This window comes from Camellia sinensis, chromosome 1 (assembly GCF_055761805.1).
Source record: "Camellia sinensis isolate YWXY chromosome 1, ASM5576180v1, whole genome shotgun sequence".
Classification (NCBI taxonomy): Eukaryota; Viridiplantae; Streptophyta; class Magnoliopsida; order Ericales; family Theaceae; genus Camellia; species Camellia sinensis.
Window position 1 is genome coordinate 38,836,557 of NC_138961.1, and position 72,089 is coordinate 38,908,645.

The 72,089-nt window shown below is 42.9% G+C and overlaps 1 protein-coding gene across 4 annotated transcripts; it reads right to left on the reverse strand.

Moving 5' to 3' along the window:
* Positions 1-24,031: 24,031 nt before the first annotated feature.
* On the reverse strand, positions 24,032-31,615 carry LOC114297090 (uncharacterized). Of its 4 annotated transcripts, none has more exons than XR_014365901.1 (9): positions 31,167-31,615; positions 30,972-31,050; positions 30,807-30,868; positions 30,554-30,696; positions 29,325-29,441; positions 27,038-27,411; positions 26,781-26,917; positions 26,645-26,684; positions 24,032-24,300 (listed from the first exon to the last, which is right to left on the reverse strand). XR_014365901.1 is itself a non-coding variant. In XM_082923333.1 (9 exons), the coding sequence occupies exons 5-9, from the start codon at positions 29,415-29,417 to the stop codon at positions 24,133-24,135; spliced, it is 549 nt and encodes a 182-aa protein (XP_082779459.1). In that variant the 5' UTR covers positions 29,418-29,441; positions 30,554-30,696; positions 30,807-30,868; positions 30,972-31,050; positions 31,167-31,615; the 3' UTR covers positions 24,032-24,132. The 4 variants fall into 4 exon arrangements, 3 of the variants coding, with proteins under 3 accessions (XP_082779459.1, XP_082779462.1, XP_082779466.1); XM_082923333.1 differs by having other exon boundaries at positions 27,038-27,148; XM_082923336.1 differs by having other exon boundaries at positions 27,038-27,148; positions 31,130-31,615.
* Between the last annotated feature and the right edge of the window lie 40,474 nt (positions 31,616-72,089).

The following is a 72,089-nucleotide window of genomic DNA, read 5'->3' on the forward strand; positions in this document are numbered from 1 at the left end:
ATATCCACAGTACAAATCTTGCTCACTAGCTTTGAGTTTCAAAGACTCTAGCATGCTTTACATGAGTGCTTGCATTCATTAGCCTCTATTCTCACATGATTTCAGTATGTATAGTGTGGTCATACTCTCCCATGCTTCACTATTTCAATACTTTTGGAGGGTTATGCTTTATGCCTCAATCATGAGTCAATTGGCATGCATGCTTGCCTAAGCTTTTGGGCTACCATTTCAGCATATTTTTGGTTTCATTTTGCCATATTACAACTCTGTTTTTGGTTGGTTAGAGCATTCCTCATTTGCTTCTTACACTTGTAGTGTAATCATGCTTATTGGCCTAGCTTACTTAGTGTTTTGGCCCATTATTCTAGCTCTTTTTGGCTATACTCCAGCATGCTTGTATTCATATTTTGGCATGTTTTAGCTCTATTTTGAGCCTTCTTGGTTGTATGATGCTTGTTGTGCATGCTTGTAATGTAATAGCCTTGACTAGCCTTGAGTTTTGAGGTATCTTGCATGCTTGGCTTGAGGTATTTGGATGATTTGGCATCATTTAACATTTGATTTCAGAGCATATAGCATTGCCATATTTGAATGCATATCACTCCTTGATTGTGTTTAAGAGTTGTGTTTAATGCCTTATTCATGGGCCAATGCATGAGCATGCATTTTCTTGCTTTTTAATACTAGCATTTTAGAGTATCTCAGCCATTGTTTTGGCATGCATGAACTCTATTTGGGGCTGGTTTAATCCATTGAGAACTACATTGCATGATTCTAGTGTTGTCTCTTTCACTTGTTTCAATGCTTAGGTCTCTAGATGCCTCTTGCATGCATTGTTTACATGTTGGACCCTTGCATTTCATGCCAAGATTAGGATGTTGTTTGTATGTCATGTTGCTTTCTTTGTGTTGTGTTCAATCGGTTGTCGTATTGAACACGAGGAAGATTGGTTCATTTCATACTTGAAGTGATGAAATGAGCTGATCTCCCTTGGTCTCCATTCCCTTTGATCTCTCATGACAAGAAAATGGTCTAAGTGTCTTGTTTGTCATGCATTTATTGAGTTTGTACAAATTGGATTTTCGGCCATCACGCATTGCGATGTTTGATTGACGGTCTTGGATCCAATTATGCCTCTCCCTTGATGTTTTGAGATGATTTGGAGGGGCATAGTGCATACATGTTCTAGGGAGACCCTCCATTTTCTTTATTTTGTGCTCTGTTGCAGCTCGGTGTCATAGCACACCAGTGGCCGGCACCCTCTCATCTGTGGCCGGCAGTGTGCCTCTTTGGCCGACAGGGGGGTCAACAGCAGCTCCTCTTTGCTGGCAGGCCACTGGTGCACTCCTCAGCACAATTTTGGTGAGATCCAGCAGCTAGTTCTCAAGGGCACCCTGTAGACAGAGCCTCTAAAGAGCATTTGGAGAGCTTTTCGAGACGGGAACCGAGCATGCATCTTCAATTTCTTCAAGGCAGAGCTGCAGCAGCCTAGTTCACATGCTTTAATGCTTAGCATGAAGTTGTAATTTAATTAATTCATTTGTTGATTACTTAAAGTATTGTAATAATTAGTAATTGGTTTACTAAGTTATTCGATTTGGTTGTGTAATAATTAGTCTTATTAGATTAGTTTGTTTAGCTTAGCGTAGCTAACTTGTATTATTCATTCGGACCCCCCGTCGAGAGGGCAAATGTTGTAATAAGTGTGCGTGTGTGTTTGTATGTCTTCCAACCCCACGTCTTTCTCCCTTTTACTTAACTACTTTCGATGGTTAGTTTTAGGGCATATTTAAATTAGCATCCTTATGTTTTGCATGCATGCATCATTCATTTGTCTTGCATGCATCGGGCTCAGCGCATCATTCAAACTGCATTGTATTTCAATACACTTCTTTGAATACATGTATCAAATGTCGCATTCGTATGCCATCTTAGATGGGCGAGCCTATTTAGTTGCATTTTGCATGTGTTGCATTAGGCATTGTTAACATAGCTTGGATCATGCATTGATTACTAACTGGCTTCTTTTTTGGCTCGGAGTACACTGTAAATGTTTATGCTTTAGCATCCTTGCATGTGTGTAAGTGACTACTACGATAACATGCTTGCCATGAGGCTATTTGCTTGACTGCTATAACAGTCTGAATGCCTGTGGATGAAGGCTTCATTGCTTGAATTGGAACAATTCATCGAAATGTACGTTTTAAGCCCACTTGAGAGTGACAAATCATGTTTTCTAAGCCCACTTGAGGGTGGCAAATCCATGTCTTAGCCTACTTGCGAGTAGCACTTTCAAACCATTTTCGAAAAATAAACATGAGATGTTTTGTTCCAAATTGATTGATTTAGTCTGTACTTGTGTGCTGTGCGCATAACATAGTAAGGTTAGCTAATAAACCGGAATAAGAATGCATGTGTTTTCAAAAACAACATATCATGTTAGTAGAGGCCGATCTTTGATCGGGCAAGCGGGGGTGCTCATTTCAGGACCTTCCCCTCTCGTACCCAAGTTCCCGAGCCGAGGCAACTTTGGTGATGACGGACATGTGGCCTTAGGCACGAGTCAGTGTTTCCTAAATTTTCTAAAATAAAATATTTAGGTGGCGACTTTGGAATCTGGCAAAGCAATCCATGTTTGGCGCTTTTTGATTAAAATTGATTTTCCAAAACGATTTGTCGGATTTAGACTCTTTGGTGATTTATTAGTCTTATATTGCACTTTGTGAGATTAGATTCAAAACCGTGACAGGAGTCCAAACTGTAGCAGCTAGCACTACAATCCACGCCCTCGCGCGCGGAGCGAGTTCGGGTGGTCTACAGTTTCTGGCGACTCTGCTGGGGACTTAGAGAACTTGACTCGAAACTCATGATACATTGTTTTGCTTACACTTATGTGTTTCTTTGCATTGCATTTGCATTGGTGCGCTTAAGTCACAGTGTTTGCCATCTGCTATTCCTGAACGATTTGCCGAAGGCTTGCTTGGAAAAGCGTGCCATAAGGCTGACCGGTTACAGGCTCTGCCACGATAGGAACACAAACCTCAGTGTTTACCAAGGCACCCTTTTTGACCATTCAACCTAGTTGCATGTCGGAAACTATAGTGACCATTCCAAGCTAGGACAGGTTGCTTACCGGATAGTAGGTTGTTTGAAACTACTGTGTGCGTAGTGAAACCTTAGCTCCTGACAAAATAGGATAGGGAAACCCTACCCCTCCATAGGGGTGTTTTGGTTCTTACTTGCTTGATATGTGATGTTAGAGTGTGTCTCTATAGGTTGTATGTATCAGTTAGCAAGTCTGGGTATCAAGTCTGCGAACATCAGTATTTGGGGAGATCAGTTTACCTGAGGGTATCAGATTTGAGGCAGTGATTTGGGAACAGTGATCAGTATTGAGAACAGTGTGTTCAGTTTACAACGTCAACTGTGTGTTGTCTTAATTTAAGCCGAAGTGCTGTCCATTTTTCTGGTTGTTTGTTTCCTTATTATGCTTTATTTATCTTTTTGCAAGGTAGTATAGCATCATTGCTTTCAAGTAGGCAGATATTCCCCAAGCACTCTCGATTAGAGGTCAAAGGCTTCATCGATTCGAGGATCTAGTTGATGAACAAGAAGTGTTCCTTTCATTACCCCTGGTTACTAGACCGAGGTCAGTTAGGCGCTGTTCATCAGTACATCGATTACTTGATCAATGGTCCTTATCCCCCTCTACCAGTGAGTAGTCAGGCTGAGGTTTCCGTTTCTACTGCAGAGAGAGATACATCTGTTCTGCAGTTAGGTCAACACCTTATGGCAAGTATGGAGGACATGATGTGTCAGCTCCAAGAAACCATGTGAGCCATGCAACGGGATGCTGCCCTCCAGGCATAGTTTGCCGCACGTCAGGCAGAGGTTGTGGCTCAACAGACAGAGCTGATTGCCAGGCTTCAGCAACAGCAACAACCGCAATAATAGCAACAACCACAACAGGCAGGAGCATCTGCTTCGCATCCACCCCTGCCCCCACTTAGAGTTCCAATACTCGGGGAAACTGCAAACGTCCAGGAGAATACGGACGTCCCAACGGGGCCAGTCCACCCCATATCCTACCTCAGCTGTCCAAAGCACCGGCTAATCTAATGGACACACCATTTGAGTTTGAAGTGGATCCAACAGCACCGAAAGTGAGCAAGTTAGAAAAGTTGTTGAAAAAGGCTCAAGGCATTAATTCCATTCCAGACATAGAGGATGGATATACCGATTCGGCGGTGACTTTGCCGGACCGGTTCAAGATGCCGCATATAGACCGTTTTGACAGTTCTAGGGATCCCATGGTACACCTGTGGTTGTTCTTAGATATCCTAAGGCCAATGGGCCTCTCCAGATTGCAAAAGCTTTCCCTCTTCGGCCGAACCCTGTCGGGTGTTGCGGCTATTTGGTACGCAAAGCTGGAGGACTCTGTCAAGAGAAGCTGGGAGGAGATGGCTGAGGCCTTTATAGCTCAATACTCCTACAACACACTGGTCGAGATCACAACTCATGATCTGGAGACAACCAGACATGATCCGAAAGAGGGCTTCTCCGACTTTGTAACCCATTGGAGGGCCAAAGCTTCTATGATTACAATCAAACCGGTCGACAAGGATCAGATACGGAAGGTTGTGCGCAACCTCCAACCCAAGCTGATGCAAAAAATGATTGTCTTACCCTTCCCACCTTTGCAGATTTACACGAAATTGGGGTATAGATTGAGGATGCTATGAAGCAGGGTTTGATTGACCACGAGAGAGAGTAGCCCAAGAGGGCATTTACCCACAGTTCGAATGCAGGCACGAGTAGTGCTGCAGCTGCTAGAACTTCCGATGTAGGCATGGTCACTACCACCACTCCAAAAATAGCCAATCTCTTTGCTAGTGCTTCCACTTCAAACCCCCAAACTCCGAATTATCCACCCCGAGGAAAGAGGGTTTTTACCCCGTTGTATATGCCTTTGTCCAAAGCTCTGGGAGTCCTACTCAAGAAAGGACATCTAAAATCGTTAGAACAACGACCTCTACTCGATCCTCTCCCTCCAAAGTATGACTCGATTAAATACTGTGCCTTCCATCAACAGCACGGTCACGACACCGACCAGTGCTTCAGGCTACGTCATGAGATCCAGGATCTCATTGACAATAAGGTAATTGCACCACCACAAAAGCCAAATGTCACCACCAACCCACTTCCACCACATAACTAAGCTACACCTCCCAAACACATCAACCTGATCTAAATCGCGGCCATTCCATTTGACCCAGGCATATATATCACACCCTCCCACCTACCCAAGCCTGAGGTGTTCATTCCAGATAGCACGGACTTGTGCATGTTGAGCATCTCCCAAACCCAACCTGAACCGGTGGTGGTGACTGTCGAAGACAGAACCAGGATGACTTTGGGGGCCGATGAGAATGTTGATTCAGAGCCTGAGTGCTCTGGGAGCATTGCGTACAACCCGAGTGGTTATATCACATCAACAGATCAGGTTAAGCTGAGGACAGAGTTGCCAGTTGGGGCAGAGATCAATGTGGTTCGAGAGGATGGACCTAGTCAGGGGCTAGATGACCTAGTAGAGTTGGAAGAGGATATTACCAATCTGCAGTTCTTCAACGAGCAGGGCTCAGGGGATATGAACATCAACTGGTTCGACTTGGATGGGTCAGCAGAAAATACTAGATGGCTCAACGACGAGCCAGATGTTGTTGAGCAGTCGCAACCAGAACAGGGGCAATCAGGAGCTGGGATATCAGTAGTTGCCGGAATGGCTGAGATCAGGGAGCATCGCCGGAGAGCACCGGGGCTAAGAATTTTGCTCGGGATCTGGGCAGTCTGAGTACAGTAAACACGAAACAGTAGGCTGCACTGAAGTGGTTTGAGTAGGAAAAGATCGAGGATCTTGAGAGGGCTAGGAAGGCCAAAGCCCCTGCAGGGACGGAATGTGCTGTGAGCACAAAAACAATTGCAATGGAACCAGACAGTTATCTGTCGGTTGCCGACGGGATGTGGTGGGAAGACGACGACATACGTCTTGCCCACACTGACGAAGATTGGGGGGAAAACCAACCGGATAACACCTGGTACGTTGAGGAGGTTGACCATATGACCTGGACTGGGCGGTATTTCAAGCCTCCACACTTGGACCAATCGGAGGCGTTTGGGAATGACAAAGAAGCGGAAAGGGAGAAAGAAAAACTGCTTGAGCAGGAGGCTGTACTGAAATAGCTTAAGAAAATCCAAGCAGACATCTCCATCTAGGGACTGCTTATGGCCTCAAGAGTTCACAGACAAGCTGTCCTTTCTGTAATGGACAGGGCTAAACTTTCAATCGTTACAACTCCTGAGCAATTGGTAGAGCTGATTTCCTGGGAGAAGCTTTCCCGACCTTGACCTTGACCGACAAGGAACTGCAGCCTGAGAGCTCAGATCATAATAAACCGCTCTATATCCCTGTCGAGTTTAGAGAGAAATGGATACCGGTGGTCCTTGTTGACACAGGAGCTGATATCAATGTCTCTCTCTTGAGAACGACATATGCTATCGGGTTGAAGCTCGCAGATTTTGTGCCTACTACCTATGTGATACGAGCTTATGATAATACCAGCCGAGAGGTGATGGAGACTGTACAGATTTGGACTCAGGTTGGTCCAGGGCAACAGGATATTGATTTTCATGTCTTGGATGTTCCCACAGCCTTCAATCTACTCCTGGGGCGGCTGTGGCTACACTAGTTGAAGGCTGTCTCTTCCACCCTACACCAAATGTTGAAGTACCCTCATGGGAAGGGGGTGGCGATCGTTTTTGGGAATGCTTCGATACATCCGCCGCCAGAGGTTTCTACACCAGTTCTTGAGATTGGGCATGGCGCGGAAGATATGTTTTTGTCAGGATTTACCCTAGCTGAGGCCCGGGTTATACAGAACATGCTAGCTGTTGATGAGGGGCTATACATGAGTGCACAGTCTGTCTACCTTATGAACAAGCTTCAGCACATGACCGGGATGGGATTGGGGCGAAGTCGTCGGAAAGATATTGCAGCATCGGCTGAAGTGCCACACAACCCATATACCTTTGACTTAGCTTATCTGCCTACCAAAGAGGATTGTGCGAGGAAGGAAACAGAGATGGCCCGAAGAGCCAAGGCAAAGCAAGCTGGGAAGCATTATGAGTTGGTACACTGGCCTATCCAGGGGACCCTGAACGGACGCTTTGTCCGGGAGGGGGAAGACTTCCCATTCTGCGGCTTTCCGGAGCCATGGATAAATGCAGAGAGGCGACACTTGCCGGGATTTGAGATTTTCTTTGACTTGCAATTGTCTGGGGATGAAGTTGCCGAAGAGCAGACAGACCCACCAACTGAGGCTAAGCAGTGCAAGGAGGAGGATTCTGAGAACACATAAATTGAGATAGGGGTAGCACTGGCTTGTCTCCTGTCAGATCCTCAGATCGTATTGGAGTGCTTGGTAGATAACTTCTTAGTTTCGATGATCGGGAATGAAACGGTTGTGGGCCCATCTTCAAGCATTCTCAATGCATCCATCTCACCCTCCCTCATCTGGCAATACGAGGAGGGCTTTTTATCGTGCAGTTCCGGGTCAGGTAGTGAGCCGAAATCTGATTCCACTGAGTTTGTGGAGTCAGAATCAGGTTCCAACTCGTCTAAGTCTGAGTCCGGTATTCTTGGGGGTGATAACCCGGATGCCCCTATCCTGTCTAGGTCGTCTTTTTCTTTTTCCTTTGAGTCTGTTGTAACAGAGGAATCAAGCAGACTAGATGTTATTAATGAGAATTATACGGCTGTGGCTTCCGAGTACTTTTCTGTGCCTTTAATTTATTACGTTAATCAAGACTTTCAAAATTTTGATGAAAACGACGAGGAAGAAATTCCTCCGGTTTTACAATGTTTGATTGATCAAGAGCAGGAGAGGTTTGTAAAACCGTTGGTTGATGAAATCACCACAATTAATGTTGGTACTGAGAAGGACCCGCAGCTAGTCCAGATCGAGTCCACGTAGTCTTCGGAGGAGCACGAGCACTTAGTCGCTTTATTAAAAGATTTCAAAGATGTTTTCGCATGGTCCTACGAAGGCATGCCTGGAATCGATCCTGAGATTGTACAGCACCAAATCCCTCTTGAGCCAGGGGCCCGACCTGTTAAGAAGAAACTCCGAAGAATTCACCTCGACTAGGCTCTGAAGATCAAAGAAGAGGTCAGGAAGCAGATTGACGCACGGTTCCTATTGGTATCTGAATACCCTACTTGGTTGGCCAATATAGTTCCGGTGCCGAAGAAGGATGGCAAAATTCGGGTATGTGTGGACTTTAGGGATTTGAACAAAGCCAGTCTAAAGGACGACTTTCCTCTGCCGCATATCGATGAATTAGTGGAATTCACTGCTGGGCACGCACTGCTCTTATTTATGGATGGGTTTTCAGGCTACAATCAGATTTTGATGGTACTCGAAGACAGGGAGAAGATTGCTTTCACCACCCCGTGGGGAACCTATTGTTATAGGGTGATGCCATTTGGGGCTGAAGAATTCTGGGGCTACGTATCAATGGGCTGGGACCACGAGCTTGCACGACATGATCCATAAAGAGGTTGAGGTGTACATGGATGACATGATTGTCAAGTCCAAGGAAAGAGAGGGCTATTACACCGCCTTTCAGAAATTCTTCTAATGAATCAGAGAGTATCGGTTGTGGCTGAATCCTCAGAAATATACATTTGGTGTTACAGCAGGGAAAATGCTAGGGTTCTTGATCACACAAAGGGGTATCGAGGTCGATCCTTCCAAAATCAAGGCCATCTTAGAAATGCCACCACCAAGGACTGAAAAGGAGGTGCGAGGCTTTCTGGGTAAAGTGCAATTCATAAGACGGTTTATTGTAAAATTAACCTTAACTTGTGAACCACTGTTTGGTCTCCTAAAGAAAGGAAAGAAGTTCCAATGGGATGATCGATGCCAAGTCGCTTTCGATCAGATCAAGCAACATTTACAGAACCCACCAGTGTTGTCACCGCCTGTGCCGGGGAAAACGTTGATTCTGTACCTATCAATGACTGAAACGACAATGGGCTGCATGCTTGCACAGGAGTCTGAAAACAAAGTAGAGAAGGCTATCTACTACCTGAGCAAGAAAATGCTGGAATACGAGACCCGCTGTAGACACCACATTTTTGAACGACCTTAAGACTCAGACGTCATCGATTGAACGCTCGGTGATGGTGCATGTTGTGCTCGTTTCGAGTCTCCGGAGTTTTGGCTGAGAGCCTTGCCTCTGGGCCTTTGAACTCTTCTGTGCTTCGGCTCGGTTTGTGGACCGAATCCTGTTTTCTCTTCCCGGAGGGAGGGAGAGGTCTTGTAGACCATCTCATTGTGGTTGTAGACCACTTTTCGTGGTCGTAGACTACTTTTTCCGTTTGGAGACTAGTTTTCGATTTTTGGAGCCTTTGGCCGCGTGCTTTGTCTCGGGACTGCTTAACGTTCTCTGTTTGGCGTGGTTTTTGAACCACACCTTGTTGCCTCTACCTAGAGGAACAATGTGGTCCGGGAGACAACTTTTGTGGTTGCATACCACTTTTGGTGCTCGTTATCTAGTTTTCGGGGCTTTCGGGCGCATGCTTTGCCTCTCGATCTCTCGTCTTGCATCCATTTTGGTTTGTTTTTGGTACAAACTTTGTTTTCCTTGTTTGGAAGGTGGTACAAGAATGGGAAACCAGTATTTCTCTTGGCCGACCACTCTTCCTCTGCCAGCCAGTTTTCTGGTCAGACAACTTGGTCTTTGGGGCATTTTTTCGGGTCGGCCACCACACCACTGCATTGTTTTCATGCCCTGGACTCTCTCCCACCATGACTGACCAATTTTTGCTCTCAGAGACCACTTGAAGTGGTCGACCGACCACTTTAAGTAGCAGGCCGACCACTTCAAGTGGTCGGCTGCTTTTTGACACCTCTTTGGAGATATTTTCCTCCAGCTGGAGGACATTAGGGCCATCCTCCATACACGTGTATGGAGGTATTGCCTTGGTGCTTAGCTTCTCCTAGAAGCTTTGCCTTTCCTCTTCTATAAGAGGGAGGCTCCTCCCTCCTCTAGGTTCAGAAAAAACTCCCTTGAGTTATACATATAGCCTATATCGATACTTCTTCATTTTGCTCTTGTTTTGTGTTCAAAAGTGTAGTTTTGTCTTGCTTTTTCACACAAATACACACTCAAACACCATCCTTTTGCTACTGAGGCGCTTAGGAGCTGGTTTTGGAATTCTTGGGTTGCTTTGAGCATAAAAAAGTTGCTAGAGTTGAAGCTTTAAAGAAGGTTGTAAAGATGTGGTTTGGAAATACTCTTCTGATCATGGGGGGAGCTTGTGATCCGCTGATAGCTACCTGAAAAGGAATAAACACTCCGGTCGGGGGTGTCGAAATTAGCACTCCAACGGATAAGTCAGCCTACACACTCAAGAATGCTTGTATTCTATGTTTAGCACAACAATTCTCACACATCTTTCTTATTCTATTGCTTCTTTATTTATACTTGTTCCTTGGGCCTCGGGGCCACACCCACTTTTCACTCATCATCCTCTTATTTAGTCGGCTCCATAGTTCAATATTTATTCGGCCTATCTGTATTATTCGACATTCTGATCGTGTAGGATAGAGTCGAGTAGTGTCTATTTTCCAGAGTACGCTTCCGACTCTTCCAATTATCTGGCTCCCACAATTGCCCCCCAAACACCCCACTAGCATCAGCTAGTCGGCGTGTTTGGCTTCTAGTCTGGGCAGTCAAAAATTCAGTGGTTAACCCTCTTCCCGATGCGCGTTAGAACGCGTACATGCTTTTTGGTCACTGCAACGCTTTCCCGCCTCATTCATGCTTCTCTCGCATTTATTACGATTTGAAACTTCAGTCCCTTCGAATGCATGCTTTTTCGAATATTTGAACCTCCTGGATTGCCAGTCGGTGTCTCTTCCCCAACGTGTTTTCTGCGACTCTTCTCCGTCTTCTCCTTTTCCTTTCGTAAGTTTTCTTCTCTTCTCTTTGCAACCCTACTTTTCGTATTTATCTTTGATTTTAGAATATCCTTGGGTCCTTACCAGGATGGCTAAGCATTTGAAAGACCTCCTTTCTGAGGGTCGAATTTCTGGGTTCCGAAGACATTTCCCTATCCCTGATGATGTCCATCTATCTCTAGTAACGGACAATACCCTTGATATGGAGAGAGACGACCAAAATACAATCGTCTTTCCTCTCCTATCCATTGCGGAGGGCGGAGTTCACTTTCCCCTACACCCATTTCTTAGGGCCGTCCTCCACTATTGGGGTTTGATTCCTTCACAACCCAATGTGAATTTTTTTCGAATTATAATGGGAATCGTAGAGTTGAAACGGCGTCTCAGGATCAATCTTGACATTCCGGCGATTCGGCATTGCTACGCTTTAGCCAAATCCTCCGATCGGCTCGCCGCTATTTTCTCAGGGCGAAAGACACCGACCATCACTTGGTAACGATGATTGCCAGCTCTGGCAAACGAGTTGATGATGTAATGATCAATGTCCGAGGCAATTGGGAATTCGGTGAAGGTGAAGATTGCCTAGACCCTATTCCCAAACGGTGGGGTGAACCAGGTTACCGTATGACTCCCTGTTTGTTGATCTTTCTTTTATTCAGCTTCTTCTCGAAGTCTAACCCTTTGTTTTTATAGGTAATAAGTTGAAGAGGATTCTGACCTCGGCTGACGACGAAGTCCTTGCGGAAATTAAAACTGCACTAAAGTACTTTGGCCGTCCAAATGTACATAAGCAAAGGAGAGCAGCTCATATTCTCCTACGATACGAGCCTACCTATACTACATTCTCGGCCACGGACGACATTCCGATCCCAACCGGCGAACAACACCTTACGACTCATGTCATCCCCAGCTTCAAGGCCCTCAAGCAAATTGGTCTCGAAGCTTCTGATTCGGAGCAAGACTTAGAGCTGGTGGTCGAAGCAGTTGCCGAATCAACAAAGGTGTTCGCTGCGGAGGTCGAAGAGGACGACGAAGCTCTAAAATCAGCATTTACGGCAGCCGATCTTAACCAGCCAAACTCTCCGTCCACTTCGGGTCGGGCGAAGTTTTCCTTCGGAGATATTTTTACAAACTTGGGAGATCTACCCGGCGCTTTTTCTGAAGGCATGGCTGGGGAAAATCTCACGCAGATGGCGAGAAAGAGAAATGTCGAGCGAATGGCTGCCCGAAAGAAAGCCGAGGCCGCCCATTCTGAGCCTGGCCCGGTTGAATCTTTACAACCGGTTACTGGAGAAGAAACAGATCAAGTTGTTGTGGCCGAGATGGAGGGGGCTGAACAGAAGGTTACGGAAGAACAGCTGGTTTCAAAAGAACGGGGTGAAAAACGTTCCGCCGACGGAGGGGCCGGCTCAGAGGATAGCCCCGCTGACAAACGACCTCGCTTAGAGGAGTCCGACATGGTTATCCCTTTCATTGTTCAACCCAAGATCAAAGAGACGCCAATCTCCTCTGACACATCTACCATGAAGGATCCAGCCGTGGCGTTGAGCTTGGCCGCCTCAGTTTCGTTACCGGCTGACAAGGCCACCTTTTGAGAAGAGCCAAATTTGGTAGCTATAACGTTCGCTACCCAGTCGGCCCTTCTAGTATGTATACGATACTTTCTTTTTTGCTCGTTTGGTTCGGTTTGCATACGATATTGCTTGGTGTGGTGATCCAAACTTGTTTTGCAAACGGTTAGAAGGATAGTCGAACTAGGCCGCCGGCAGCGTGATGCCGTTGAAAGAATTGGCTGCTTAAAGTTTGAAGCTGAAGGTGAAAGAAGCAGGACCGAGTTCAAGGCAATAAGAGCCGCAATGGAAAGTGCTCGAGCCGAAGCTGAAAAGGAGAGGGATCGGACTGCTGACCGGCTCAGATCTGAAGCTGAGGATAGGGCGAACGCGAGCGAGGAGTCGCTCAAGTTAGCCCAGGAGGTGCTTTCCAAGGCAGAGGCCAAGTTAGAAGAATTGAAGGTGGCCAAGGAAAAAGCCGAATCTGAAGCTTCTATGGCGCTAGAGGCTGGGAAGAGTGCCGCCTTGAAGGAATATGTAGATGAGGTCCCCAAATTTGAGAATCGGGGATTCAAACATGGGTGGCTCAAAGCCCTTGCTGCCGCTGGAGTTACATTGGCCATGCTAATTCCATACGAGCAAGTGGACGTTGAGCCACTTGAGTCTGATCCCGAGGATTGATCTGGGAGACATTCTAGTTTTATTAGGTATCTTCAATTTTAATGTACGTTTTTGTTTAGTGGATTCTTGTTAGTTCAAGGTAATTTTCATGTATAAATTAGTCACTATCTGCGCTTAATTTATTAATGAAAATTTCCTTCCCGTTTCACTATTACTTATACGCAGTTTTATATTAATGAATAGTTTTGCCTTCCACTGCTTTGGATAAAATGATTATTGTCCGTTGTACCTTCTAACTATCGATTGGATAGCAATGTAATCTTGGCAATTATATTAGTTTAAACTTTAATTTATCCGAACAAGTAAATCGACTCTTGGTGCCGAATAGGACTAGTAAATCGATTTGTGAAGTGGCTGCGGCACTCAAGCCGAATAGATTGATGAATCTGCCCTTGCCCCAGCTGGTTCCTAAACGTTAAACGCCGAATCAGACAATATTAAGGAGTCGATTCATGAAGCGGCTGTGGCACTTAAGCTGAAAAGATTGATGAATCTGCCGCTGCCCCAGTTGGTTCATGAACGATAAAGCCGAATTAGACAATATTGTCGAGTCGATTCGTGAAGCGGCTGCAGCACTTAAGCCGAATAGATTGATGAATCTGTCTTTGCCCTAGCTGGTTCATGAACGTTAACGGCAAATCAGACAATATTGTCGAGTCGATTCGTGAAGCAGCTGTGGCACTGAAGCTGAATAGATTGATGAATCTGCCCCTGTCCCAGCTGGTTCATGAACGTTAAACGCCGAATCAGACAATATCGACGAGTCAATTCGTGAAGCGGCTGCGGCAATTAAGCTGAATAGATTGATGAATCTTCCCCTGCCCCAGCTGGTTCATGAACTTTAACGTTGAATCAGACAATATTGTCGAGTCCATTTGTGAAGCGACTGCGGCACTAAAGCCGAATAGATTGATGAATCTGCCCCTGTCGAGTCGATTCGTGAAGCGGTTGTGGCACTTAAGCCGAATAGATTGATGAATCTGCCCTTGCGGAAATTAAGACTGCCGAATAACAATGTTTGATAGGGGCACGACTCGGTCGGCGCTGGACTGTTGAGGTTTCGATATTAATGAGATTGCCTCAGTGGCGCTGCCCTCGTAGGGAATAAATGAATGAAGGTTCTATCTATGTGCTTAGTGAGCAACTCAGTCCAAGTCTTTGATGAAGAATAAACAAGCGCGAATGTCGAATAGACTCTTCTTTAACAGCAAAGGGGAGGCGAGGACGCTAGCTGAGCTGGGAGGAGACATGAATCGAAGTAGCGAACCTTGGCGTGCGGGAGGAAGGATTTCGAGGGATCGGGAGAGATGTGAATCTCCTTGTCGTCGAAGTAGGTTGCCTAGGAGGGACAAGGAGCCACAAGGCAAATCCCCGCAACCGTGCTCTGGAAGGGAGCCCGGTGTGAACCCACGCTCACTGAGTTTTGCAGTCTTCGTGGGGAATAGACCCATGACAGATGCGGACTCGATCGTTCGAGATTCAAGTGTGGTAGTCGAATTTGGTCGATAGATTTTTCCTCCCGAGGTCCAGCAGTCGATGGTAGGCCGGCAAGACTTCGAAGTGTTTCGTGAAGGCATTCACGGTGCAGTGAAGGGGCTCTACATAGCCTACGAAATCGGCATGCGTCTCCGTGCTGCCTGCCGAGAAATAGAGAAGAGGGATGAACGCATCCAAAGCTTGGAGGCTCGCGCGGAGGCGGCTAAGCGTGAGCTAAGGAAGGTCAAGGTCGTTCAGGCACAACCCGTCGGATAGGGTAACCCAATTGTGGAAGAAAGGGTCACCCAGCGGCTTCAGTACCGCGCTCGCCGATCGCGATACGGCGAGCATGTTCGCGATGGAATCCGCGAAGGGAAGGGCTTATGAACAAGGATTCCACGAAGGCCGAAAAGTAGGGATACAGAAGACCAAGGAAAAGCTCACCGAGGAAGTTTGTCGATGCGAAAATCGTCGATTTAGGCATGGTTGGATCAAGGCGCTTTAGGCCGAAGAAGCTCTCCGAGCAGCGAGCGTCGACTCAGCATTGCCACTGTACCCGCGTAACCATTTTTCGTTTTTCGCCTTTGAAGTCGAGCAGAGTGAGGATGAGGGCGATGTCGTGTAAAAACACTCAATGTAATGTTCGAACGCAGATCGCGTTCATAACTATGTAATTTTTGTCTGATTGAATAAAATGTTTCATTGTAATTTACACTCGGCACACACGTGTTTGCATGTGTTTGTATAAACATTGACCGGCCTGACTCAACTAGGCATTTTAATTCCGAACGGTTACATGCCGGCTTGTCATGAGCATTCTTCATTAAATATATATTTGGCATGTCACGCACGGTCCATTGCGCCGATGAGGCTCCGAATTCAGAGGCGTAACCGGCCCAAAGGTGTCATGCACTTGGAGCTCCGAATCTAGAGACAATCAGCCCATCTATAATTGTCGTTTATATAATTAGGCCATTTTAACTCCAAAAAAGCCAAAACTTAGTACGTGGAGTGGCTGTGGCCAATATCACTTGGCGTCCGTCTTTTGGGGTTACGTTAATGAAATCGCCTAGGGGTCGCTGCAAGGATTTAGAAACAAAGTGCCTCGGACTTTTCACTCTAGTAACTTCACTTACTGTGTTCAGACTCAATTTAAAACGATTTTGTTGTGTGGGGTTAGATAAGTGTGAATGTCAAATGGAGTTTTCTTCAACAGTAGAGGAGAAACTTCGACTTTGGCTGAGCTTGACATTGCAATGAATCGCAGCAAAGAACTGACTCGTGCAGGAGGTAGGGCGTTCAAAAAAGGGGAAAAACGTCAGCCTCTAAGTCGTCGAAGCAGAGCAGCCCAAATGGAGAAACAGCAGCGGGGGAGTTCTCCGCAACCGCCAACGAGAAATGAGGCTGACGTAGCACCGCGACCGTTAAGTATTACTGTTTTCATGAGGAATTCCTTTCTTGTCCTGGATCTTGGCCTTGACGTTGTCTATGGTGTCGAAGCTCTCCACCTCGAGAGTGTTGTCTCGCCGGTGTAAACATCGCGGATTCAAGCATGGTCTGATCAAGGCATTTCAAGTTACGGATGCTCTCTGATCAGCGGGCATTGATTCGGCGTTGCTGCTGTACCAACGTGACACCGTATGAGAACAGATATTGTAATGCTTCGAACGCGGATTGCGTTTTTGTAATTATTGTTTAATCGAATAAAATATTTTATTTTGAAAGTTTATCTCATTCTAAATTTTTATATGCTTAATTAAGTATCTTATTTTGAATGCTGGCACGTTTTGTCTTCTTCATGTGGTTGTACTGGCTCAACCTACATATCCCTGCCTTGATGTGAAAATGTTTTCATTCTGGAGGGCGCTTCGAATTCAGAATACTACTTGGCCCTTGAGCTTGGGAGCTTTATCGGCCAAAGACGTCTTATGCCGATGGGGCTCCAAATCCGGATATTTTTTTAGCCCAAAGGCGTCATGCGCCGGTAGGGCTCCGAATCCGGACATTTAGTTCAGCTAATAGTGATATCCACGAAGGGCGCTCTGAATACGGAGGCTTAATCGGCCCAAAGACGTCATGCGCCGATGGGCTCCGAATCCGAAGACTTAGTTTGGCCAATCGTGATATCCACGAAAGGCGCTCCGAATACGGAGGCTTAATCAGCCCAAGGACGTCATGCGCCGATGGGGCTCTGAATCTGGAGACTTAGTTTGGCCAATCGTGATATCCACGAAGGGCGCTCCGAATCCAGAGGCTTAGTCGGCCCGAAGGCGTCAAGCGCCGATGGGGCTCTGAATCCGGAGACTTAGTTTGGCCAATCGTGATATCCACGAAGGGTGCTCCGAATCCGTAGGCTTAATCGGCCCAAAGACGTCATGCACCGATGGGGCTCCGAATATGGAGACTTAGTTTGGCCAATCGTGATATCCATGAAGGGCGCTCCGAATCCGGAGGCTTAATCGACCTAAAGACATCATGCGCCGATGGGGCTCCGAATCCGGAGACTTAGTTTGGCTGATCGTGATATCCACGAAGGGTGCTTCGAATTCAGAGACTTTTTCATCCCAAAGACGTCATGCGCCAACAGGGCTCCAAATCCGGAAACTTAGTTTGGCCAATCATGATATCCACGAAGGGTGCTCTGAATCCGGAGGCTTAATCGGCCCAAAGACATCATCCGTCGATGGGGCTCCGAATTAGGAAACTTAGTTTGCTCAATCGTGATATCCACGAAGGGCGCTCCGAATCCGGAGGCTCAATTGGCCCAAAGACGTCATACGCCGATAGGGCTCCGAATCTCGAGACTTAGATTGGCCAATTGTGATATCCATGAAGGGCGCTCCGAATCCGAAGGTTTTTTCGTCCCAAAACGTCATGCACCGATGGGGCTCCAAATCTAGAGACTTATTTTGGCCAATCGTGATATCCACGAAGGGCGCTCCGAATCCGGGGGCTTTTTCGTCGGAGCGCTATTTTAAATAAGAATCTAGCTTCTGAACAAGAATGCTTCCATTACAAAGGTGGAATGTGTACGTGGCGAATCTTTTAGAACTAGGATCATTCTCACAAGTCGGGTTTGATGACAGAATTTTCGTGAGTGCTTCAGGAGCAATGTCACGTACCTAATTTTCCATTAACCGGTCTCCTATCATCCGGAAATACCTTCAGGAGCAACTTTTCGGGCGTATAGCGGCGTGGCTATAGACACCCCATTTTTGACCGTCCTTAAGACTTGGACGTCGTCATTTGAACACTTGATGATCATCCATGCTCGTGTTTGTTTTGAGTTCCCGAAGGTCTCGGCTGCACGCCTTGCCTTAGGATCTCTCAACTTGACTATTTTGTGCTTGGTTATGGACCAAGGACTTGTGATTTTTGCACCTAAGGGTAGGAAGTGGCTTATTGGCCATCCCTTTAACCCACCGACCATGGCCTGAGGCCACCGGCCTTATTTTCTTTCTATCGGCTAAAAGTGTTGGCCGATCGGCACTATATTTGGTCGATTGGCCACATTTTCTGGCTGAGGCGTTTCCTTTGCCTTTTTCAGGCATTGTGCATGCCAGCTGTGCCAGCTGATGAGCACAGACCCTGCCCTCCATACACGTTTATGGAGGGATTTGAACCAACACTTAGCTTCTCTTGGAAGCTTTGAATTGGACTTTCTATAAAAGAAGAGCTTCTCCTCCCTTTCCAGAGGTTCATCCAATTGATATAGAAGATATACATCACTCTCTCTCTATATCTCCTCTCTCTCTATAGTTGTGTGTGTAATAGTGTTCTAAAGGGTGTTTTTGTTCGTATTTTTGCACTCAAGCACCTAGTGGTACACTATCCCTTAGTTATTGAGGTGCTAAAGAGTTGATTTCAGAGTTTTTGAGTTGGTTTTGATCAAAAGGAGGTGCTGGAGTTGGTGTTCTTGAAGTGTTCTTCAAGGGTGAGAAACTACTCTTTTATTTCCCATTTTTGTTGAAGCTTTTAGCAATACTTGCATACTGTTTTAAGCTTAGTGTCCAACTGAAAAAAGTTCATTTTTTATATGCTAAATATGTTTGTTTAAGGTCATTTTTGGGTTGGGGGTTGTCTACCCTCTCTTAGGTCTTGTTTGGCCTTATTTTGTGACCTTCTTTTTGAGCTTTGAAACCATTTTGTTTTGACCTTCTCACCATTGAAATCTAGAGGATTTTCAGTGGTGGAGAAGTGGTTTTGAAGTCTTGAATAGGGGAGGGACACCCCCCTCCCTTTGTGTCTCATTTGCTTGCATTGTTGGCTCACCATAGTAGCATGTTCGCTTAGCATGTTTTGGCCCCATTTTAGCAAGTATTTGGTGTTATCATGGCATGATATACCTCTTTTTTAAGTTGGTTTGTTGATCTCTTGCTTGCATCATGTACTTACCTTATAATCTCTTCTATTGCCTTAACATGTATCTTGCATTTGGACCATCATGCTTGCATATTTCGGTTAACTCCAAGGAACTTTTAGTCATACTTCACCATGTTTAAGCTCTGTTTGGTGTTGATTTGATCATATATGCATTGCTTTGTATAGCCTTAGTTCATCCTAGCTTATTAAGCTTTGTGCACCAAGTTGCTAGCATGCATTGTTTTGACTATTCTCATGATTTGGCATCATTTGAAATCACATTTCAGTCCATGTAGTGTAGCCACACACTTATGTTTGCCATCTTTTCAATGCTTTGAAGAGTTATTGTTTTGTGCCTTAAGATTGGGTCATTGTGTATGTCTCCATGATTAGGTCTTTGGGATGCCATCTCATTGGGTTTTGGGGCTTATTTTGACATATTATAACTCTATTTTTCATTGCATAATTCATGCCATGTTTGGTTGTGGTAGGCGTAGCATAATGCTCCCTTTGTAGCCTTGCATGCCCCTTGTTTGTGCCCATCTTTTTAGCATATTTTGGCCTCATTCCGTGCATGTTCTAGCCTTGTTTTGGCCTACCCTAGGACTGTCTTAGGTCACTTTGGCCCTTTGGGGCTTGGTTGATATGGCCATGGTGAGAGCCCCTTGACTAGCTTTGGGCATTGAGCCCATTAGCATGCTATGCTTCACTTGTATATATGATTTGGCATCATTCTTCACATGATTTCAGAGCCCATTGCATTGTCATGTTCTAATGTTTATCCCATTTTGCTCATGGTTGAGGATTATGCATCATTGCCTAGCTTAAGGATCCATGTATGTGCTTGCATGTCTCCCTTTTTTTGGTACCTTAATTTGGGTGTTTTGGCTATTGTTTTTGGTACGGCTGAGGTCTATCCATCTTTAGTGTAAGTCCATGGATCATGCATTTGTGTATTGTTGTATGCCTATCGCATTACATGTTGTTGCATCCTTATGGTTGGTGTCATTGTTGCATGCCTATCACTTTGTGTATTTCCATATCTAGGTCGCATTGTAGTATTGCATACTTGTTGCATTGCCATGCTATTTGCACGTTAGGTTGCATCACATTGCACTTGCTATGCTCATATTACATTGCCTTACATTCCCATGTTGCATTGTACTTGGTTGTGTGCATTGCATTCTGTTTGGTTTGGGGTGTCAAACCAAACACGAGGATCAAGGGACATTTCGTACTCGAAGTGACAAAACGTGCCTCAATTCTTGGCCGCCGACACTCTTGATCCAACATGATAGAGTTCTAGGCATTCATGCATCTTGTTGCATTCATTCCACATTAATTTGCACACTTGGCTCATTTGGCCATCATGCATTGAAATACGTGATTGATGGTCCAAGGGTTGAAAGCCATACTCCCTTGCATTTATAGCATGATAGGGAGGGTGGTTATGCACACATTATCTTGTAAATGCCTTGCCATGCACTGTCTATCCTCTGCTGCAGGAAAAATAGAATTCTGCAAGAAGATATGGCCGATCGGCCATCTTCAGTGCCGGTCGACTACCAAAATCTGGCTGAGAGCATTACAAATGGTCGATAACCATTTTCCAATGGCTGGTGGTCCTATCTCTTGGCCGGTGACATCACACAGTGCTTGGGGAGTGGTTCAAAAACATCATTGGGACTTGTGCAGTTTTCAGAGGAGCAAAATAGTGCAAACAGAGGCAACATGTGGCATGGCAACGGGTTTCCGAGCGAGGCGATCGAGCATGCATCATTCAATCATTCCGAGGCGGAGCTGCGGCAGCCTCCTTTTGTTAATTAATTAAGGGTTTGTAATAATTAATTAGCTAGGATAGATGATTAATCATTTGGTTTGTATTATTTATTCGGACCCTCCGTCAAGAGGGCGAATTTGTAATAAGTGTGCGTGCGTGTGTGAATGCCTTCCAACCCCACGTCTTTCTCCCTTTTACTTACCTGCTTTTGATGGATAGTTTTAGGTCATGTTTCAATTAGCATACTTATGTTAGCATGTTTGCATACATTCATTCGTATTGCACGCACTGGGCTTGGCGCATCATACTAATTTTATAGTATTTCAATTCCAACTTGAATACGTGTATCGAGTTGTTGCATTTAACATGCCATGCTTAGATTAGCCGAGCCTATTCTAGTTGCATTTTGCATGTGTTGCATTAGCCATCTTAACATGAACTAGGATCATGCATGATTTCTAACTAGTTTCTTGTTTTGGCTCGGAGTACTAGGTAAGTGCTTATTCTTTAGCATCATGCATGAGTGTGAGTGTTACCATAATAGCATGCTTGCCATGAGGATAACTGCTTATGTGATATAACTACTTGAATGCCTGTGGGTGAAGGTTAGATTACTTGAATTGGAACAATTCATCAAAACGTGTGTTTTAAGCCCACTTGAGAGTAGCAAAATAATTTTTTTTTTCTAAGCCCACTTGAGGGTGGCAAATCCATGTCTTAGCCTACTTACCAGTAGCACCATCAAACCATTTTCAAATAAACAAACATAAAATGCCTTGTTCCGACTTAGGTGATCTAGTCTATACTTGTGTGTTGTGCGCATCACATAGTAATTCTAGGCTAATAACCGGAATAAAAACGCATGTGTTTTCAAAAACAAGATATTATGTTTAGTAGTGGCCGATCTTTGATCGGGCGAGCGGGGGTGCTCATTGAGGGCCTTCCCCAATCGTACCCAAGTTCCCAAGCCGAGACAACTTTGGTGATGACGGATACGTGGCCTTAGACAACGAGTCAGGGTTTCCTAAATTTACCAAAATAAAATATTTATGTGGTAACTCTGTATCTGGCAAAGCAGTCCATGTTTGGCACTTCTTTCTTAAAAATCAGTTTTCCAAAACGATTTGCCGGATTTGGACTCTTTGGTGATTTATCGGTCTCGCATTGCACTTTGCAGGATTAGATTCAGAACCGTGACATTTGATTCCGAACTGTAGTAGCATGAAGCCCCCAAGGCGCGTCTACAGTGGCTGAACGTGTTGATCATACGTCCTGGCAAGCTGCCGTTGGTATCGCCTAGAGCTTCCGTGGCTTTTCGCTAGGGAGCTGTCTGACGTCGTTGAGGCTGTTTCGATTCGGCACTTCAGTGGAGTTGACCTGCGACTCCGTTGGTGTCTTTCCGGAAAGGAGATAACATGCTTTGTGTGGATTATCGGGAAACATGGATCTGCTCAATGCCGTGTTTGGTCAGGAAGCGTAGCAGCTAATGATAGGTGCTTGGCACGGCCTGAATATGATGCAACCAAGTTCACCCCATGATGAGATTATACGGCGAAGGGAGATTGACGACCAAGAATTCCACATCCACTGTTTGGGAGCCCTCTCGAACGGGAAGTGTGATTTTTCCTAACGGGTACTCTGGATTTGCGTTGAAGCTGAATAATAGGTGAGGAGTCGGAGACAGGTCTGATTTGTTGAAGCCGAGTTTGATGAAGGTCTCGTAATACATAACCTCCGAAGTGCTCCCCTGGTCTATGAGGACGCATTCAACGGTAATTCGGTTTACGTGTAGTTCAATGACCAATGGATCAATATGGGGGAGTGTTATGCTGATAAGATCAGAATCGTTGAAGACAATACTCAGAGCTTTGTGGGGTTGTTTCATTGCTGTGCGTTGCCTCTGGGGGGCTGACTGAATTGCGTGTATAGTACGTGGAGTTGGAAGGCTGTATGTCATATGAATAACGCCGAGCAGAGGTGAGTCCTGCCGAAGGGCAGCTGTTTTGATTGCGCTCTTTCAGACATGTTACTAGAGGCGACCATCCTAGACCAATTCCTCAATGTGGTTTTTCAAAGCATAGCAACTATCCAGATTATGACCATGATCTTTGTGATATTCACACCGCCTGTCCCGTCTTCTCGTGTCAGGGGGTCTAACCATTTTGGACGGCCATTTGAAGAACGGAAGATGTTGGATTTTGAACATAACCGAGCTGATTGGCTCTGACAGCTCCGTATATTTCTTGTCGGCGCACTTTGTGCGCCTGCTATCAACCTGCAGTTGCTCATTTGCGCGATGTGAGCATTGATCGCTTGATCGACGAGAATCCCGTTTCTTGTCTCGTTCAGCTCGTTGTCGTGGTTCAGGCCTCTGAGGTGGTACCACTACAACAAAAAAAGCCTTTGGTGACAGACTGATTTTGTCTCCAAACATCAAAATTTCGTCACTAAAGTGATCTGTGACGAAAAAAATTTGTCACCACTTTTGTAGCCTATACGTCGTCACAAAAAGTACCTGGTGACGAAAAACAATTTCGTCACCTATTTTTCATTTTTGGCGACGAAATGTTTCGTCTCCAAATGTTGAATTTTCCGTCCTCTAAAACACCAATTTCGTCACCAAAACTAAATAATATTTTATTTTAATTATTTTTTACGACGAAATATTTCGTCACCAAATATATTTTAGTGACGAAAGTTTTCCTCACCAATGATATGTATTAAGGTGACAAAAAAATTCGTCACTAAAATGAACAAAAAAAAAATTATTCAATGACAAAAAATATTTTGTCACCAAATATTTCAATTTAGCGACGAAATATTCAACAAATGTGACGAAATTATTTGTTTCGTACTATATCATTAGTGACAAAATTATTCGTCATGTTTTTTGAAGACTAATAGCGACATTTTTTATTTCGTCACTAATAAAAATTAAAAATTTTGAAAATGAGAGTACTATTTTCTTCCGAAATTTTTTCTTTTCAGTAACAATTCCCTGCGCATTTCAATAACCTTCAATAACCTGTTCAATAAAATATCTATTACAAATCAAAACAAAAATCTATTCATTTTCATAAACATCACAATTGAATTTTAGCACTATCCACAAAAATACAATATGAACTGCATGCGGATTATAAACATGTCACCTAATATCCACAAAAAACGTCTACTGATATCCACAAAAATATAATATCAACCGTATGCAGATTACCAAACACATCTCCTAATATCCAACAAAAAACGTCTACTAATATCAACAAAAATAAAATATCAAGGGCGGATTACCAAACATGCCCCGTAATACTAACAAAAATATAAAATTTACAACATAATCAAAATACAAGGTAATATGAACAAAAACACAAAATGAGCTACCATCGGCCCTCCAAATTACCAAACAAGTCCATATCAAATCTCGAATCTGCAAAAAAATGAAACACAAAAAAAAAAAAAAAAAAAAAGTTAGCTAGACAGTTATTATCTCATCCATAACATATACAATTTAACATGCATTTTTGGACTTAGTTTTCAAATCGGAAGTCCCGTGCTAGTTCCGTAAGTTTCCACAACTCACATTGGTCCATCCCGAGGTGTTTGAGGTGTTTCCCGGGCCGTCTCGCGGCTGTTGCACGATTTTGGCCCCCGAAGGCCTATTTTCAAGCTTAAGTGTGGAAAAGTGCATTTTTTGACTTAGTTTTCAAATCGGGAGTCCCGTGCTAGTTCCGTAAGTTTCCACAACTCACATTGGTCCATCCCGAGGTGTTTGAGGTGTTTCCCGGGCCGTCTCGTGGCTGTTGCACGATTTTGGCCCCCGAATGCCTATTTTCAAGCTTAAGTATAAAAAAATGCATTTTTGAACTTAGTTTTCAAACCGGGAGCCCCGTGCTAGTTCCGTAAATTTTCACAACTCACATTGGTCCATCCCGAGGAGTTTGAGGTGTTTCCCGGGCCGTCTCGTGGCTGTTGCACGATTTTGACCCCCGAAGGCCTATTTTCAAGCTTAATTGTAAAAAAGTGCATTTTTGGACTCAGTTTTCAAACCGGGAGTCCCGTGCTAGTTTCGTTAGTTTCCAAAACTCACATTGGTCCATCCCGAGGTGTTTGAGGTGTTCCCTGGGCCGTCTCATGGCTGTTGCATGATTTTGGCCCCCGAAGGCCTATTTTCAAGCTTAACTGTGGAAAAATGCATTTTTGGACTTAGTTTTCAAACTGAGAGTCCCGTGCTAGTTTCATAAATTTCCACAACTCACATTTGTCCATCCCAAGGTGTTTGAGATGTTTCCCGGGCCGTCTCGTGGCTGTTGCACGATTTTGGCCCTCGAAGGCCTATTTTTGAAGCTTAAGTGTAAAAAAGTGCATTTTTGGACTTAGTTTTCAAACCGGGAGTCCCGTGCTAGTTCCCTAAGTTTCCACAACTCACATTGGTCCATCCCGAGGTGTTTGAGGTGTTCCCCGGGCCGTCTCATGGCTGTTGCATGATTTTGGCCCCCAAAGGCCTATTTTCAAACTTAAGTGTGAAAAAGTGCATTTTTGGACTTAGTTTTCAAACCGGGAGTCCCGTGCTAGTTCTGTAAGTTCCACAACTCACATTGGTCCCTCCAGACGTGTTTGAGGTGGTCCCTGGGCCGTCCCGTGGGTGTTGCACAATTTTGGGCCCCAGTAGCCTATTTTCATGCTTAAGTGTGAAAAAGTGCATTTTTGGACTTAGTTTTCAAACCGGGAGTCCCGTGCTAGTTCCGTAAGTTTTCACAACTCATATTGGTCCCTCCCGACGTGTTTGAGGTGGTCCCCGGGCCGTCTCATGGCTGTTGGATAATTTTGGCCTCCGGTGGCCTATTTTCAAGCTTAAGTGTGAAAAAGTACATTTTTGGACTTAGTTTTCCAACAGGGAGATTGTTTTATGAGGTTTAGGTTTGTATAGGTTTAGGTTTGTATACGTTGATAATCAGGATTTTGTCTTCCTTAAGAATTTTAATAGAAAAAAGATTGATAATCAAACAAGCGAAATAAAATAAAACTAACCATAAATATAGAGAACTTGTTTAGAAGGCAAGACAAATACAGAGAGAACAACTTAATCATAACTAAATTAGAAACACGTCCCCACTCATTCTGCATTGGAACAAACTGAGCTCAAGTTTAAGCTTCAAGCTTAATTTCTTAAACATCATTAACTAAGATCTAGATGATTTCCATTAAATTTTGCTATTGTCACTTAGCTGATCTAGTTTTACCTTTTCCAAACACAACCCAGATTAATCCAAAACCATAAAATTTGCCAACAAGTTGAGGGCAAAAGGTTTCAACCACTGAAGAATAAGAAGTGGGAGATGAAAAAAGTAAATAAAACGGATCTTGGCATGCCTACTTTTCGATAATATTCACAACTAGTGCCGGGGGGGGGGGGTGTTGTTATAGTGAAGACATGTTTATGTCTTACCAAACTTGATCATAGGTAGGACAAATTTGTAACAATTAAATTTCAGTGTCATCTAGGACTAATCATTTTTGGGAACTAGTATCATATGGTCCCCTAGTTATACTGATATGCAATAGGTACTACATCAGACAGTACTTCAACTGACAAGATGACACTTGGCAAAATACAATCAAATAAACTGGAAGGCTTCATTATTTTCACAGGAATTGGAACTTCAAAACAAAAGAACTATGCTCAAGTCGAAAATATAGAAGAAGAAAAAAAATAGGGAGCATGAGTAAAGATATATCCACAAACATGTAAACAAGAAGTAACAAACTTTTACCGGGAAACTATAACTGATGACAACTTTGTTGTAGCCCATGCTGAAACAATAGAAGAAACTGAGTCAGCTAAACTCCAAAAAAAAAGTGTAGAAAAACTAATATCTTCTTGACAAAAAGAAAAGACAATAAGTATACCTAGTAATTGATAATTTTTTACCCATCGAAGCTAAAAGTACAAGTTTCCCACAAGGGGAGACATACAGATCTTTAACAGCTTTTGTATTTGAAGGAAGTTTTATGTCTTCATTTTGATTTGGATTAGTCAAGTTAATCTAGAAAAGCAAGTTCAAAACTGATTATGAACAGAAGAGTTGAGTGTAAGTTCTGAATAAACTTAGAGATGAATGTATATGTTGCAAAATAAAGTCTACTTCTTTGAGCAATAACTTTACCTTCTTGAGCATATGTGTCCCACCCATCACAAAAATCCTTCTAGCAAGAATCAGAGTTTGATAATAACAATCCATATCAAAAATCCATGCACTCTCTACTGCCATCTCATGCTGTAATTGCAAAGATATCAAGATAGGAACACATGACAAATTGAAAAAAGACATCTTCTTGGGAGGACAATTCTAGTGATATAACCAGTAAATGGTGAAGCAGATAACAGCAGGACTATAAACCTTACCAAAAGCAACAACCAGATGTAGGTCTTGAAAAAGCTTCTATAATGAAAAGGCATCTCCTTATTTATTTCCGTCCTTAATGAATTTGTTAACCTACAAAGGAAGCTATCTGGATTTTGGTGGTGCCTTCAGTGCATCTGAGATAGGCCATCAAAAGATTATCCCATAACCAACTTGCAAGAGGAAGGGAAGGGCGTGATTGAAAGATTTCAGAATAAATATTCTACTCATTTTCAGGGTGTCACAAAGTTAGCTTCCTCTCCTCTTTCTCTCCCTTTCTTATCCCTTTTTCTATTTCACTCTACATATCATTTGGAGGCTAGGATCTCTCTCCCCTCCCCCCCTTATTATCCAACCATGAATAATATTTTTCTTGGATTGAAGAAAGGAAGTTTCAAAAGTTTTGTATCACATTGAAGCTTCCTAGATATTAAAATTAAACAAAGAAAAGAAAAACAAAACAAGAAATAAGGATAAGAAAATTCTCAAGGCAGATTAAGAAAAGAAAATCAAAACAGGAAATAAGGATAACCAAATGTAGCTTACTGAGATATTATGATTTTGATTTACATCACTAACACACACAATTCAGCACCCGCCTCTTAATATAAATTAAAAAATAACAAAAACAAAAACAAAACAAAAAATAGAATAACATTAACAAATTAGTTGACTTAGCTAGGTGCTGCTGTGATGGTGAATCCAGAAAACTTTGGTTCCATCAACAGCAAAATAGAAGTTTTCTAGGAAGAGAATAAAATCATATCAACTAGAAGAGTTGAGTGACAGTTTCCAACAACACCTCAAGAGGATAATCTAGAAAAACAAATGGCAATGATATTGTTTTTCTACTAAAATTCAACACTCACTCTAAGAGAATATAGAGAAATAAAAGTAAGTTGTCTCCTCAAAAGAGTAGTATCACAGATTCTGAGCAAATATAAATTTACATGTTAGTTCGATTATCTATACAAGAACAAAACATGTGTGGTCTTTTCAACTAACTTGCTTCCAAACAAAATCAAATTTATCATTTAACCAGAGTCGGTGTGGTAGATATCAGTATTATTAAGAAACAAAACGGCTGGCCCATTAAATTAGTCACCTATTCTTCAAGAGAAACACCAAAATATGACAGTGACACCTTCCATACTCGTAGCTTCTCCAAAATTAGGTTCTGTGCTACTGGCTACTGCTACTGCTGTTGTTGCTGCCTTCTTGCTGAGGCTTGTTGTCTGCTGTTGCTTGCCATTTTGCTGGTGCTTAATGATCTGATGTTGCCTGCTGTCTAAGAGGATGTGGTGGTTGTTTTACAGTCTGAATTTTTATTTATTAGTATAGTTATAATAGGCTCTAGTGGTTAATTTTTGTAATCCCAGAACCTAATTTTGGATTTCTATATGGAATGTACATGGCCTTAATTATGGTAGTAGACCTTGTTTTTGAGTTATATTTTGGATATTGTTTTGTGGTCCAGTAGCTTCTAGGTCTATCCTAATGTGTAGCTCAGTATTGATCTTGTTCCTGCTCCTTATCTGCCCCTGTGCTCATGTGGTGTTTGAACAAGTTGTTTTGTCCTGTTGTGTTTTTGGTTTTGTTGGTGGCTCTGTCTTTGTATAGTTGGTTAGCTCCTCACACATGCCTCTTGTATATTGTATATATTTGTCTTTTATTTTATGACTTATTCACCCAAAAAAAAAAAAAAAAAAACACAATCGACCTCCTAGCATATAGCAATGCTAAATAAATATTAATGCAAATAATAAGGCCCTGATCGAATAACAAGAATCGAATCTACAAAAGGGATTTAGAAAGATCATAATGCTTCCATAAATTAACCTCCTTGACTATCATATAAAAGTGAAACCTTATTTCTAGGCATGTAATTCTTTTTTATCCAGGCTTCAATCAAGAGTTCAAAACTTGAAAAAATTATGAAGAGATCAAGTATGCCATATCTGGAAAAAGTCGCTATAATAAACCAACAAGTTTTGTTTTCATTTTATTTTGTGCATGATCAATATAAGAAAATCTGTAAAACAAACTTTACCATTTGGAGATCATGACTCCCTGAAGAGCTCTCAACAAGATTGGGACGTGCACGAACATCATTAACGATAGGCCTTTCAAACAAGGGAATCATCAAATGTGTTCCTTCAGGATAAACCTAGAGACATTTTTTGTTAGTGCAAGCACAAAATGACCTTGTTTGTCAGAATGAATTTAGATAGAATACAAGTAAACAGAGATACTAATTCTATATCACTAAATAAGTAACCCAAAAAATATAATTCATGCAAAAAAAAAAGAAAACAGTTACTAGGATTAATGAAAAAAGGGTCTCATACTAAACTAATATTGTCCCTATCAGTCTGAAATGAATCAGGCTTCAATCCAAGTTTCATAAACTTCATTTTAAATGCTGAAGATCTGTTTTCACCTCTAAGATCCCAATACCCAACTTCAACCAACTCACCACTTCCATTACGACGGCCGCAAATCGAAACTTAAGAACAAAATTGAACAATAAAACATGGTTTCAAAATTGAACAAAATCGAAACTTAGCTAATTTATGACTTTAAGAAGCAAGAAAGTAAATAAACAATAAAACATTTGCATGGAAGAACTATATAGTTTTAAGGAATGCTAATCTAGTCCCAAAGAAGTAAGAGAAATTTAACTAGATCAAGAGGAATAACTAGTTTGCCTATTTTGCCTCACTAGGATTATTAACAAAATTGGAATTGATGACAAACATGGTTGATGTTAAGGACTTGAAATCAGCTTCAATAACATCAAAGACCTAGTCAATTTGTTCTGAAAAAATTAAATCAATTTGTCTTAAGAGTAATATCATCAAACACCATGTGCTTATTGGTTTGATTTTTTTTTTCCCCCGCTCAATTCATAGGAGGGGAAAAGAAAAAGCTAAGTTGCATCAAATGGTGAGATGCGAATTCCAGCATTACTCACACTAAATTAGCAGCTTGTCTGCCAAACCAACCCTCTTTGGTCTCAATAATAAGACACATTGGTCCCTTTTAGGTATCAATTCCAATAATAAGACACATTGCCTCTACTTTAGAACACCAGTGAATGGTCTCACCAATTAAAGCACTAACACAACAAAAATAGCTTCAAACAAATGCACACATAAGTAATAAAATTCATAGCTGCTTTAAACTATATGAACTGAAAGATAGAGATAAAGGAGCCACAAAACATAAAATGAATTCCTGAGCTAACCCATTAAGTTAAAACCAAAAAAAGGAATATACCTCAATTCCTTTATAGTTGAATCCTCACCAAGTTTCAGTGTATCAACTGAAACTTTAGGAGGTGGAGATAGCCAATCATCCTCTTCCTTATCTTCACAATCAACAACCTCTATGAATTTCTCATTCTTATCTACCTTCTCAACCTAAATTCAAATTGATACCATCACTCAAATCAATTTCAAACAAAGGCTCACATTCTAGGTTGCTAAATCATTCATATTCAATAAAATCTACAAAAAGTAGAGATCTTTACAGCGGTATACGAATGCTTCCTTCGTTTGGGAGAGAAAGCTGGGGATGAATCTGAACAATCATCTGCAAATTCCAAAAATTAAAATGTTTAAGACGTACACACACACACACACACATCTATATATATATATATATAGAGAGAGAGAGAGAGAGAAAGAGGATAGACCATTGAGGCAGACAACATCGAAGGGTTGAGCACGGTGGTAATCGAAGAGAGGTTTGAGTTGTTCTTCGGTTGATTTGGCCTGTAAAATAGAGAAATCGAAAATCAAGTTCAGAAACACTAGAAAAAAAAAACAAAACAAAACAAAATAAAAACAGTACCTGGAAGATTAGGGGGCTAGAACTTGAAGTTTCACACCATTAGGGTAGAAGAAATTGGGACCAAAGTCGCAATAATCGTCGAGGGAGAAGCATAGGTCGGAGTTGGGATCGTGTAGGGTTTGAAGGACGCGGTTCTGATTAAAGAGTTGTTGGGAGGGTTTCAGAGTGTTGGTGTAGCGTAGTGATTGGAGTAGGAGGGGGTCGAGGTTAAGAAGGGGGGAAGGGGAAGAAGGGCATTGGAGGGAGTGGCAAAAGAGGGATTCCGATGGAAGGCGGAGGAAATTGAAAGGACAGGGGCAGAGGGCGGTGGTGGTGGTGGCGGTGGTGGGGAGGAGGGTGGAGGTGGAGTGGTGGGTGGTTTCGGAGAGGTGGATGAGGTGTTTGAGTGTTGAGAGAGCGGTTGGGAGATCGGGAGGCTGTGGCAGAGGCGGAGGTGGCGGTGGTGAAGTGATTGAGTTGGTGTTGGTGGTGGTGAAAGAGGCAGTAAAGGAAGAAAGGTCAGGTATGGTGATGGAGATGGATGATTTGAGAGTGTAGTTTTGTATCTTTTTTTCATTTTTATTTCCCCCAAAATATTTTAGTGGCTGAATTATTTTTTGGTGGCAAAATTATTTCTTCATCAAAGGTAAAAATATTGGCCACAAAAATAATTTTGTCACTAAATGATATTAAAATATTAAAAATTATTGGTGACAAAAATATATTCGTCATTAATAATTTTATAATTGGTGACCAATTTTTTCGTCACCAAAAATCTATTAATTTTGGCGCCCTCCGAAAATATTAGTGGGAAAATATTTGGTGACAAAAAAAATATAAATAATGACGAAATATAATTTCGTCACCTATTTTTTTTATTATGATTTAGATTGGTGACGAAATTTTATTTTTGTCTCCAAAAATGACACATTTGGAGACGAAATATGATTTTCGTGATTAAAAGATACGTATTTCGTGACAAAAAAAATTTTCGTCATTAGTTTTCGTGTCTAAAGACTATTTTTGTTGTAGTGTACAAAACTTATTGGCTGAGCAATTTCAGGAGGGGTCGTTTTGTTGGCCATTTGTCCAGCTTTAACCCGCAAGGCATTGTCTTCCACTTTGCAGTATTCCTCAACTTTCTTCATCAATACCCAGACTTTTTTGGGGGGCCTTCTTGTCAGGGAGCAACGGAGGGCACTGTCTGGGTGTAATCCCATTTTGAAGGCGGTGATGGCCATTGAGTCGTTGCAGGCGTCATCAACAAGATTAAAGCACTCCCAATATCGTGCCGAATACACCCTTAGTGTTTCTCTCGGCTGGATCTGCATTGCCCAGAGAAAGTCGGCTTGTTTCGGCTGGACCTCGTTAGTGATTAATCTGGCCTTGAAGGATTTCTGTAATTGGTGGAAAGTTTTGATTGAAGTCGGCTCTAGTTTATAATACCACCTGACAGCCAATGGTCTCAAACTACTGGGGAATATTCGGCACATGAGGGCCTCGTCATCTGCATGCAATGTCATGGCTTGCTTGTAGTGGCGGATGTGGTCGGTGGGGTCTGATTTGCCGCCATACGGGGTGAATGATGGTGCTTTGACTTTCTTGGGTAGCACCACCTTTCCAATCCGTCATACAAAGGGATTGTATTGATCTTTATCCGAACTGTGCCTTCTTCGCTTGGGCCTTATACGGGGACTTTCTTCAGAAGAACTGGTAGTTTCAGGTTGCCCCTTCTTCCTGGGCTCCGAGGATAACGAGTCGGAGCCGCTATCAATGTCGTCTTGTCGGGCTCGAGGTCGTCGACCACCTGCCTGCGGAGATCGATCCAGCTTTAGGCGTACAACTTGTTTGGACTTCGCCACGTCCAAGGCCAAATCTTCACGAAGACGTTCGTTCTCCGCGATCATGTTCTCCAACCTTTGTTCGTTTTGCTTTGCTTGTTCCATGATCGCTTGCATTGCTTCATGCTCTGGAGTCGAGGGTGAGGCGAAGTTCAGAGCGCGTCTTACAGCGACAGTGTCCGGTCCAAGCATGTTTGATAGAGTGAGGTCGTCTCTTTGCGTTGTTTCATCAGTGGCTATCAGAGGGTCTTCCGTTGCGCCCGCCATGGATGTGTTTGAGTATTACCATAGACGGTGCCAATTGTGGAGATATGGTTTGGAAATACTCTTCTGATCCTGGGGGGAGCTTGTGATCCGCTGATAGTCACCTGAAACGGAATAAACACTCCGGTCGGGGGTGCCAGAATTAGCACTCCGACGGACAAGTCAGTCTACACACTCAAGAATGCTTGTATTCTATATTTAGCACAACAATTCTCACACATCTTTCTTATTCTGTTGCTCCTTTATTTATACTTGTTCCCTGGGCCTCGGGGCCAGGCCCACTTTTCACTCATCATCCTCTTATTTATTTGGCTCCATAGTTCAATATTTATTCGGCCTATCTGTATTATTCGGCATTCTGATCGTGCAGGATAGAGCCGAGTAGTGTCTATCTTGCAGAGTACGCTTCCGACTCTTCCAATTATCCGGCTCCCACAAAGGTCTTCAAGGGTGAGTCTTTGACCTTTAAAACCCCCATTTTTTCTTGAGCATTTGGCCCCTTTTACATACTTTTTTAAGCTTAACTTCGTACTACAAAAAGTTCTGTTTTTGCATGCTTAAAATAGTTGTTTAAGGTCACTTTTTTGTTTGGGGTGATTTACTCCCTCTTAGGCCTTGTTAGGCCTTGTTTTGAGCCATCCTTTTAGGCTCTTGGTGAAGCCTTTACATAACCTTTCTACCACTGAAATCCAGAGGATTTTCAGTGGTGGAAAGGTGGTTTTGGTGTCCTAAATAGGAGAGGGTCATCCCCTCTCCTTGTATTTTGTATACTAGCTTCATATGCCTCATGTTTGAGCACCTTTGATAAGCTTGTGTTAGCTTGTTCTTAGCATGTATTTGTGTTTGTTTTGCTGAGGCATAACACTGTTTTTGCTTGCTTTGGTTACTCCATGCATGGTTGATACACTTGTGTAAATCACACAAACTAGCTTTATGTGCTTCATGAAATAGCATGTCATTCTAGCTTGTTTTCTTTCCATTTCAGCATGTTTTTGGTGATGTTTTTCCATGTCATGACTCTGTTTTGGTTTGGTTTGGTTTGGTTGGCCCTTGCATGCTCCATACACTTGTAGTGTAGTTTCATGAAATAGCCTAACATGCATCATGTTGTAACATGTCATTTTAGCATGCTTTTGGCTTAGCTTTAAGAAGACTTTGTTCATGTTTTAGCATGTTTAAGGTTTGATTTGTGTTGTCTTGGTCATACATGACTTGCTTTGTATAGCTATGGTTCAACCTAACTTGTTAGCTTTGTGTGTTAAGTCCTCTAGCATGCATTACTTGGACTATTTCAATGATTTAGCATCATTTATTATGTGATTTCAGTCCATGTTTTATGGCCATGCATCCACATTTATCACTTATTCAATGCGTTGGAGGGTTGGCCCCTATATGCCTTAACATGAACCATTGTGTATGCCTTCATGCCTTAGCTTGCGAGCTCTCATTTCAATGTGTTTTTGGGGTTATTATGCCATGATATAACTCTAATTTTTATTGGTTAAGTCATTCCATGCTTGGTCTTAATAGGAGTAGTGTAATCCGCCTTTTTTGCCTTGTATGCATCATGTCTTATACCCTCCATGCTAGCCTATTTGGGCTTCTTTCCATGCATGTCTTAGACTCATTTTAACATGTTTTAGGACTGTTTTGGGTTGCCTTGGTCACATGCTTCATGTTTTGTATACTTGTAGTACAAATGCTCTTGTTTGCCTCAAGCTTTGAGCACCATTGCATGCTTCACTTGTGTTTTGTACATGATTTGGCATCACTTAACATGACATTTCAGAGTATTTAGCATTGCCATGTTCCTACCTCAATCATGCTTTAAGTGCCTTTGAGTGTTATGCATTGTTGCTTAGTTTATGCCTTAGCTCATATGCTTGCATGCTTAGGCCTTTGAGTCCCTATCTTAGCATGTTTTGGTCCTTATTTTGACCTACTTGAGCTTTGTCCATGCTTAGTTCATGCATTTGTGCCATCTATTGCATGCCTCATGTGTAGTCCTCTTTGCTTGTCTTAAGCTTTAAGGACCATTGCATGCCATGCTTGTGTTGATTAAGTGATTTGGCATCATTTCTTGTCTAATTTCAGTGCAATTAGTGTTGCTACACTTCCATGCTTTTCACTATTTAAGTGTTCTTGGGAGTTGCACCTTAGTGCCTTAGTTAGTGAGCCAATTGGCATGCATGCTTGTATGTGTTTTTGGTGCCTTCATTTTAGCATTATGGCCACTGTTTTGGCATGACTGAGGTCTGTCCATTTCGGTTTAAGTCCATCGAGTATATGGTTTGCATGTTGTTGCATGTTTGGCGCATTGCACATTGTTGCCCTGGTTGCATTGCATTGTGCATGCATGCATTACATTGTGTTAAGAACCCTCATGATTGCCTTGCATTGAGTATGTCATCTAGTTCTTAGCATTTAGCATTGTGTTTGCCATGTTACACCTTACATTGTGTATGCTAGGTTGCTAGTTTCATTGAGTATGCCACATAGTAGCATGTTCGCATGCTAGGGTTGCATTACATAGCATTGTGCATGCCATGTTTCTTGCTTGCATCGTGTTTGGAATAAGTGTTAGTTCAAACACGGGAAACAAGGGATGTTTCATACTTAAAGTGATGAAACGTGTCCCAATTCCCGATTGCCGAAGCTCTTGATCATACATGATAGAGTTTTAGGCTTTATGTGTTTATTTATGCATTCATTTCATATTGAATTGTGCAACTTCGCATCTCGGCCATCATGCAGTGAAATGCGCGATTGGTGGCCCGAGGGTCGAGAACCTACACTCCCTTGAGTTCATTGCATGATATGGAGGGTGGTTGTGTGCACATATCTTGCAAATACATTGCCATGCCCTTTCTTGCTCTCTGTTGCAGCAAATTGCAGTTCAGCAGCAATAACTGGCCGGCCAGCCAGAAAAACTAGCTGGCCGACCACTTTTCTGGTTTTTCAACAACCAAAAGTGGTCGGCAGGTGTCTGGAGAGACCAAAAGTGGTCGGCCACCCTCCCACAAGACTCCCAAGGTGAAGCTTCAGCTTTCTGGAGCTTGGTGCAAGTTTCTAAGGACAGATGAAAACAGAGGCAAATCGGGGCATCGCATTGGATTTTCGAACGAGGCGACTGGGCTTGCATGCATTCCTCTCCCTCTGAGACTCCTGATTTACTACTTTCCTTTGCTGCCATGCTTAGATAGCTAGCTTTTGCTTTTGTTTGTACTCTTAGTTAGGTAATGCGTTAGCTATTCAATTCGTTTTGTAATAATTAGTTAACTAGGATTAGTTAATTAATTTGTGTTGTAATAATTAGTTTAATTAGCTTAGATTAACTAGTTAGCTTCTTATTCGGTCTCTCCCTTGAGAGAGCCAAGTGTTGTAATAAGCGTGCGTGTGTGTGATGCATGTCTTCCAACCCCCATTTCTTTCTCCCTTTAAACTTAACCGCTTACGATGGTTAGTTTTAGGACATATTTCATTTAGCATACCTTATGCTCGCATGTGTGCATCCATTCATCTGTATTGCATGCACCGGGCTTGGCGCATCATACTGACTGCATTGTATTTCAATACATTTATTTGAATACATGTATCAAGTTGCATTTCACGTGACATGATTAGAATAGCCGAGCCTATTTTAATTGCATTTTTGCATGTGTTGCATTAGTCATCTTAACATGAACTAGGATCATGCATGATTTCTAACTAGTTCTTTGTTTTGGCTCAGAGTACACTGTGAGTGTTTATGCTTTAGCATATTTAATGTTGCCATGTTAGCATGCTTGCCATGAGGCTAATTGCTTATGCGATTAACTGCCTGAATGCCTGTGGGTGAAGGTTTGATTGCTTAAATTGGAACAATTCATTGAAATCTGCATTTTAGCCTACTTGCGAGTAGCAAACTTCAAACCATTTTCCAAACAAGCGGATATGCGATGCTTCGTTCCAAATTAGACAATCTAGTCTATACTTGTTTGTTGTGCGCATCACGTAGTAAGACTAGCTAATTAATCGGAATAAGAGCACATGCGTTTTCAAAAACAAGATATCATGCTTAGTACAGGCCGATCTTTGATCGGGTGAGCGGAGGTGCTCATTAAATGACATTTCCCCACTCGTACCCAAGTTCCCGAGCCGAGACAACTTTGGTGATGACGGACACGTGGCCTTAGGCACGAGTCAGGCTTTCCTAAATTTCCCCCAAAACAAAATATTTAGGTGGCGACTCTGTATCTGGCAAAGCAGGCCATGTTTGGCACTTCTTTATTAAAAATCAATTTTCCAAAACAATTTGCCGGATTTGGACTCTTTGGTGATTTATCGATCTTACATCGCACATTGTGAGATTAGATTCAGAACCATGACATTTGAGTTCGAACTGTGGTAAGCCCAAATGAACGAAATGGGATTTTCTCGGGATGTTCGGGGCGCGTCCACACCCGCTACACGCCGTTGGAGAAGGCTTGTCTGGCCTTGGTATGGGCAGCCAGGGAGTTAAGGCACTACCTGTTAGATCACTATGTAATACTGGTTTCGAGATTAGATCCCATCAAACATCTCTTTGAGAAATCGGCACTTACGGGTAGGCTAGCCCGTTGATTGCTTCTGCTTTCCGAATTTGATCTGAAGTACATAACGCGCAAGTCAGTGAAAGGGAGAGCGGTAGCGTAGTTCCTAGCCGACCACCCAGTTGAAGGGGATGAAGTAGTTGAGTATCTGTTCCCAGACGAGGCCATTCTACATGTCGAAGAACAGACATGGACGATGTACTTTGATGGAACGTCAAACCAATATGGGTATGGGATAAGGGTGTTGCTGATAGCACCCTACAATTCCCGTATACCTCTTGTATTCAAACTCTAGTTCAAAGTATCGAACAATGAGGCAGAGTATGAGGCATGTATTGCTCGACTAGAAGCCGCCCTAGAACTAGGGGCAAAACGGTTGGACGTTATCGAGGACTCGAACCTTGTTGTATCTCAAGCTAAAGGAGATTGGAAAGTTAAAGAAGAAAAGATGAGAATTTATCACCAGGCCTTGGACGTTCTGATTCCTCGGTTTGAGAAACTGAACTTTGCTCATTTGTTAAGAGAGAACAACAGGTTCGTTGATTCATTAGCAACTCTATCTTCTATGATAGACATCCCTTTCGAAGTCCGGATGCGTCCGATCACCATTGAACAGAAATTTGTGCCAGCCTACAAGCTGATTGCTGCCATAGATGAGGTACAAGATCAAAATCCCTGGTATTACGACATCTGGAGCTTCTTGGAAAAGGAGGTGTATCCACCAGGGACAAATTCCAAAGACAAGAAGGCAATTCGAAGAATGGCTGCTCAGTTCATCGTCTGCGGGGGTAAACTGTACAAGAGTGGTCATCTCGGGATGCATAAGCTATGCGTTGATGCTGAAGAATCCAAACGCTTGATGGAGGCCATCCATGGAGGAGAGTGCGGAGCATACATGAGCGGGGTGATGCTAGCCAGGAAGATCCTTAGACAGGGTTATTACTGGTCAACCATGGAGGAGGATTGTATTGGCTTTGTTCGGCGATGCCACAAATGTCAGATCTATGCAAACTGCATGAACATTCTACCGTCGAAGCTGTACAACATGACTTCGCCATGGCCATTTTCAGTCTGGGTGATTGATGTGATTGGGGCTGTCACTCCGAAAGGGTCCAACGGGCATGTGTATATTCTGGCAGTGATAGATTACTTTACGAAGTGGGTTGAGGCCCAATCTTACGCGGTGTTGAAGGCATCGCATGTCGCTAAGTTCATTAGGAACAACATCATCTGTCGCTACGGGGTCCCGAACGAGATTATTTTATTATCCCACTTCAAAAAGGAGGTGATCGACTTGTTGGAGAAGTACAACGTGGCTTTTCATAAATCATCTGCATATCGGCCGCAAACCAACGGAGCAGTTGAGGCAGCCAACAAGAACATCAAGCACATTCTCCAGAAGATGGTGGAAACCTACAGGGACTGGCTAAATAAACTGTCATTTCCTTTTTGGGGCTACTAGACTTCAATTCGAACTTCTACTGGGGCAACTCCGTATTCCTTGGTTTATGGGATGGAGGCTGTTCTGTCTATCGAAGTTGAGGTTCCGTCATTACAGGTATTGGTTGAGTGTCAAATAGTTGAGGTAGATTGACAGCAAAGCAGGTTCGAAGAACTCATGCTCTTTGATGAAAGAAGGCTGAAAGCACTATATCATGTCCAGGGTTATCAACGAAGAATTGCCAGGGCTTTCAACAAGAAGGTTAAGTCCAGGAATTTGAAAGAGGGGGATCTAGTGCTCAAAGACAACCGAGCTCCCATCCACGACCCTAGGGGCAAGTTCAGACCCAATTGGACTAGTCCTTATATCATCAAGTCTATCTGGTCGGGTGGAGCTATCATTCTGATGGATTTAGATGGCCTTGAGTTCTCCCAGCCGATCAACATGGACAAGTTGAAGAAATACTATCCCTGAGTGGCTCGCTAGGCCAAAAACCTGAAAGGGCAACCTAGGCAAAAGTTAGAGCACAGAAAATTTGAAATAATAAAAACTGAACTCGCAAGGTTGAAAATGTAGAAAGGGCGGCCTTGGCAAAAGTTAGAGCGTAAAAGGAGAGTGTTAATACACGAGTGAACCTGAACCGAACTACGTAAGGATTGATTCCTATCATTGGGATACGTAGGTAACTTCATTCTGAAGTGCAGCCATAAACACTTCCAAATCAACTTTGTCCATGTGATCATGTTGGTGAACTTTGTCTATTCTGCATTCAAGAGCTTGGTTGTGATCCCCAGTGCAATGCTATTCAGACTAGGGGTAACTTTCCAGTTGCTGGGATCTGGGGTTGTACATCTCAGTGATAGATCTCGGGCGTGTCCAGTTGTGATCCATATCGAAAATGGTTTTGAAAAGTTTTAATAAAAGTTGATTTTGCTCAAATTAATCTTTTTACGAATTAGACCATTTTTGGACCAAACGGAAAATTTTTAGTATCCACAGCCTTCAATTACATTGATTTCAGTACAGAGTTCTCCTACTCTTGAATACAAATTGAAGTTGCTTTTTGTTATGTTCATAAAGAAAATTTGAAAGTACTGATTGAAGCAAATAAATTTGGGGCATAGTCAGGTGTTCCGGCACTCCCTCCCAGAGCTGGTCGAAGCCTTTGATGCCAAAGTAGGCCCAACCTGTGCCTCTTCATCGAGCCAAGCTATGCACTCATCAGAGAGGGTACAACTGAAAGTGGGAGCGGGGGCTGAAAGCTCTCTCATCCTCCATGCTGTGGCATACCGAGCTAGCTGTGCGCCTTGGACTGGAAATGTGGCAGGGTACTCTATCCCTTCTTCCGGACAAGTTTGATCATGGCCAAGTTGGCGCCGGAATCAGAACGGAAAGTAAAAGACACAGTGTGTCAGGCCGATCAACTGAATCCCAGGCTGGCGAGACATGCCGTAATTCATCGCCGACTGATTAAGCCAGGGGCAGTGCCAAGCAATGTCGACGGCAGACGGACTGTACATCCATTCGCACCACCATCCCTCATCAGGGGCATCGACTAGACGTCGCTGGAAGAAACAGGCACGAGCTGAATATGCTGGGCATGAGTCCACAACCATCAATTTATTCATCAACCATATCTGGGGAGGGATGAAAAATGAGAGATTAAAGAATAGAGAGGTGTACGTGGAGAGAAAAGTGAGAAAAGGGTTTTGAGAGAAAAACCAAGCCTGAGGGCCGAGTGATGTGAGAAATATATGTGAGATAGGGTGTGAAACATTACCTGCAACAGTAGTGGACTCCACGCGAATCTAGTCGTCTCCCGGTAATGGAAGGCATCCAAACCCATCAGTGTCTCAGCTAGCATCATGGCAATGCAGCTCTTGCCCTCTTTTAAACCTTAGGTAACCTCAATCAAGCGGACGCTAGACCCACTGGAACCTGGGGAAAGCAAGAAACGAGACAACATGCACAAGCAAAGTGCATGTCGCTGAAAACCCTACCAGTGATGATCGCCGCGGTCACCGGCATCAGAAAATCGATGAATCAGGCTCGGAATTTCTAGTTCTCCGTCGCGAATCAAAGACCGAGCGTCATGCAAAGTGAGCCCGCACATCCGTCCTAAGGCTTGGATGTGGCCGAAGCGAAATTGGGGCAACATCTCTTTATCGCGCTAAGATTCCATCAAAGCTTGGAAGTCTGCAAAAGTGGGGCATATCACTTGTCCGCCAAAGCTAAAAACATGAGTTACCGGATTCCAACACCTAGCCGCGGCATGGAGGAACGAAAAACACAGCGGGGTGCAGCTCAACGTGGACAGTGCACTTATTCCGAAGCCTCGGAAATGCAGCTTTTCCGAGCCATCCAACTTAGCAATCCAATTTGTGAGATTTTGGACAAGAAATGCCTCCATTTGGTGCAAAAACTGAGTTAGAATGAGGAAATCCCGAAGCTAGAACCTATAAAGAAGATAAGGCAGTGAGTGGAGGACAGATGTCAACGTTTCAGATAGTCTGCCATCGATGGCCGGAAGGGGCTTATCAATGGCCGGCAGTCTTCATTGATGGCTGGCAGGGGCTTATCAATGGCCGGCAGGCTTCATTGATGTCGGCAGCCTCTATTTGGTCTTCACTAGCCTCCTTGGTGAAGACTCAGTTGATTCGAACAGTTGTATTCTGTTATAGGCACCTTGCGGGTCTAGTTTTGATTCTTTCCGTGCTTGAGCTCGCCTGTTTCAGATGTAATCCTCTAGTTTGTTTGTTAAGTTGCATGTATGTTGCTTATCGCGTTGTACGTTTGTTGTTTATCAAGTTGTTGTAATTTGCTTATTGAGTTGCATTTACTTTGCTTAGCTTGTGAAGCTTTGTTTTGATTATCGAGTTGTTTTGTTCTTTTAGTTGTTAGTTGGTTCACTACCTGATTAAGAGCAATGCAATTTGTCTGTGCAGTTTTCAAACAAAGTCTAATTTCATTTTCATGTTGTGCGATGTGATGCAATGCTTAGAATGTAAAATGCAATGCTCTTTCAACAAAAAAAAAAAAAGTTACTTTCATTCCATCCTAGTTTCTTTTTACAAAAGGTATAATTTTTGAAGAAAATAAAACTGTCTGAGGCTATACAATGTGCTAAAACTACTAGTAAAAAGAGAAATAAAGCAAAAACAAAACATCTGAATCGGCACCAGTCGCCTCAAGAGTGGGAAGCCCCCCTCGTCCTCTTCCTCAATGAATGCTCAGAACTACCACCGTTAGCTCCGCTACTTGAATCTGAACCCGAACCATCTCCATCCCGAGACGACTCTGACTGTGGACTCACTGCCTCCTCGTCAGACTTGTCAGACTCATCATCATCACTCGGCACGGGCTCTGAAAGGCCACTCTCGCTGTGGGTGCCTCTGCCTCTACCTCGGTCGTGTGTCTGAGCCTGTCTCCCTCTCCTCTCTGCTGATGGAGGAGGTGCTGAAGGACCTGCCTCTGCTCCTACTGGGACATCTGATGGGCCTGGCATCAGGAAAGGAATTTGAAAAAGACAGTTCGCCAAAATGCATTAGTAATGAAATGTATCAGATGCAAAGAATAATGTACTGTGAACAGTGAATGATTTGTAGTGTATGTATACCATGAGCAGTATGGGAGCAATGTATCATATCAGTGCAGTGTGGAACTGTGCAAATGCTAGTGTGTCAAGAGAAGACTTTGTGGCATTAAGCGTAGTTTGAAAGAACTCACCGGGATCCTGTAGAGGCTGAGCAGATCCAGACTCGTCTCTATTATCTTTGTCATGCAGGCCACTAGATCAATGGCCTGCCCTGTGTACTCTATGGGCGCCTGTGAGTGCATCGAAAACATCAGTATCCGACAAAGCATAATTGAAATGAAGTAAATATGCAAAATGTGGAGTTTAATACATACCGAAATGGGACCTCGAATCCCGGCGAGTGCACGCCCAGCTGATGCAGGCACAATGGGGATCTGATAAGGCTCCCCAGAACGTCTCTGGTAAGTCAATGAAGTAGGCAGCTCTGGCCATCCAGTCCCCTGCCTCTCCTCAAGATCTTTCCTCCTACGGGATCTGGTCGCTCTACCTCTCCCTCTCGCAGCTAGAGCTCTCGCTCCCCCATCTCCATGAACGCCGGTCAAAGGCAGCATCAGACGCGTTTGAATGAAGGTCGCGTAGTCTCCCTCCACGCGAAGATAGTCTGCATCCAGTCCTACCATGAACTCAATCACCTAGTCGGCGGACAGCTTGTGTGTCTCCCTCATAGATACAGGAGGTGCCATCGGTATAAACTGGGTAGGTGCTCTCATGGTCTGGCCTACGAAGCGCTCACTCAAAAACCAAGCGCGACAAATTAGGCCCTCGAAGAGGATGTGGTAGCACGAGACAATCCGAGCAGCGTTGCATTGACCTCGGAGCCCTGACGGTATTGCATCCCATGGCTGCCACGCGATCTGGAGATAAGAAAATGAACAGATGATTAGTCATTGTCAATTGATTACTGTGTGTATCAAACTAATTGAAAAATAGCATGACTATGTTTTTGGCTACCTCGCACGCAGTGATCGTGTCAAAATACTATCAGAAGAACATGAAGCTCTCCTGGGTCCTACGGTGGAGCTGGCCGTCAAATACCCCAGAGAACGAGATTGTCGCTGGAGTCTCCATTATGGGCTCTGGGGCAAGAGTCAGAAAGTATGCATACACCCATAGCTGCAAGGAAAATGTGATCAATACAGTGCAGGAACAATGTATAGAAAATGCATAAAGTAGAATGCGGTACAGTGTATGAACAAAGTACAAAAAAATGCAGAGCAGAAAGCATACAGTGAATGAGCATGGTACAGAAAAATACGGAATAGAGAGTACATGTGTTGTACAAATGTAAAGTAGGATATACTAAATGAAAATGTAAAGTGAAGAGGGGGGGACTAAGCGGTGTACCTCACAAGCTTGCCAGTAGCCGCTGAGCGAGGTCCTGCTCATCCGAGAGGTCGAGCTCATGTATTCGTATAGAGTGGCGAGACCGGCTCTGCCCCAGTCGTAGAATGGGACTCACTGCAACACCACCAATGCGCTCAAGAAGTACAGGCCTATGGTATTCCACCTGTTCGAGAACAAGGAGGTACCGAAGAGGAACATGAGAAAACCCTTGGCATATTGCTCGATCTACTCAACAGTCTCGGGCTCAACTCCTAGGAACTACTCCTCAACCCAGGTATATCTAACCATACCTGCCCGAACCATCGGTGGCTGTCCCCCGAGTAGTGCAGCCCATGCAGCCTCCCACTCTCCCATTTTAGGATCGAGGGGAATCAGATTGCCTTCTACGTCTAAGCTGGTGATCATGGCGAAGTCGCAGGGAGTCATCGTCATCTCCCCCATGGAGGAGAAGTGGAAGGAGTTGGTAGTATCCCACCACCTCTCCACAAGAGCCCCTAAGAGAGGGTGGCTTGCTGTAATCCGGGTCAAGCTGGAGCAAAATAGACTAAAGTCGGTCCCGTCAATGATGTCACAGACCCTGGCTGGAAGCTCGTCGTACCAATCCCGCGCTATCATGGCACCGTGGCCTCGGAAGGAGCGGGATCCATCCTGGGTAAATGCATGTGATGCAATTAGATGAAAGCGCAATCGAAGTACAGTTTGAATACAGAGCAATGATGTATGAAATACAGTTGAATGTGAAGCAGTGGTGTATGAAATACAGTCAGATCAAGGCATGTGATGCGATCAAATCAAAGCAGTGCAAGAAATGCAACAATTAAAGATGGCATTGCAGAAAAGTGAAGTTTGTACCTCTACGGCTATGGCCGACAAGTGAGACACAGGCTCTCTCAGTAAGAGGTCACCTGGTGCATCCTCAGCAAAATCAGTGAAGGCCATGATGCCTCCCGCAACTAGCATAATGTGTGTCTTGGGGTGGTACCTCGTTGGATCGAATGGGCAAATGCTCGGTGGTAATAGCTCGGGCTCAACCGCAGGCTCGGCCTCGAAGTCCGCTGCAAAATCTGCTGGAGGTAGCACGGGGAAGCCTCCGTTGTGTGGGACATCGTCTGCCATCTGAAATGGATGCAAAATGAGCAAAGATGCAGAAAATGGTGAACTCTAAATAAAGTAAACCCTATGAGAGAGGGAAAAAAATCAAAGAAAGTCAAAAACCCAAGAAAAGCGCACTAACCTTGGGAGAAACTTGAGGGAAATCAACTTTGAATGGTGGAAGTGACGGAAGAGTCGTCGAAATCAAATTTTGATCGGTTCAAATCGAGGAGGACAAAAGGGTTTTCGCGAAGAAAATGTTTCTAAGGTGTTGGGAAACGCGTAGAATGCATGGATCTAGAGAGAAGGCACACCTAGAGAGCAAAGGAAATGTTTTTTGTGCAAGGGTTTGTAAGAAAATCGGATGATTTTGATTGTATTTAAAGAGCCACGGGTCAAAAGACCAAAATGACCAAAGATGCCATCGGTGGCCGGCACCACTTTATTGATGGCCAGCAGTTTCCATTGATGGCCGGCATGGGACCTGCACCTTCCTATCATGGCCAGCAGGCCTCCACCAGATTCTACTATCTGTATTACCATGGTATGTGTCCTTGGGTTCCAAGAATTCCGAGGAATGTTCAAAACTTGATTCAAAATGCCTCCGTGGAAGCCCGGAATCATTGTTCTCGATGTGCGGTGGTCATTGCCCATTAACCCGCACAAGGTGTATCCTTTTAATGTGTCGCAACTGTTCCAGGAGGTAAACCGGAAGTTGCCTTCAAGATGTCTTTATCGAGCATGCTTTTGTCGTCACATAACATTTACACGTTGCATTGAACATGTATTTAAAATTGTTCCATAGACCGTGCATCTTTGTGCTCGCATTGAATTTGCATCGTCGATTATCTCGCATAGAGCATGCTTCGGTTTCATTTCTTGCATGTCAAGTATTGGGCATGCCTTGGCATCGTGTTATGATTGTTCATTTCGCGTAAGACATGCATTGTGTTGCATTGTACCTATCGAGTTGCTTTCTCATACATGCACGATATTGTATGTACGGTTCATTTGAAGCTGGTGTAACCAGCCGACATTGTATGTATGGTTCATTCAGAGAAGTTCCGGTTAAGATTGATTATGTCTCGGTAAGAGATCGCTCATGTTCATCTTGTGTATCTATCTCATGTTCTTCACTTAGTGTATCTATCACACTTTGTTTGTTTAGTATATCTATCACACTTCGTTCACTTTTTGTGTATCTATCACACATGTTCACTTAGTGTATCTATCTCACTTTGTTCACTTAGTGTATCTATCACACTTCGTTCACCTTTTGTGTATCTATCACAAATGCTCACCTTCGGTGTATCTATCACACTTCGTTCACCTTTTGTGTATCTATCACACATGCTCACCTTTTGTGTATCTATCACACATGCATACCTTTTGTGCATCTATCACACATGTTCCTTTAGTGTATCTATCACACTCTCTCTTCATTTAGTGTATATATCACACTTTGTTTACTTAGTGTATCTATCACACTTCGTTCACCTTTTCTGTATCTACCGCACATATTCACCTTGTGTATCTATCACACTCTCTTCACTTACTCTATCTATCACACATGTTCACTTAGTGTATCTATCACACTTTGTTCACTTTTGTGTATCTATCACACGTGTTCACTTAGTGTATCTATCACACGTGTTCACTTAGTGTATCTATCATACCGTGTTCACTTAGTGTATCTATCACACTTCGTTCACTTAGTGTATCTATCACACTTTGTTCACTTCGTGTATCTATTACATGTTCACTTAGTGTATCTATCACACATGTTCACTTAGGTATCTATCACACTTCATTCACGTAGTGTATCTATCACACTTTGTTCACTTTTGCGTATCTATCACACATGTTCACTTAGTGTATTTATCACATGTGTTCACATAGTGTATCTATCACACCCTATTCACTTTTGTGTATCTATCACACATGTTCTCTTAGTGTATGTATCACACTTTGTTCACTTTTGTGTATCTACCACACATGTTAACTTCGTGTATCTATTACACTTCGTTCGCTTTGTGTATCTATCACACATGCCCACTTTGTGTATCTATCACACATTCACTTTGTGTATCTATCACACGTTCGCTTTGTGTATCTATCACACGTTCGCTTTGTGCATGTATCACATATGCTCACTTCGTGTATCTATCACACGTTCGCTAAGATTGCATAATTTTCTTACATCCTTTTTTGCATGAGATGTGGTTTGGTTCATGTTTACTTGCTTATGTATGAGTTTGTTGTAGCATCTCTTTGCATAACATTTGAATCTAGATGTTTCATTACAGCCCTCTTTGCATAATCATAAGTTATGCTCTTGCATCATGCATGTCATTTGCATTTTGCCCCAGCTTGTGGGCGCGTCTCTATATTGTTATATTGGTTGTTTGTCTAAGTTTGCGGTCTTGTAAAAAATGGGTCGTCTCTGGGCTTTGACATTCACTCTCATCATTTTATGACTTCTGAGTTCTGTCCAAGAGGGGCAACTGTAGACACCCCATTTTTGATCATCCTATAAACCGGGATGTTCGTGCAGTTATATCCAGTGGCAAGCTTGTTTGCTCGCCGAATACTCGCATTTCACGACGGAATGCCAGGTTTTCCCTTTCCAAACCCTATCTCCATTTTGCTCCATTTTTGGACCATGACTTGGTCCTTCCAATTTGGTTCTTGGGATGCCTTGCCGACCATGGTTTGGCACTGCCGGCCATCCACTCTGCCCTGCCGGCCATTGATGGGCCCTGCCGACCATCAATGGGGGCACTGCTGACCACTAATGATGGCCAGCAGGTTACCTTGATTTCAATAGGTATCTTTTGGATATTTTGAGCTAGCTGCGGCTCACTGATCCACCATCCATACACGTGTATGGATGGATTGAGCAAGCCTTTTGGCTTGCATTGCTTATAAAAAGGGAGCTCTCTCCCCCTTCTTGAGAGGTTCAGAAATTTGAGACGTCAAAAAATATCTCTCTCTAGAATTCTCTCTCTCTCTCTCTCTCTCTCTCTCTCTCTCTATATATATATATATATTTATGCTTGTTTGTGCTCAAAAGTGCCATTTCTTCACAGTTTTGCACACAAACACCTAGTTAAACACCTTTGTTTTGGAGCTAAGGCATTTTGAAGCTTGTTTTGAGGACATTGGATTGGTTTTAGTTCAAAAATTGTGGCTGAAGTTGCTCTCTTGCCATTGTTCTTCAAGGGTAAGAAACTAGTCCCTTTTGAGCTTTGTGTTGCTTAAGTCTTTGGCCATCCTTGCATGTTGATTTAGGCCTAGCTTTCAACTACAAAAAGCCTTGTTTTCTAGTGCTTAAGATGTTTGTTTGAGGCTTTGTTTGAGTTAGGGGTGGTCTCCCCCCTTTGGTGGCCTATTTTGCTTTGTTTAGTGTCATCTTTTAAAGCTTTTGAGACCACCTTATTTTGGCCTTTTCACCACTGAATTATAGAGGAATTTCAGTGGTGGAAAGTGTGTCTTGAGGTCTAAATAGGAGGGGGTGGTCCCCTCTCCCCTTTTGCTTTGCTTGCATGCATTGTTGGCTTCATACTTGAGCATGCTCTTTTACTCTTTTATGACCTAGCTCAATCTTGTTTTTGTGACTTGTGGGACCTGCCTTAGCTCTGTTTTTGGTTGGTTTGCTCATTGGTTTCTTGCTTCTTACACTAACAGTGTAATCCTTGCAAGCTAGCCTTGTATGCTTGATGTTTTAGCTCATCTTTCTAGCATGTATTGATTCCATTCCAGCATGTTTTTGGTCATTATTTGACATACCTTAACTCTGATTTTGGTTGGTGGAGTCACCTCTTGCTTGATTTTTACCCTTGTAGTGTAATCCTCTTTGTTGGCCCAGAATGCTCTATGCTTCATGCCTCTAATCCATGCTTGTGTTAGTTCTATCTCAGCATGTATTTGCTATTATTTTGACCTTCCTTAGCTCTGTTTTGAGTGGTCTTGACCATGTGAGGCTTCCTTTGCATAGCCATAGTACAAATCTTGCTCACTGGCTTTGAGTTTCAAAGACTCTAGCATGCTTTACTTGAGTGTTTGCATGCATTAGCCTCTTTTCTCACATGATTTCAATATGTATAGTGTGGTCATACTCTTCCATGCTTCACTATTTCAATACTTTTGGAGGGTTATGCTTTATGCCTCAATCATGAGCCAATTGGCATGCATGCTTGCCTAAGCTTTTGGGCTACCATTTCAGCATATTTTTGGTCTCATTTTGCCATATTACAACTCAGTTTTTGGTTGGTTAGAGCATCCCTCATTTGCTTTTTACACTTGTAGTGTAATCATGCTTATTGGCCTAGCTTACCTGGTGTTTTGGCCAATTGTTCTAGCTCTTTTTGGCTATACTCCAGCTTGCTTTTATTCATATTTTGGCATGCTTTAGCTCTGTTTTGAGCCTTCTTGGTTGTATAATGCTTGTTATGCATGCTTGTAGTGCAATAGCCTTGACTAGTCTTGAGTTTTGAGGTATCTTGCACGCTTGGCTTGAGGTATTTGGATGATTTGGCATCATTTAACATTTGATTTCAGAGCATATAGCATTGCTATATTCGCATGCATATCACTCCTTGATTTTGTTTAAGAGTTGTGTTTAATGCCTTAGTCATGGGCTAATGCATGAGCTTGCATTTTCTTGCTTTTTAAGGCTAGCATTTCAGAGCATCTCAACCACTGTTTTGGCATGCATGAACTCTATTTGGGGCTGGTTCAATCCATTGTGCACTCCATTGCATGATTCTAGTGTTGTCTCTTTCACTTGTTTCAATGCTTAGGTCTCTAGACGCGTCTTGCATGCATTGTTTACATGTTGAAGCCTTGCATTTCATGCCAAGATTAGCATGTTGTTTGCATGTCATGTTGCTTGCTTTGTGTTGTGTTCAATCGGATGTCGTATTGAACACGAGGAAGATTGGTTCATTTCATACTTGAAGTGATGAAATGAGCCGATCTCCATTGGTCTTCGTTCCCTTTGATCTCTCATGACAAGGAAATGGTCTAAGTGTCTTGTTTGTCATGCATTTATTGAGTTTGTACAAATTGGATTTTTGGCCATCACACATTGCGATGTTTGATTGACGGTCTTGGATCCAATTATGCCTCTCCCTTGATGTTTCGAGATGATTTAGAGGGGCATAGTGCATACATGTTCTAGGGAGACCCTCCATTTTCTTTATTTTGTGCTTCGTTGCAGCTCGATGTCATAGCACACCAGTGGCCGGTACCCTCTCATCTGTGGCCGACAGTGTGCCTCTTTGGCCGGTAGGGGGGTCAGCAACAGCTCCTCTTTGCCGGCAGGCCACTGGTGCCCTCCTCAGCACTGTTTTGGTGAGATCTAGCAGCTAGTTCTCAAGGACACCCTGTAGACAGAGCCTCTAAAGAGCATTTGGAGAGCTTTTCGGGATGAGAACCGAGCATGCATCTTCAATTTCTTCAAGGCAGAGCTGTGCCAGCCTACTTCACATGCTTTAATGCTTAGCATGAAGTTGTAATTTAATTAATTCATTTGTTGATTAGTTAAAGTATTGTAATAATTAGTAATTGGTTTACTAAGTTATTCGATTTGGTTGTGTAATAATTAGTCTAATTAGATTAGTTTGTTTAGCTTAGTGTAGCTAACTTGTATTATTCATTCGGACCCTACGTCGAGAGGGCAAATGTTGTAATAAGTATGCGTGTGTGTGTGTATGTCTTCCAACCCCACGTCTTTCTCCCTTTTACTTAACTACTTTCGATGGTTAATTTTAGGGCATATTTCAATTGGCATCCTTGTGCTTTGCATGCATGCATCATTCATTTGTCTTGCATGCACCGGGCTCAGTGCATCATTCAAACCGCATTATATTTCAATACACTTCTTTGAATACATGTATCAAATGTCGCATTCGTATGCCATCTTAGATGGGCGAGCCTATTTAGTTGCATTTTGTATGTGTTGCATTAGGCATTGTTAACATAGATAGGATCATGCATTGATTATTAACTAGCTTCTTTTTTGGCTCGGAGTACACTGTAAATGTTTATGCTTTAGCATCCTTGCATGTGTGTAAGTGACTGCCATGATAGCATGCTTGCCATGAGGCTGTTTGCTTAACTGCTATAACTGTCTGAATGCCTGTGGATGAAGGCTTCATTGCTTGAACTGGAACAATTTATTGAAATGTGCATTTTAAGCCCACTTGAGAGTGGCAAATCATGTTTTCTAAGCCCACTTGAGGGTGGCAAATCCATGTCTTAGCCTACTTGCGAGTAGCACTTTCAAACCATTTTTGAAAAACAAACACGATATGTTTTGTTCCAAATTTAGTGATTTAGTCTATACTTGTGTGTTGTGCGCATTACATAGTAAGGTTAGCTAATAAACCGAAATAAGAACGCATGTGTTTTCAAAAACAACACATCATGTTAGTAGAGGCCGATCTTTGATCGGGCGAGCAGGGATGCTCATTTCAGGACCTTCCTCTCCCGTACCCAAGTTCCCGAGCCGAAACAACTTTTGTGATGACGGACACATGACCTTAGGCACGAGTCAGGGTTTCCTAAATTTTTCAAAATAAAATATTTAGGTGGCGACTCTAAAATCTGGCAATGCAGTCCATGTTTGGTACTTTTTGATTAAAATCGATTTTCCAAAACGATTTGTCGGATTTGGACTCTTTGGTGATTTATCAATCTTACATTGCACTTTGTGAAATTAGATTCAAAACCGTGACAGGAGTCCGAACTGTAGTAGCTAGAACTAGAATTTGCGCCCTCGCGCGCGGAGCGAGTTCGAGCGGTCTACAGTAAGTATTTTTATAATGAAAACAAAAATATTTATATATTTTTGCATATTTATTTAAAAAATTGAATTTGGGTAAAAACAAAATATACACTTATGTTTAGAACTATTAAATGAATAGTTAGGTCTTGTTTGCAAACAGACTATTTTAGTAATTTTTTGACTTTTTACGAGAAGATGTGCAGAAAAATAGAGAGAGTGATGTGACAACTTATAGTGACTTTTGACCCTTTGGCTAAAATATATAGTTGACGAGCGAGACCTTAGTTATATTTATGCATGAAAAATTATCTAATATTGGTTTGTCTTAAATTTTGAGCCATGTTCTAACCCTAGCCTTACAACTAATCTAAAAACTTGATCGGTTAATTGGCAAAAATATTTGATAATAATAAATTTGAACTTTATGTTTACATTATATCATAGTTTCTCAAGTTGTGATGGGTATGGATTAGTTTGGAATTTTCAATATTGAATTAAATACTAAAAATAGCCTAAATATTGAGTTTGACCCAATTTTTATGACCACAACTCTTGGCTCAAGCCAGTTTGGGAAGGTTGTTGCGCACTATGCGCAGCAGTGACTATTGCGCAGTTAGTGGGGTCTTTTTTAGATTTTATTCCGATGATCTAAACCGTTTAATTTTTAGAAGGCATTATGTAGAATATGCACACAAAAATTCAAGTTAATCGGACTTCGGTATCCCTTTGATCAAGACATGTTTGTATTCATATTCATACTTAAAATTAAATTTACTATTCAATATTTTAGATACAAATATGTCTGGATGAAAGCGATACCAATCTCCGATTAACTTAAATTTTTACTAGTATATTGTACTCAATATTTTTTAAAAGGTGAACTATTCAGATCGTCGGAATGAAGGACAAAAAAAGCTCCATTAACCGCTCAACAGTGATTGCCGCTCATGGTGCGCAGCAGCCTCTCCAATCCTGACTAAAGCCTAATCCTTAAAGAATTATCTTGGTTTATATCCAATCCATAAGTTACTTGGCCAATATATTTATTTAAATTTTAATTTGTAAGTATATTTTAAAGTATTTTTTATAACTTAAATAGAAAATATATATACAAATATTATTTTGGTATATTTATTAAAAATTTTAAATTTTAATTAAGAAATTATATATTTAGCTTTAAAATATATCTAATATTTATTATACCATTATTAAAGTATATTTATATCTTAACAATTATTTAATGTATTTTTAAACATTGAATTGACACATGTAATTTTTCATGTAATGTAAAAGGGAATTTTAAACAGAAAATATATATTTAATATTTTTTATAACATAAATAGAAAATATGTATACATATTATTTTGGTATATTTATTAAAACTTTTAAATTTTAATTAAGAAATAATTTTTTTTATAAATATATCTATTATCTATTGTATCATTATTAAAGTATATATATATCTCAAAAATTATTTAATGTATTTTTAAACACTGAATTGACACATGTAATTTTTGATGTAACGTAAAAGGGAAATTTTAATATACAGCCGTTTAAAATGGGTGTACCATATGCACCCTTAGTTATACAATTTTCTTCGTTAGTTATGACCAATTTTCTTTTTTAATTATGACATTATTTTAACTATTGCTCATGAATTGTTTAGTTATGACTCATGTTGGGTTTAGTTATGATATATATATATTATATATATATATTTTAAGGTATGACTCAGCAAATTGAAATTATGCCATTCTTTTTTTTAGTTATAAGGTGCACATGATGCACACCATTTGAATGTGTGCACTATAGTGTTTCCCATTGTAAAAATATGCATTAAACACACACACATAATTTTCTTTTTATCTGTGTCAAGCTAAATTTTCTTTTTTATTAATAAATGTGTCGTAATATATTGACGCCTAATAAGTTTTAAATTTTTAGGCACATGTATTGTTTAGTTTTTAAAAATATAACAAAAAATTTAGAAGTAAATGTTTTTAAAATGTGAAATTATTTGAGACTAAACTTACATTGAAATTTCCTTTTAAAAGTTTTTTACTTTCAAATTAGAAATGAGTTAGAAAAGCCTTTTTTTTTTTGACTTTTATTTTGAGGATTTTAAATTTTTAACATGTGTATTTACTAAAATTTAAATTTTTTTTAAAAAAATAAGAAATTTAGATTAATGTTTTAGAGCTATTTTAGATGCAAAATCATTATAGTTTTCTATCCCACAATGCAATTTTGTAAGAATTTGTTCAAAACAAAGTAAAAAAAAAGAAAAAGTTTAAATTTAAATTTTATCCAAATAGATTAAACAAAAAAAAAATGACAATAATGTGAAGATACGATTACAACCTTGTGTAGGTTCCATTATAAAAAGAAATAATTAATAAATAAATAAATGATCAAAACAGTAATGTTTTTTGATCAGCAAAGAAAATGAACTTTATTAATGAAGCAGAAAACTTGTAACGCCCTCAAAATATAAGATAGATTAATCATTCATAAAATCCATATTCATAGGAGAAATACTATATTTCCATTCATCATAGTCATCTTTAGAAAAGATATTACATGCATTACATTTCCATAAACATCAATCTTGAAACTATAGCATGTAACTCTAATTTCTATCCAACAAAAATAAGTGCCCAACGGGCTTACAGCTTTTCCAATTAACATTTGGTAACAACAAAAGAAGAGTTCCAACTTTTTACACATAAAGCCCTTGGCTTGATATTTTACATTTAACACCAAACAAAAATATACAAAATGGAGTCTTCAACCCCTAAACCTTCCAAGTTATGTCCTTGGAGGTGGCATGTCTCCAGTACCTGAAAAATGGTGTCCCAAGTAAGGTGAGCCAAAGCCCAGTAGAGATATGCTAAACAGTATATGAGAATTAACTAAACATAAGCATCCGATAAATGTTTAACACTTAAAAAAACCAACTTACACCTTTTCCATAATCAATTAACGTTGACATCACACTTCCATTCACTTACACTTATTTACCCAAACCAATTCATGAACATAGTTCATCATCATCTAAACAATTCCAAATGAGACTACAACTCATTTATTAATACTTCAATCATAAACATTTAGTAACACACTTCCATTCCTTTGCCATTTTACGGAACTATGTCCGAGGGAACCGGCACCCAAATGTATATAAGATTTCGGGACTTTGACCCTGGACACTCCGGCCAACTTAATTATCAATGGAGTTCATCACCTATCTCCTCCCAAACAATGAAGTACATCCCGTATCTCCTCCTAAGCAAAGATACATATACAATGTATTTCAACACGTTGTCATGTACAATGACAAATTAAATCACATATTCAATGTTTTAATCCAATCGTCATATTCAATGACATAATCCAATTGATTAGTTTCAATTCACCTAATCATCATGCAATTTCTACAACAATCATGGCTATCCTCCACTGATAGCCCAAAGCAGATATTTCTAAATAGATAAATAAATCTATCAACAAATAAATTATCAACTTTTTCCCATATGTGAGTGATTTATTAATCCAACTACACCATTTAATCACATGTTCCTTCAATTCCATAACTTCCAAGTCAGTCTCGTTATTTATAAAAAATAACTCGTTTAATTCAAATTAGGGCAAATCTCCCCCTTTATCAAATATTATACGTAAGACCAAATTTCATCAATTCTTCTCAAGTCATAACATGTTCAAGACCTCTCACGCCCATAAGGAACCCAAATAGAAAACCCTCTTTTATATATATAGAAACCAACCAAAAATTCACCAAAAACCTTCCCACATCACACCATTTATACAAGATGACAATATCTATGTTAAAACCCGTATATGAGAGTAGAATATCCCTACCTCAAGCTTGGAAGAGGAAGAAGGAAGAAAAAAGCCCAAAAGTCGACGAAGGAGAAACCAAGCCTTGCTTCGATCCAAATGATGCGCTTGACAAGCTCTACACTTTATCTCAAAGGAGCAACGTGAGGAGAGGCCTTCAAGCAAGTAGATCTAAGAATCTATGAGTGAAAAGTGCTTTTTGAGAGAGAGTGTGTGTGTTTCACGGTTTAGAGGGAGGAAAGAGGAGAAAAAGTAAAGGAAAGGATTAAGTGAGGACCTATTTATAGTACTAGGTCAAAAATAGAACTAAGCCCCAAAGTCAACCAAAAATATCTAGTCAAAATCCCTAAAAGTAGGCCCTAAACCAACAACAAAATCTGGAAAAAAACGTTGCAAGTGTCGACCCTAAGATAGGAGAGGGTCAACCCTATCTTCCAGCAACCAACACACAGACATAAGAGGGTCGACCCTCTCCCAGTCTGATGTCTACCCTATTTTCCAGCAACCAACACACAGACATAAGAGGGTCGACCCTCTCCCAGTCTGGTACCTACCCTATTTTCCAGTAACACTTCTAGAACTTCACCAACAAGTAAGGGTCAACCCTAGGAAGGCCGATGTCGACCCTAGAATGAAATTTCTAAGTCTCCAAGGAACTTTTGACAACAATAAGTGCGAACAACCAAACCCAACAAGTTTAAATCGGATTGTACACCTCCAAAACCAACCCAAAACAACACCAAAGATTCTCGAACACTACAACAAAATTGGCTTTTTACGACACCACATCAACGGCATACAATAAATGCACGCCGTAATTTCTCACTTTTACGACTTGCTTTTTTTGCACGTCGTAAATACATTTCCAACCATGGCATGTCTATTGTGTAGGCCGTGAATGGTAATAACGATCATTTTTTTACGGCTTGCAATGCACGTCGTAAATAATAAAACTTTTTACGACGTGCATATGGCATGCCATTAATTCATTAATTATACACGACACGCATATGTCAGCCGTTAAATATATTTCACCTTTTACGACGTGCAATTTATGTCATGAAATGTATGACTAAAAAAAATAGGCGCCAAAGTAGAAAAACTTCAGGCCCCAAACACTAAAACAACGTATTAAAAAAGAAAATCAAAATACATAAACTCTAGGGCTTATTATAATCAAAAGGAACCAGGTTCATCAAAAGGCACATAGAGAAGAGAGAGAGAAAGGGAGGGAGAGGGGGGAGGGAGGTTACTGAGCACGCAACCCTTGCTTCATCATTCTTTCTCTTTCTGTAGCGAGAAACAAGAGTGTAACAGCGCCCGCGGAGGGGGGACCTCGCTACTACAGTTCGGACTCGCGATTTGTGTCACGGTTCTTAATCTGAACCAAAGAGTCCAAATCTGGCAAATCGTTTTGAGAAACGGATTTTTGAAAAAGTAGTGCCAAACATGGACTGCTTTGCCAGATACAGAGTCGCCACCTAAATATTTTTAAAATGGGAAATTTAGGAAACCCTGACTCGGTGCCGAAGGCCACATGTCCGTCATCACCGGAGTTGTCTCGGCTCGGGAGCTTGGGTACGATCGGGGAAGGTCAGCTATGAGCACCCCCTTTCGCCCGGTCCGAAGACCGGCCTCTACTAATCGTGATATCCAATTTTGAAAACGTTACGTGTTCTTAAACCGGTTATTAGCCTAGAATTACTATGTTGTGCGCGCAGCAAACAAGTATAGACCAAATCACCCAAATTGGAACAAAACATTTCATGTTTGTTTTGAAAATGGTTTGCTACTCGCGAGTAGGCTAAAATACAGATTTTGCCACCCTCAAGTAGGCTTTTTAGAAAAGACGGTTTTGCCACTATCTAGTGGGCTTAACAAATATAGTTTTAACGCATTATCCCAATTTAAGCATTTTGACCTCCACCCACAGGCATTCAGGCAATTTATCTCATGTAAACACTTAGCCGCATGGCAAGCATACTCTTATGGCAACATTCACACGCATGTTGGATGCTAAAGCATAACCACTTACATTGTACTCCGTGCCAAAACAATAAACTAGTTAGCAAATGTGCGTGTCCTAGTTCATGTTATTTTGCCTAATGCAACACATACAAGGTGCAATTCTAGTTAGGCTCGGTTAACCTAAATATGGCATACGATATGCAACCAACTAATTCATGTATTCAATTTTGGAATTTGAAAATACGAATGCGGTTAGCATGATGTACCGAGCCCGGTGCATGTTAACAGATGCATGAATGCACGCATGCATATCATAAGGTATGCTAATTTCAAAAATGCCCTAATCTACCATCATAAGCTGGTAAATAAAAGGGAAGAAAGAAACGGGGATTGGAAGACATACACACACTCACCCACACTTATTACATGTTTACCCTCACTCAGAGGGTTCGAATTAATATTACAGTCCCAAAATAATGAACAAATAAAATTATTACAAAATTTCCTAATTAATTAAAAAGAAGAGGAAGCAAAAGAATGAAGAGGGTGGCCACAGCCTCTGCCTCGGGGCGCACAGATGATGCATGCTCGAATCCGTCCTGCCCGGAAAACCCGTACTATGCTCTTGTCGCCTCTGTTTGTACTGCCTTGTCTTTCTGAAAATTTCCAAAGTGCTGGAACAAGCTCTCTGCATCCTGCAGAGCACCACCGGCCAGACAGAATTGCCACCGGCACTCCGAAATTCCCGTCGGCACTTTATCAGATTCATCGGCACTCCAGATAGTGCCGGTCGGCACTAAATTCTGCCGGTCGGCAGAAACTTCCTGCAATAGACAGTTTGACAGCAAACAGAGGACAGACAGTGCATAGTATGGAGTTTTTGGATACATGTAAGCATGGTCCTACTTCTTATCATATTTTAGACTCAAAGAAGCATGACTTTCGATCCTTGAATCATCAATGGTACATGATGAGTCAAAGGATCGAATTTGGCATTTGATATGAAAATGCATGCAACAAACAACATGAAAAACCGAGGCCTTATCAAGTTAGAGTCAAAGGTCCCGATGACCGGGAATCAAGGCGCGTTGCATCACTTGAAGTATGAATGGTCCTTGATTCCCGAACTTAGTTTGACACCCCAAACCAAGTAAATGCAATGCATGTAATGCTCAACAAGGCTCAAATACATCATGCCACCAAGATATAAAGCACAACAAACATTATGCAACCAACATGACAAATGTACAATGCTAAGCATACAAGGTACAAAAATGGCGCAAACATGGACCAAATTGACTATGGGATTGATGTGCTACAAAGCTTAATGGAACAACTATGCAACAAACATGGAGTAAGCATGCAAGAGGGCTTAAAAATGGCAAAAGGGCAGACCCTTACCCTCCTCAAAACGGTGGCCAAGAGTGCTCAAAATGATAGACAATCAACTCATGTTAACAAGCAAATTCATGGTCCCAAAGCTAAGGCACACAAGGAGACAACTTACCTTCAATGACATGACCACTCATGGCATGATCAAGACAAGTAAAAACAGAATCTATGCATGCAAAATAGGACCCCAAAAGCTCCTAATATGGCAACTAAGATATCCCCCATGAAGCAAATACGCTAAGGCTCATTCTTAGGCATAAGAGGACACACCCTCAAGACATGAAAAAGACCATGCATGCACACATGTAAGCATGATTCTTGGACTAAAATATGACCCTAGATGATGCCAAATCAAGAGGGTAAACACAACCATGCATGCTAGAGATCAAAATGCCCAAAGCTTCCAAGCCAAAATACAAAGCAACTCTAACAAACATGCTAAGCATGACCAAGTTGATAACCAATAGATGTTAAGCATGGAAAAACAATGCTAAATGCTCCATGGAACCAAGCCAACACACACAAAAATCATGGCCTAATCATGGGATGTATTTTTAAGCAAGATGGGGCAATACAAAGCAAATATCACAAGCATACAAGAGGGCCAAATCCGGCCAAAAACAGAGGTTATGTAAGACCTAAGATGCCTAAAAAAGTGCTGAAATGAAGCCAAGAAACAACAAGCACACATGCTATCCTTTTGAGCCCAAAAAGCAAGGAAACAAAACCATAAAGGGAGAGGGGTGTCCCTCCCCTATGCAAGACTTCAAACCAACTTTTTTGACACTAAAATACACTGATTTTTGGTGATCAAAAGATCAAAATGCTGAAGTGAACGAAACCTTATCAAAAAGGCACCAAAATAGGCCAAACAAGGCCTATGAGGGTGAGTTTGCAATCTAACCACAAAGTGACCTTAATGAAAGTGTTAGAGCAGGAAAATATGAGCCTTTTTTATGTTATACACAAGAGCCAAAACAATAAACAAAATAGGTAGAAAATCAATGCAAGTTTGGGGAATAAAAGGGAAGATGCTCACCCTTGAAGAACCCTTGAAGAACAAATGGCCTAACCTCCTTCTTTGGATCAAAACCAGTCCAAAACTCAAGAAACAACTCCCCCAAGCCCCTCAATCTCGGACTAAGGTGTAATGGTGTGTGTAATGGTGCAAAAGTAAGGTAAAACACACCTTTTGGGCCAAGAAACACACACAAGAAGGGAGAGGGAGAGAGGTATAGAGATAATATGTATCTATATCTCTAAAGGCTGATTTTGCTTCTGTTTTTCTAACCTAGAACCAAGAGGAAAGCCTCCCTCTTATAAGGATCCCTCTTGCAAAGCTTCTTCAACAAGCTTGGCTAGAGGGAAATCCCTCCATACACGTGTATGGAGGGGAAAGGAGTTGGTGCCAGCTATCACAGCTGGCACAAAATATCTCCATAAAGTGGAGGAACAGTGGTCGGCTGCCCAAAAAGGCTATTCCGGCAAAAAACAGTGCCGACCGGCAACATATTATGCCGACCGGCAATAAAGTGTGCCGACCGGCAAACAAAATTGCCGATGGAAGAAAAAGACCAGCCGGTGGCCTCCAGCCACTGCCGGTGGTGTATGGGGATATCTCACAAGGCATTCCCTGCCCCTCTAAGGCAAAACAAAAGTGTTTGGTGCAAAACCAGACACTAAACAGTCGAGTTCGGGGATCCTGAGGCAAGGCGCGCGAGCCGAGACCTCCGGGAACTCCAAACGAACACAATCATGGATGATCACCGAGTGTTCAAACGGTGACGTCCAAGTCTTGAGGACGGTCAAAAATGGGGTGTCTACAGTTGCCCCTCTTTGACAGAACTCGAAAGTCATAACAATGACGGGAGTGAATGTCAAAGCCCAGAGACGACCCATTTTTGACAAGGCCGAAGACTTAGACAAACATGCAATGCAAATAAGATCTGCGCCCGAAGGCAGGGGCAAAATGCAAGACAATGCACGGAGCCGAGCATAACTTATGATCATGCAAAGAAAGCTGTAACGAAGCAAACATGCAACAGTTTTAAGCTAGCATACCAAACTACACTACAATGCAGAAAGGACGTAAGAGAATTATGGAATTCTCAAAAAGTCTCACTCGGGAGATACAATACCTGTGCGGCTCGTCTGGTTGCACCAGCTTCAAATGAACCGTACATACAATATCGTGCCTGCAAAGAAAACAAACTTAACAGGTACAATATGGTTAGCGACATGCATGACAATGCAAGAATAGTGGTGTACTCGAAATGCGTGACAGCGCGAAGTAAATAGAGAGCATGACAATGCATATTGAAATACAACTACGCAAGCGGAGCAAGCGGTCTACGCAGGCGACGAAATTGATCACAAGCACGCGGTCTACGCAGGCGATGAAACTAAACAAGCGGTCTACGTAATTAACACATGCGGTCTATGCTGGTGACGGAGTTAAACATGCGGTCTACGCAAGTAATGGAATTAAACATGCGATCTACGCAATCAAAACATGCGGTCTACGCAGGTAATGGAATTAAACATGCGATCTACGCAATCAAAACATGCGGTCTACGCAGGTAATGGAATTAAACATGCGATCTACGCAATCAAAACATGCGGTCTACGCAGGTAATGGAATTAAACATGCGATCTACGCCATCAAAACATGCGGTCTACGCAGGTAATGGAATTAAACATGCGATCTACGCAATCAAAACATGCGGTCTACGCAGGTAATGGAATTAAACATGCGATCTACGCAATCAAAACATGCGGTCCACGCAGGTAATGGAATTAAACATGCGATCTACGCAATCAAAACATGCGGTCTACGCAGGTAATGTAATTAAACATGCGATCTACGCAATCAAAACATGCGGTCTACGCAGGTAATGGAATTAAACATGCGATCTACGCAATCAAAACATGCGGTCTACGCAGGTAATGGAATTAAACATGCGATCTACGCAATCAAAACATGCGGTCTACGCAGGTAATGGAATTAAACATGCGATCTACGCAATCAAAACATGCGGTCTACGCAGGTAATGGAATTAAACATGCGATCTACGCAATCAAAACATGCGGTCTACGCAGGTAATGGAATTAAACATGCGATCTACGCAATCAAAACATGCGGTCTACGCAGGTAATGGAATTAAACATGCGATCTACGCAATCAAAACATGCGGTCTACGCAGGTAATGGAATTAAACATGCGATCTACGCAATCAAAGGAACGTACTATTACACAGCATAATCGAAACAATTTGCGGGGCTCACAAAGCATGAAAAGGATACGGGGCGGGACATTCTTCGCATGCATCGAGCGTTGCTTGCAGAAGTTGTGATCTGAGGTCAACTCAAAGGTTCACGTTTCAAAGGTGTGATTTCCCGTAATGTGAGGGCGTCCGACAACGCGGCTGACCCGAACAAAGATGCGGAAGGTGCGCTAACCGCAAGGGGAGTTTCACCGGTATCAATTCTGATACTTGGCTACCCTGCCATTCTACGTTTTATTTTCCTTTTTACTAGTCGTTTAAGCACATTGCACTGCCTCAGGCAGGTTTATTTTCTTTCTCAAAATTCATACACTTTGCAAAACATGTGATGGGGAATGAAACTAATCATTTTATTCAAAAGGTGTTGCATTTGTGGATCTTCTGTGCATCGCATCGCAGGGTTTCACACCACAATGTGAACGAAATTGAACTCATTTTGGAAATTCGTCATCGTAATAATCAGGTAGTGAACCGACTTACAACTCGATAAGCAAAACAAAGCTATGACACAACCAAACAAGTGTGAATACAACTTGATAAACGAACCGAGAGCTACAAGAGAGCGGAATACAACTCGATAAGCAAATGTTCAAAACTCGATAAGCAGACGGGCGTGACTTCGCAAGAGTTTATCGCCGGGGGGGATTTGGAGGTGGTGAAGTTCCCCAATTCTTAGCATAAACAGCTCAGGAGACCAGGGAGGAAGCCCACCGGCACGGTGTAGGAACCACCGGCTGCAAGGAGTGGCTACCGGCCGTATGTCTGTTTTGTCGGCAAACTGAAATGGCCGGTCGGCATATTTTTATGCCGGTCGGCATATATTTCTGGCTGGTCGGCACTAAACGAGGGGAACCACCAGAATGTTGACACCTGTCCCCCCACTCAACCTTATCTCCTACAAAAGATCCCAGCTTCGTAGTTTTCCTCATTTTCACACTAATTTGCTCCAATGGAAGAGTTTCTTGCTCAAAATCTCACAGCTTGGATTGCTAGCTTGGATGGCTCGGAAAAGGTGAATTTCCGGGGTTTCGGCATAAATGCACTATTCACTCTGGGTCGTACCCCGTTGCATCTCCCGTTTCTTCACGCCGCGGCAAGATTTTGGAATCCGGTGACACATGTCTTTAGCTTCGCCGGGCAAGAGATATGTCCTACCTTTGAAGACTTTCGAGCATTAATGGAGTCCGAGCGCGACGAGGAGCTCCTACCCCAACTTAATTTTGGTCATGCCCAATCCTTAGGGCGCATGTGTGGACTCAGCATGCGCGATGCTCGGTCTTTGACGGATGATGGGATGTTAGACATTCCGAGTTTGGCCAATCGATTTTCTGATGCTGGTGATCGCAGCAACCATCACTGGCAAGGCTTCCGGTGACATGCGCTCTGCTTGTGCATGCTGTCTCATTTTCTGTTCATTTCGGGCTCTGGAGGGGCTAGTGTCCGGCTGATTGAGGTTGCCCAAGGCTTGAGAGAGGGCAAGAGCTGTATCGCCATGGTTCTGGCCGAGACACTAAGTGGCCTAGACGCCTTTTACTGTCATGAGGCGACTAGGTTGGCAGGGAGTCCACTATTGCTACAGGTAATATTTCCCACCCAATCTCGCATTTCTGTATTGCTCACATCACTCGGCCCTCGAGCTCAGTCTTTTCTCACAAAACCCCATTCTCACTTTTCTCTCCTCGTACATCTCTCTATTCTTTAATCTCTCATTTTTCAATCCCTCCCCAGGTGTGGTTGATGGATAAATTACAGGTTGTGGACTCTTGCCCAGCATATTCAGCTCGCGGCTACTTCTTCCGGCATCGTCTAGTTAATGCCTTGGATGAGGAATGGTGGTTCGCTTGGATGTGCCACTTGTCCACAGACCGTATTGCTTGGCGGTGCTCTTGGTTGAACCTTCCGGCAATGAGTTACAATATGCCTCGGCAGACTGGGATTCAACTGGTCGGTCTCACTCATTGTGTATTCTATTTCCCATTTCGGATTCGACGCCAATTTGGCCATGATCAGACCTGCCCGCCAGAGGGGATAGAGTATCCTGCTGCATTTCCAGCCCGAGGCGCGCAGCTTGCTTGGCAGGCCACTGCGTGGAGGATGAGAGAACTCCTGGCCCCCGCTCCTACTTTCAGTTGCACTTTATCTGACGAGTGCATAGATTGGCTCAATGAAGAAGCACAGATCGGGCCCAGCTTGGCATCAGAGGCTTCGACCAGCTCTGGGAGGGGGCGCAGGAACACCTGACTTGACCATGCCCTAGATTTATTGCTTTATTAGTATTTTCAAGTTTTCTTTCGTGAATGTAATAAAAAGCAACTTCAATTGTTTGTAAGAGCAGGAAGACTCTGTTTTGAAATCAATGAAATTGAAAGTTCTGGTACTAAGAATTTTCCACTTTGGTCCGAAAATAGTCGAAGTTGTAAAAAGATTATTTGAATGAAGTCAGCTTATATTAAAACTTTTCAAAAACATTTTTGATTGTGGATCAGAACTGGACACGCCTGAGATCTGTCGCTTGAGATGCACAACCCCAAATTCCTGCAACTGGAAAGTTGCCCCTAGTCTGAAGAGCCTCGTAGCACTGCCTAACAACGGAAAGTTGCCCCTAGTCTGAGTGGCACTGCACCGGAGATTCCAACGAATGCTGATGGACAAAGGTGGCTGAGATGATCAAATGGACAAAGTTGATCGGGGAAGTGTCATGGCTGAACTTCAGAACGAAGCTGCCTACGTATCCCAAAGATGGGAATCAAGCCTTACGTAGTTCCGACTCGGGTTCACTCGAGTATTTTCACTCTCCTTTTGCGTTCTAACTTTTGCCAAGGCCGCCCTTTGCGGGTTTTCAGCCTTGCGAGCTCAGTTTTTATATTTTCTAATTTTTTGTGCTCTAACTTTTGCCTAGGTCGCCCTTTCGGGTTTTCGGCCTAGCGAGCCTCTCAAGGGTAGTATTTCTTCAACTTGTCCATATTGATCGGTTGAGAGAATTCTAAGCCATCTAAGTCCATTAGAACCACAGCTCCGCCTGACCAGATGGTTTTGATGATGTAGGGACCAGTCCAATTGGGTCTGAACTTGCCCCTCGGGTCGTGGATGGGAGCTCGGTTATCTTTGAGTACCAAATCCCCTTCCTTTAGATTTCTGGACTTAACCTTCTTGTTAAAAGCCCGAGCAATCCTGCGCTGATAACTCTGAACGTGGTACAGTGCTTTCAGTCTTCTTTCATCAAAGAGCATTAGTTCCTCGAACCTGCTCTGCTGCCAATCTGCCTCAGCTATCTGACATTCGGCCAATACCCGTAAAGACGGAACTTCAATTTCAATAGGTAGAACAGCCTCCATTCCATAAACTAACGAATACGGAGTTGCTCCGGTAGAAGTTCTAATCGAAGTCCTGTAGCCCCACAGAGCGAACGGCAACTTATCTGGCTAATCTCGATAGGTCTCCACCATTTTTCGCAGTATATGCTTGATGTTCTTGTTGGCGGCCTCAACTGCTCCATTGGTTTGCGGCCGATACGTAGATGACTTATGAAAAGCCACGTTATACTTTTCCAACAAGTCGACCACTTCTTTCTTAAAGTGGGATCCATTGTCCAAGATGATCTCATTTGGCACCCCGTAGCGACAAATGATGTTGTTTCTGATGAACTTTGCGACGTGCGACGCCTTCAACACCGCGTATGATTGGGCCTCGACCCACTTTGTGAAATAATCTATCGCTACGAGGATATACTCATGTCCGTTCGATCCCTTCGGGGTAACAGCTCCGATTACATCGATCCCCCACACGGAAAACGGCCACGGGGAAGTCATATTGTACAATTTGGATGGTGGGATGTTCATCCGGTTTGCATGGATCTGGCATTTGTGGCATCGCCGAACAAAGCCGATGCAATCCTCTTCCATGGTCGACCAGTAATAGCCCTGTCTAAGGATTTTTCTGGCCAACATTACTCCATTCATGTGTGCACCGCATTCTCCTCCATGGATGGCCTCCATTAGGCGCTTCGACTCTTCAGCTTCTACACAGAGCTTATGCATTCCCAGATGACCTCTTTTGTACAGTTTACCTCCGCAGATGATGAACTGAATAGCCATTCTTCTAATGGCCCTTTTATCCTTGGTGCTTGCCCCTATCGGATACGTCTCATTCTCCAAGAAGTTCCAAATATTGTAATACCAGGGGTTGTCGTCTTGGGTCTCATCTATGGCGGAAACTGACTCGTATGCTGGCACAAACTTCTGATCAATGATGACTGGACGCATCCGGACTCCCGACGGGATGTCTATCATGGAAGATAGAGTTGCTAACGAATCTGCAAACCTGTTGTTCTCTCTTACGAGGTGGGTGAAATTTAGTTTCTCAAATCGAGGAATTAACAAATCCAAGGTTTGGTGGTAAATTATCATTCTTTCCTCCTTGACCTTCCAGTCTCCTTTTGCTTGAGACACAACAAGATTCGAATCCCCAATGACGTCCAACCGTCTTACCCCTAGCTCTAGGGCTGCTTCCAGACCAGCAATACATGCCTCATACTCTGCCTCATTGCTCGAGACTCTGAACTGGAGCTTGAATGCCAAAGGGATACAGGAATCGTCAGGCGCTATCAGCAACACTCCTATCCCATACCCATACTGGTTTGACGCTCCGTCAAAGTACATCGTCCAAGTTTCATCCTCGATATGCAGAATCGCTTCATCTGGGAATAGGTACTCAACCGCTTCATCCCCCTCAACCGGGTGGTCGGCGAGGAACTCCGCTACTGCTCTCCCTTTCACCGACTTGCGTGTTACATACTTCAAGTCGAATTCGGAAAGCAAAAGCAACCAACGAGCTAGCCTACCTGTAAGTGCTGGTTTCTCAAAAAGATATTTGATGGGATCCAAACGTGAAACCAACATTACAGAGTGAGCTAACAGGTAGTGCCGCAGCTTCCGGGTAGCCCATACCAAGGCCAAACAAGCCTTCTCCAGTGGTGTATAGCGGGTCTCGTAATCCAGCATCTTCTTGCTCAGATAATAGATAGCCCTTTCCACTTTGTCTTCCGACTCCTGTGCGAGCATGCAGCCCATGGTGGTCTCAGTTACCGAAAGATACAATATCAACGGTCTCCCTGGTTCTGGCGGTGACAATACCGGCGGGTTCTGTAAATATTCTTTGATCTGCTCAAAAGCTGCTTGACATCGGCCGTCCCATTGGAATTTCTTTCCTTTCTTCAGGAGGCCAAACAGTGGTTCACAAGTCACGGTTAGTTTAGAGATGAACCGCCTTATGAATTGCACTTTACCTAGAAAGCCTCGCACCTCCTTTTCAGTCCTTGGTGGTGGCATTTCTAAGATGGCCTTGATTTTGGAAGGGTCGACCTCGATGCCCCTTTGCGTTATCAGAAACCCTAGCATCTTTCCTGCTGTAACACCAAAAGTACACTTCTGGGGATTTAGCCGCAGCCGAAATTCTCTGATCCTTTGAAAAAACTTTTGTAAGGCGGTGTAGTGGCCCTCTCTTTCTTTGGACTTGACAATCATGTCGTCCACATACACCTCGACCTCTTTATGGATCATATCATGCAATATCGTAGTTGCTGCCCGCTGATAGGTAGCTCCCGCGTTTTTCAGCCCAAATGGCATCACTCGATAACAATATCTACCCCACGGGGTAGTGAATGCAGTCTTCTCCCGGTCCTCGGGCGCCATTACTATCTGATTATAGCCTGAGAAACCATCCATAAACGAAAGCAAGGCATGTCCTGCCGTGAAATCTACCAGTTCATCGATGTGTGGCAAGGGAAAGTCGTCCTTCGGACTGGCCCTGTTCAAATCTCTGAAGTCTACACAGACCCGAATTCTGCCGTCTTTCTTCGGTACCGGAACAATGTTGGCCAACCAAGTCGGATACTCAGACACCAACAGGAAACCTGCGTCAATCTGCTTGGTGACCTCTTCCTTGATCTTAATGGCCCAATCAGGGCGGATCCTCCTGAGCTTCTGTTTGACAGGTCGGGCCTCGGGATCAAGAGGGATCCGGTGCTGTACAATCTCAGGATCGATTCCAGGCATGTCTTCGTAGGACCACACGAAAACATCTTTGAAATCTTTTAACAAAGCGACTAAGCGCTCGCGTTCCTCAGAAGACAACGTGGACCCGATCTGGACCAGCCGCGGGTCCTTCTCAGTACCAACATTCACAGTGGTGATTTCATCCATTAAAGGTTTAACAAATCTTTCCTGCTCTTGATCAATTAACCGTTGCAAAACCGGAGGAATTTCTTCCTCGTCGTTTTCATCAAAATTTTGAAAATCCTGATTTAAGCAATAAATCAAAGGCACAGAAAAATACTCCGAAACCACACCCACGTCGTTCTCATTAAATATTTCCGAGCCGTCGGATTCTTCCGTTACAACAGACTCAAAAGAAAATGAAAAGGACGATCTAGACAGGACTGTGGTATCCGGGTTATCACCCCCGGGAATACCGGACTCAGACTCAGTTGAGCTGGAATCTGATTCCGACATACAAGATTCGGTAGAATCAGATTCCGGCTCACTACCTGACCTGGTGCTGCTTGATAGAAAGTCTTCTTCATATTGCCAGATGAGAGAAGGTGCGATGGATGCATCCAAAATAGCTGATGGTAGGCCCGCAGCCGCTTCATTCCCAATCACACATACCGAGGAGCTATCCCCCAAGCACCTCTGTTCGATCGGAGGATCTGACAGCAGACATGCCAGCGCTGCCCCCATTTCATTTTCAGCGTCCTCGGACTGCACCTCCTTACTTTGTTTGGCCTCAGCCGATAGATCTGCCTGCCCTTCGGCGATGTCATCCTCAAGTAACTGTAAATCAAAGAAAATTTCAAATCCCGGTACGCGCTTCTTCTCCGCATTGAGCCACGGCTCTGGGAAGCCACAGAACGGAAAGTCCTCCCCCTCCCTGACGAAACGTCCGTTCAGGGTCCCCCGAATGGGTTGGTGCATCAAGTCAAAGGGCTTCCCTATCTGTTTCGCCCTGGCCCTTCTGGCCATTTCCTTTCCTTTCCTTATCCAATCCTCTTTGGTGGGCAAGTAGCCCAAACCAAAGGTATGGGGGTTATGTGGCACCTCGGTCGATGCTGCGGCACCTTTCCTACCGCTCTTGCCTAATCCCATCCCGGGGATGTGCTGGAGTTTGTTCATGAGATAAACTGCTTGGGCGCTGACATACACCCCTTCGTTAGCTGCCATGATGTTCTGTACAACCCGAGCCTCGGCCAAGGTAAAACCTGATATGAACACATCTTCTATGCCATGCTCAATTTCTAGAACAGGCGTAGACACCTCTGGTGGTGGATGAATTGATGAATTTCCAAAAACAATGGCTACTCCCTTCCCATAGGGGTATTTCACCACTTGATGTAAGGTAGAGGAGACCGCCTTTACCTGATGCAGCCACGGCCGTCCCAAAAGCAAGTTGAACGTTGCAGGAACCTCCAAGACATGGAAATCTATCTCATGCTGTCCGGGCCCAACCTTTGTTTGAATCTTAACTGTCCCCATTACCTCCCGGCTTGTGTTATCATACGCCCGAATTACCTGGGCCGTTGGTATAAAATCCGCGACTTTCAAACCAATCGCATAAGCTGTCCTTGCCGGGCAGACATTGATAGCGGATCCCGTGTCGACAAGTACCACAGGTATCCATTTATCTCTGCACTCGACAGAGATGTAGAGCGGCTTGTTATGGTTTGCACCCTCGGGTGGCAGCTCTTTGTCAGAAAAATTCAATGCTGGGGAATTCCCTCCTGAAAAGACTAATCCCACCAGCTGCTCGGGCGTGGTGTCTATGGACAGCTTGGCCTTGTCCATGGCTGTAAGGACAGCTTGTCTATGTACTCGAGAAGCCATAAGCAGTCCCCAGATGGAGATGTCTGCTTGTATCTTTTTCAATTGTCTCAATACGGCCTCATCTTCGAGTTGCTTCTCCTTTTGTTTCTCTGCTTCATTATCTTTCCCAGACGCCTCTGGTTGATCTAGGTGTGGAGGCTTGAAATACCGTCCACTCCTAGTCATGTGATCGACTTCGCCGATATACCAGGTATCATCTGGTTGGTTACCTTTCCAATCCTCGTCCGTGTGGGCAAGACATAGATCGTCGTCTTCCCACCACATACCATCTGCGACTGACAAGCATCTGTCTGGTTCTGGCACAACTGTCTCGATACTCACAGTACCTCTTACCCCTATGTTCACAGCATCCTCCATTTCCGTACTTGCGGCGGTTTCGACCCCTACGTGGCCTTTTGCTTTTCTAATCCTCTCAGAATCCTCGAATCTTTCTTGTTCTGGCTTTGTCAATGCAATAGATTGCTCACTGATCCCTGTACTTAAAATGCTCCATTCCCGAGCGAAACTCTCGACGCCGGCGCTCTCCGGCGATGTATTCTGCTTTTCGACACTCCCGGGCGTTGTTGACATTCCTGCCCCTGCCGGGCCTTGTTCTGACTGGAACTCCCCTATTACATCCGGCTGATCATCTAACCACCCCGTGGCCTCTGCTGATTCTTCATTATCATACCAGTTGATGGCTGAGTCTTGGTCATCATGAAATTGGGACTTGACAACGTCCTTTTCTACGGCTGTCAAATCATCCATTTCTTGTCCTGAATTGTCCCCTCGGATTACACACAGCTCTCCCCCGACTGGAAATTCGACATTTGGTCTATTCTGGCCCACGGGTGAAATGTAGTCATTCGGATTGTAAGCATTCCCAACATCATTCTCAGGCTCCACGGACCCGGGTTTGACAACCCCTTTCTTGTTCTCGATGGTCACCACCACTGGCTTGGGTTGGGTTATGGAGATGTTCGTCATGCACAAATCAGTGCAATCGGGGAGGAAAACTTTAGGTTTAGGTAGGTAGGAGGGTGTGATGTAGATACTGGGATCGTAGGATGCGACCCCAGTGTGGATGAAGTTGACTCTTTTGGGTGGTGGAACTTGGTTATGTGCGGGGAGAGGATTTGTGGTAACATTAGGTTTCTCAGGGGGAAGAATCACCCCATTATCAATGAGATCTTGAATCTCATGACGTAAACGAAAGCATAGGTCAGTGTCATGACCATGCTGCTGGTGGAACGCACAATATTTGGCTGGGTTGTGGGTGGCGGGTAGTCTTTCTGGTAAGGGCCGCGGCTCTAGGGGCTTCAGATGCCCTTTCCTGATCAAAACCCCCAGAGCTTTGGACAGGGGCATATAAAGTGGAGCAAAGGTTCTGGTGTTTCTAGGAGGGTATTTGGCTGTTTGCGAATTGCTTCCGGACGCGCCGGAGAATGGTGTGGCTGCTGTATTTCTCGGGGAAGGGTTAGTGGTGACCATACTTACTTCGGAGGTCCTGGCAGTCGTAGCGCCACTCGGGCCTGTATTAGTACTACGATTGAAATTTCTGCGGGGTTGGTCCCGATCATTATCAATCCAACCTTGTCTCAAGGCATCCTCGATCTGCACCCTCATTTCATGTAAATCAGCAAAGGTGGGAAAGGGGACTACAATCATCTTTTGCATTAGCTTCG

What these genes read in the sequence shown, in the direction of transcription:
- LOC114297090 (XM_082923333.1), bottom strand. Translation starts at nt 29,417, where the DNA reads ATGATTCCCTTGTTTGAAAGGCCTATCGTTAATGATGTTCGTGCACGT. An exon ending in GGAGTCATGATCTCCAAATG is followed by an intron (nt 27,149 to 29,324) that starts GTAAAGTTTGTT and finishes TTGCAATTACAG; the next exon opens with CATGAGATGGCAGTAGAGAG. An exon ending in GGACACATATGCTCAAGAAG is followed by an intron (nt 26,918 to 27,037) that starts GTAAAGTTATTG and finishes TTGCTTTTCTAG; the next exon opens with ATTAACTTGACTAATCCAAA.